The 69948-nt window shown below is 51.4% G+C and overlaps 2 protein-coding genes across 2 annotated transcripts in view; one reads left to right on the top strand and one right to left on the bottom strand.

The window, feature by feature from the left end:
* The window catches only part of PSD4 (pleckstrin and Sec7 domain containing 4), a 14058-nt gene extending 6674 nt beyond the window's left edge, over positions 1 to 7384 (top strand). Inside the window, exons 7-16 of the mRNA XM_063078630.1 lie at positions 1 to 74; positions 309 to 367; positions 588 to 677; positions 2156 to 2199; positions 2587 to 2747; positions 3977 to 4047; positions 4176 to 4339; positions 4854 to 4998; positions 5331 to 5474; positions 7127 to 7384. The exon at positions 1 to 74 is cut by the window's left edge and continues 39 nt beyond it. Coding sequence (XP_062934700.1) covers positions 1 to 74; positions 309 to 367; positions 588 to 677; positions 2156 to 2199; positions 2587 to 2747; positions 3977 to 4047; positions 4176 to 4339; positions 4854 to 4998; positions 5331 to 5474; positions 7127 to 7384 — 1210 coding nt within the window. The remainder of the gene's footprint in view (positions 75 to 308; positions 368 to 587; positions 678 to 2155; positions 2200 to 2586; positions 2748 to 3976; positions 4048 to 4175; positions 4340 to 4853; positions 4999 to 5330; positions 5475 to 7126) is intronic.
* A 14751-nt stretch (positions 7385 to 22135) lies between these two features.
* PAX8 (paired box 8) lies at positions 22136 to 46890 on the bottom strand. The gene is made up of 11 exons (XM_063077808.1): positions 46852 to 46890; positions 46525 to 46727; positions 44227 to 44424; positions 42759 to 42847; positions 42260 to 42385; positions 41821 to 41996; positions 37387 to 37507; positions 36740 to 36946; positions 30234 to 30335; positions 23571 to 23657; positions 22136 to 22212 (listed from the first exon to the last, which is right to left on the bottom strand). The coding sequence occupies exons 1-11, from the start codon at positions 46888 to 46890 to the stop codon at positions 22136 to 22138; spliced, it is 1425 nt and encodes a 474-aa protein (XP_062933878.1).
* Between the last annotated feature and the right edge of the window lie 23058 nt (positions 46891 to 69948).

Here is a 69948-nt window from a genome sequence, read left to right as displayed (position 1 = left end):
GGAGCGGGAGCGAATCCTCTTCCAGTTCTCCAGACGCTTCCATCACTGCAATCCTGGGGCCTTCCCTTCAGTAGGTAGGGAGGGGCTGGCCCTGAGGGCAGGGCAGGGGGATTTGGGGTGAACGAGAGAAGGATGGCATAGAAGTGTCCCTGTGTCCACTTGGGAGGTCACTGGACAACAGTTGCTGGGAGGGTGTTGGGAGCTGCAGAGAAATGGGGAGGGGTGTCACCCCGCCTGATATGGGCAGAGAAAACAGAGGAGTCCTGGTTCCAATGAGCTCTCTCTGCTCTTGCCTCTCTCTGGGGCAGATTCCGTCCACACCTTGACCTGTGCAATCATGCTCCTTAACACAGACCTGCATGGACAGGTAAGAAGGCAGGGAGAGTGCCTGGGGACCCATGGCAGGGACGAGGGTGAGGGGCTGTCATGTGAGGACGAGGAGGAGAGAAGACCAGAGGCCTGGGGTAGGGAGGGAAGGACCCTGAGGGATGTGGACCTGGGGAACTGCAGAAGGTTCCAGAGTAGCTGTCTGGGGGGGTCATTCTATTGGGGTGGGGTGCTGGAGCTGTCTCTGTCTGTGGCCACAGAACATTGGGAAGAGCATGAACTGCCAGGAATTCATAACCAACCTGAATGGCCTGCGGGACGGTGGGAACTTCCCCAAGGAGCTGCTGAAGGTATGCACAGGGGCCTTCCTGCCAGGGTCAGGACCCTGGGGCTTGCCATTTGGGGGTCTTGGAGCTTGGGTTCCTTGGCCCAAGGGGAATGCTGAGCTTGGACCAGGCTCTGGCACAATACCCTTGAGAGGACAGTGCTTGTTTATTGAAAGGCTACTAAAAGTGTGGCCCCTGGCCGGCGGCATCTGTGGCATATCGGAATTCGTTAGCTGTACGCCTTCACAGGCCTCTGCCCTGGACCTACTCAGTCACACTCTCTGGAGCTCGGGCTCTAAGATGTTTTATTAGGTTTGGAGGTGATTCTTACCCCTTCGAAGTCTGAGAAGCACCGGGTTATTGGGTCTCTGAATGGACAAAGGGGAAAGTTTCACATGGCAAAAGTCTAGAGCTGATTTGGGAGCCTAGTGTTCCTGGGTTTGAATTCTAGTCTTGGTCAACTCAAGTGCCTCCTGAGGGTAATAACCACCTTACAATGTCATTATTAAGATGAAATAAAATTTGTCAAATGCTCAGCACAGTGCAGGGCACACAGCATCCATTTCATAAGCAATTAGATCACGTGCTTTTTCATCTACTTAGTGAACATTTGTTGAACACCTACTTAGGCCAGACACCTTGCTAGGCACTGCGAAGGCTACAAAAGCAAGCAAGAGGCATCTACATCAGTACAATTTGTTATTGCAGTGGGCCCTCCGTATTCACAGGTTTCACATCCACGGGTCCAACCAACCATGGAGGAAAACATTTGGGGGAAAAAAACCCCAATAAAAAATAATAGTATAATAAAAAAATACACATTTAAAAAATACAGTATAATTATTTACATAGTATTTACATTGAATTAGATATAAGTAATCTAGAGATGATTTACAGCATATGGGATGATGTGTATAGGTTATATGCAAACACTAGGATGTTTTATACAAGGACTTGACCATCTGTGGATTTTGGTATCTGAGGGGGGTCCTGGAACCAACCCCTGAGGATGCCAAGGGATGACTGTATTTCAAAGTCCTAGTACAACACTCACGCGCTCATTCACTTACCACACATTTATTTTGGGGGTCGGTCAGCCAGTTCCGTCTCCATCAGATTCCTCGACAGGATAGTAGGTGGATGACGTGTTTCCCCTTCAAGAGAACTAGTTTACACCCCGCTAAGCTGGGGCAGGGCACAGACTCGGCTGCCTTGGTTGTCTTTGTGTCTGCAACACCAAGCACAGTGCCTGGCCCATGGGGAATGCTCCATAAGTAATTTGTTGCATGGATAGATGAATGGATGAGTGGATGGAGGGATGGAAGGATGGATGGGGGGTAAGTGGGTAGGTGGATGCTTGCCTGCTCAAGGAGGAAGGGCAGCTATGTTGGGTGGGGAAAACACAGGCTATACACACGCCCCTATCCGGCCTCTGCCAGGCAGAGTGAGTTTAGGTCCCACAGCCTGGAGGCTTCCCTGCCCACCTGTGTGCTTCATTCCAGGCCCTCTACTGGTCTATCCGAAGTGAGAAGCTCGAGTGGGCCGTGTAAGTGAGAGCCCCCTTTCCCCTTACCTCCCAGCTCCTCACCTGTCTCTGGGCCTGTCCTCCCTCTGTCACACTCCCAAGAGTGTGACAAGTTGGGGCCCTGCACAGTGCTCCCCTCTGAGTGGGGCACAGCCAGAGGCAGGATGCTCGGCTGGTCTATGAGAGGGTAGAAGAGCTCAGGTAGTACTGGAGGAGCCAGGGCTGTGGAGGGTGGGGGAATAGTGTTTCCAGGAATTGATGGGTTGGCTTTGAAGGAGGACTCCTTTTGGGGAGTCCCAGGGCGTGGCTCCCCAGCAAGAGAGAGATGCTGAGTCCCTGGGAGGCAATGGGTACCTCCTGGTGGTCTTTGCCCAGCCAGTTCTCCCAGCCTGATTCTCTGATGTCCAGGGATGAAGTAGACGCAGCCAGACCTGAGAAGGCCCGGCCCTCTCCCGCAGCTGGCAAGATGAGCAACCCCTTCCTTCAGCTGGCTCAGGACCCCATGGTGCCCACCTACAAGCAAGGCATTCTGGCTCGGAAGATGCATCAGGATGCAGACGGCAAGAAGAGTGAGTGTCTCCTACCTGTGAATGGGGCTGTGAGCGCGGGGTGGCTCTGCTCAGGGATGGTTCCAACATGTGTGCGGGTGTGCACAGAGGCAGCCCGTGTCCGGGACAGGCAGCCCGTATTCTTTCCTCAACACATCCTGGATGGAGAACGGGGACTGTGTGAGGTGCTGGGGTGGGTACTGGGATGAGAGAGGCCAGTTATTCCTGTGTCCCAGAGCCCCTGGGGTAAGGCAGAGATGAGACAAAACATCAAAGTCTGGGATAAAAGGAAGGGAGCAGAGTGTAGGGGGGCTGGATCAAGTACGGGGATGTGAAGGAGGGAAAGGATTTGTTTTTGTTCTGGGGTGGGCTATAGGGACAGGATAGGTAAGACTTCTGGGAGATGATAGTATCTGAGCTGAACCTCAGAGGATAAGAGGGTCTGGATTTTTGAAGTCAGGAATAGGGCATCCCTCGCAGAGAAAAGCAATCAGAGTTTGTCAGAACATGGGGTGTGTTGAAAGGGAGTGGCCAGAGATGCAATGGGGACAGATGGCCGGAGTCCACGTGTGGGCCTGGATCCCAGGCAGCTGAAGGGTTTTGAGTAGCAACATGACCAGAGCAGTGATTTCGGCAGACTAACCTAGAATCACAGGTTGAATGAAGTGCGGTGACCAGGAAGGGCACTAGCACAGGCTGTGAGAAGCCACAGGGGCCTGAGCAGAGCCCTGGTGGGGTGACCACAGGGATTCGAGCCTTCTTTTTCCCAAGGAGCTTAGAACATGTCTGGCTACACAAGACTAGGGTGGGGAGGTAGGGAAGAAGGAGGGAAAGGTGGCAGTTGTGCTCAGAGTGGGTGCACAGGGAAGGACACTCCAAGCTGGGACCCGAGCCCCTGTGCCCCTCTGGATGGGAACACGATGTCAAAATCATCTCTAAGGGACCAGAAAGATGTCTGAGCGCAACTGTGTTTATGGCTGGTGGGTTTGCAGGTGGGGGTGATGGGTGTGTATTTGGAGAGGGGATGGTCTTTAAGGACATCTACCTTTGTATGTAGATAATTCCCTGCCCCTTCTCCCCCAGCATGTGTAAAGAGACTTGCATGTCTGTGACTGTGTATTTCTTGTGTTGGCATGCTGGTGAGGGACTGGAGGTGTGAGGGACGGTGGGGTGTGTGTGTGTGTGTGTGTGCACACTTTGTGTCTGGATGCGGGTGCTGCCACCCACCTTTGTGTCTGCTCCTGGAATAGCGCCGTGGGGCAAGCGTGGCTGGAAGATGTTCCACACCTTACTGCGAGGGATGGTTCTCTACTTCCTGAAGGTAGGAAGGGAGCCAACATCCTGATGGGCTGACTGGGGCAGGGGGAGAGGCCTGGAACTGTCAGGAGGGAGAGGAGGCAGCTGATGGTAACCTCATCTCTGAGCCTGTGTCCCTGTGCCCGGTGGCAGGGAGAGGACCACTGCTCAGAGGGAGAGAGTTTGGTGGGGCAGATGGTGGATGAGCCCGTGGGGGTACACCACTCCCTGGCCACCCCGGCCACCCATTACACCAAGAAGCCACACGTCTTCCAGCTGCGGACTGCCGACTGGCGCCTCTACCTCTTCCAGGCACCGTAAGTCCTTCGGGTAGGAGACAAGCAGCAAGGCCTGAACCCCCTAGTTTTCCTCTCCCCTGACCCGGCTGACACCTGCTGGTCCCTGCCCTGGTGGGAAACCTTAGAATGCTGCATGGACGAGGTGCTAGGGACCCTAGGGTCACAGAGAGTAAGAGGGGCTGGGAGAAGGGGTTCCTGCCCAGCCCCTCCCCTGGCCCACTTAGTCAAGGCATCAGCCTTTTCCTTGTGAGTCTCCATCAAGCCTCCCAGTTCTGAATAGAGATTTCTGGGAAGTCACTAACAATTGCTCATTTTTGGCAGTTGATATAAAATCTACTTTCTTCCCAGATTTTCCTCTTTGACAGATAAGAGAAACCACTGGCAGAGGTCAGCCACCCTATTAGTGGCAGGGCTTCTGGTTTTTGGAGGCAAGAGTCCTGAGCGGCCGCACTGCTGTGCAGACCACAGCAGGGGGTGGGGGGTAGGTGACAGGGCCCGTGTCCTTGGGGACCGACACCTCCTCTGCCCACAGCACTGCCAAGGAGATGATTTCGTGGATCGCGCGCATCAACCTGGCCGCCGCCACGCACTCGGCGCCGCCCTTCCCCGCCGCCGTGGGCTCCCAACGCCGATTCGTGCGGCCCATCCTGCCCGTGAGCCTGGCCCAGAGCTCCCTGGTATGACCTCCGGGAAGGGGCAGAGGGTGGGGGTGCACCTGAAGTCTAAGGACGAGCACTGGGGGAGGTGGGAGGTGGGTACCTGGCGGACAGGAGGGTCGCACATCTGGGCCCAGGGGCGGGGAGATGGAACTGCACACCTGGGCCCAGGAGCGGGGAGATGGAGCTGCACACCTGGGCCCAGGGGCGAGGAGATGGAGCTGCACACCTGGGCCCAGGGGCGGGGAGATGGAGCTGCACACCTGGGCCCAGGGGCGGGGAGATGGAGCTGCACACCTGGGCCCGAAAGGGGTGGGGGGGTGGGGAGACTCAGGACCGCCTCCTGCTCCCAGGAGGAGCAGCATCGATCCCACGAGAACTGCCTGGATGCTGCCTCCGACGACCTGCTGGATCTGCAGAGGAGCTTACCAGAGCGGCGCGGCCGCAGCCGCGAGCTGGAGGAGTACCGCTTGCGGAAGGAGTACCTGGAGCACGAGGTGAGGCCCCATAGCCCCGGCCGCCGGGCTCATGGCCCCGCCCCTTCACCCTTCGCCGGCCGGGCCCTCTGCCGCCCTCTCGCGGCTGCCTCCGTCCCTGCAGCCGTCACCTCCCCGCCGCGCGGGGGCAGGAGAAGGGTGCTTGTCAGGACCTCGCTACTGTGCGAACAGTCTGCAAACTTGCGTGTGCACGGGCGTGCACAAAGTGTGCGTGTCCGTGTGCACTCAATCCTCTTCATTTCTTGTCCTGTGGGTACATAGTGGCTGCTTGTCTGGCAACACTCATAGGGGGCATTTTTATGGGTTTTTTCCTCCTGAAAGTTTATTAGACTTTCACTAAATTGAAGGAAACACTATTTTAGCTGAATTATTCCCCCAACACCTACGTAATAGTAATAGGTAATATTTATGGAGTCCGTATTCCTCGCATGGATTATCTGATTTAATTATCTAATGACTCTGGAGTAGGTACTATTATCCTCATTTCACAGAGGGGGAAGCTGAGGCACAGACAGACTAAACAACTGGTCCAGACCTGATAAATTTACATGCTGCTCCAGTCATACACGTGCGTCATGTGTGCTCTTAACTAAGAAATGACCATTCTGAGCTCTACGATCCATGTCCAAAAGTTTTATTCCCTATCCCTCCACCCCCATGCACCCCACTTCTGCTTTGGTCTCACATCAGTGTGCATTCTGGAATCCTAGCACTGAGAGCCCACTTCAGGGGTCCTGAGTGTCCTGCTTAGGGTGGGGCCCACTGGGCAGGAGGAGTAGTGATATGCAATGAGGGGATCAGAGACCACCCACAGGCAGAGACCAGGGAGGGGGCATCCATATCACCTCCTCCCTGTCCCACTGGGCCCTCATGCAGCCTGTCTCCCCCTTTCTGGCCTGTTTTCAAGGTCCCTGCCCATCCCTTGGTCTTGTGGGTTGTGTCCATGGCTGTGAGCATCCACTTCCCAAAGACCTTGGGGTGTGGCTGAAAGGACTTAACCTCTTCTGCCACTGACCAGCTAGGACCTTTTGCTAGTCACTGGCCCTCCCTTAGTCTCATCTCCTTTATAAATCAGAGACAATGATTTATGCCCCAGCCAACCTCCCAGGGCTAGGATGAGGATCCAGTAAGATGGAGGGTTGGGAAGCACTTTGTAGACTGGGAACTATATCCCCAGGGTGTTATTACAGAGGCCTGAGGAGTATTAAGTAGATGAGGGCAGTTAGCATCATGCTGTACAGATGCCAATTGTTAAAATGCTATTCAGACTCAGGGCACAGTATAGAGGGGAGCTGCTTGTGTGCAGTGCTGCACAGATCTTGGGTATAGAGGCTTGTTACACGTCTTTTAGTGTATGGAGACGTAACACGGTTGGAAATGTTAGTTACAGCACTACATGGTGTTGGTTATTAGTAGAACAGGACTGGGCTGATGTGAGTTGTTATATAACACTATTCAGAGGTGTGCTCTGCAAAGCCTGGTTGCTCTAGCACTGTACAGACACTGCTGTTGGTCCAGCCCTCTTTCTGCAGAGGTCTTTATTGCACAGCTTTCTACATCGGTGAGCTGGAATTGTGGTGTCCCTCACGGGTCTAGCCTCCTCTGACCTGCAGCCAGAGGATTGCTCAGGTGGTGGGGCCTGTGTGTTGCAGAAAACCCGCTATGAGACATATGTGCACCTGCTGGTGGCCCGTCTGCACTGCCCCTCTGGCGACCTGGGCCTGTGGGAGGAGCAGCTGAGGAGGGAAGATGGAGGTGCTCAGGAGCCCAAGCCCAGCCTGAAGAAGTCCCACTCAAGCCCATCCCTGCATCAGGATGAGGCCCCCACCACGGCCAAGGTGAAGCGCAACATCTCAGAGCGTAGAACCTACCGGAAGATAATCCCCAAGCGGAACCGCAATCAGCTATGAAACCAGCACCACCTCACAGACACTGGCTCCTGCTCTGGGGTAGACCTGAGGTGAAAGCCTGCAGGGGAGCCTTATTTCAATGGGATGGTGACAAGGGATGAGGCACCGTCCCTTCCCTGCTGAAGGACAACCCTCGCTCCCCTGTGGCCTCATTCCCCTGCTCATTGGAGCTTTCCTGATACTGCTGCCCTTGCCCCCACCCCCATGGCGGTCCTTCAGCTGCCCCTGTCTCTGGCCACTCCTGAGGGAAGAGAGAGGTCGAAGACGTGGCTTTACTCCCAGAGCCAGGCCCATGTCACCCTCCATCTGCCAGAATCCAGAGCAGAAACCCCACTCTGGGTCTGGTGGAACTCAGCTCCTGTTTGGAAATCTGAGCACATGTGGGACCTGGGCTTCTGGGAGAGAGCTTGGGCAGCAGGGCCTCTGGGCAGTCCAAATAGGGGAGCCACAGCCCCGAGGATGGTCTTGCTCTGGGATTTAGGTGACCTGCTGGGGAAGGCCCCAGGAGAGCCAATTAGGGACTCCTGGGAGATAGCAATTAGCCTCTTGTGACCCAAGGAGCAGGGTTGCCCCAGCCTTGCCCACTGAGGGGACAGCCTTCTGGGCAGGGACTTCAGCAGGCTCCCAGGGCTCAGTGAGGCTGTGGGGCCCGTGCCTTTGTCTCCTACTGGCCCCTTTCCTCGGCATGCACTGGGGCAGATGGGAGAGTCTCACACGCCCAATTCCTGATCACCAGAGCAGAGCCAGTGACGAGAGCAGGGGATGGAAGGGGTGGGGGCCTCCAGACCTCTGTGGAGAACCTTGGAGCCCTGAGAACAAGGAGCCTTTGTTTCCTCAGAGCAAGGACGGTGGTCCTCTGGGTTCAGACCACTGGCGAGGGTAGACAGGTGAAAGGCAGGGACAATTCCCCTTGGGGGTCTGCAGACCAGAGCTGCAGCTGAGGAGGGTTGTGAGGTATGGGATGGAGGCCTGGAGACCAGGTGAGGCCTGGGCCAGGCTCGGGAGACTCCTCCATGTGCCCCATTTCACCGACCCCTAATGCTTCATTCCTGAGGGTGCTGGGACCCTTCCCACCCCTGGCCAGCTCCCAGGGGCTTTGCTGCGCTCCCCGGGGAGAGCCCCTTGTGCTGCCCTCTGGCTGCCTCCCAGCTGCACTTGTTCTCCAGCGGAGGTTCTGGAGCCTCATGGACTTGGGGCTGTGCTGTGGGAAGGAGGCTGGGCTGGAGGGAGAAGCTGCCATTGTCTCTGTTCAGCCAAGTGTGCGAGTAGGCTGCCCGCCAAGAGGGGCCCCTGCTGCCTGCCTGCTGGCTGACGCACTGACTCTCCGGCCATTTTGCTGGGCCACCCTCCTCCCTTGCCATGCATGTAGCCAGCCCTGTGGCCTGGAACTCCACAAAGAGGCACTGGCCCTTGGGGTCCGCATGGGGTCTGGCCAGGGACTGGGTCTGTACCATGCACCCAATGGATGTGCAATAAATACAAGCCAATGAAGAAGGAGGTGTGCCTGTGAGTGAGGAAGGGAGAGCCAGGCAGCTGGGGCCACCTGCAGTGTGGCGGCTCTATCCCCCTTTACCCCTGTGTGTGCATGCATGTCTGTGCATGTGTATAGAGTGCTCTGTGTCTGTGTGTTTACGTGTATGCACAAGTCACATAGTTAATAGGCTGCCCAAGCTGGAGGGAACCTCAAAATCATATATTCATCCACTCACTCATTCTTCATTTCACAAATAATATTGAACACATTTTATGGGCCAGTACTAGGGGATTCAAAAATGAATTAAACATGTCCCTGACTCCATGAGTTGACAATCCTGCCCACTGGTTCCCAGCTGTCAGTGTAGAGACACACTTTATCTTGCTGAGGAAGCATACTGAAAAGCCACATTCCCACCTCACACTCAGGGATCTGGTTCAGTAGGCCTGGGTCAGGGATGGACGTAAATGTTTAAAGCTCTTTGGGTAACTGATGGGTAATAGTGGTTAACAGCCATAGTTGAGTCCAATTGTCTGGTGGAAACATAGCCTGAGGTGGACATGACTTGGACTAATGCTTACAAGTAAGTGGCCTTGAGTGGGTTTGTCTGCATATGTGTGTGACACTTTGATGCTCCTTTGTTAATGCAGAGCTGACACCTCCCTTTCATCTGGGCATGTGAAGCCTTCAGAGCCAGGTGAACTTGGCTGCCTGGCCTCACCTGGTCAATGCTGTACAGCCACCTCTGCCTGGAGGGTCTCCCAGGCAGGTGGAGACTGGCAGATTGGGCTGCAGTTATGAAGTGTGACCACTGGGGGGCGATCTTACATCTTCTTAGCTCCCAGTGTAGGTGTCCAGCGACAGAGCTATGCTCAGGGAAAGGCAGGAAGTTAGCCTGTGCAACCCTGTCCCATCACCAGAACTGGGACCTTCTGCTTCCCCAAAGCCACGGTGGCCTAGGCCAGACTCCCACCATCTGGGGACACTTCTCCCAAGCAAAGGACTGGGACTCTGACATCTTCCTGCAGGTGAAGAGGAAGAAAGCCTGCAGCCTTATGGAGACAGACTAGAACTCCCCCCAGGGTTGCTCCAGATGACCTTGCTGAATGCGCCCCCAGTCGCAGTCCCCTTATGGGACAGATCAAACCACCACAGTCCCGTCTGACCTTGTTTCCACCTCACTCTCTTTTCCCACCTGTGTGGGTCCTTCTCTTTGCGAGCAGGGGATAGACAGAGGTCTCTGGTGAGGGTGACTGAAGTTTGGCTTCGGGTCTTCCTTTCCCATCTAGGGGATCTCAGCCTCCAGGGGCCTGGGCGCGCTGTGAATCAATGGATACCCCTGATGTCACCTCTTCCTGGTCTCTCCTGATCGCTGCTTGGCCTGGCTTTCTGAAGACATTCATTTGTTGTTTGCCAGGCACCAGGGAAGACTGAAAGATCACTAAAGCTTGGGGCCTGGATCCTTTCCTTCAGAGGTTCAGTCTTCTAGAGAGGGAGACAGATGTGGTGTGTTGGGGTTGAATGGCGCTGGGCTGGAGGGTCAGGGTGAGGGGGCTGAGGGAAACTGGGCAGTAAGGGTGGGTGGAGGCCAGATCATAAGTGCCTCAGATGTAGTCAAGCACTGTGGCTTTTGTGAGTGTGCAGTGTGGTTTTTAAGCAGAAGAATGGCAGGCTCAGAGCTTGGGGAGACAGCTTGGGAGTTTTGCTTTAAGGAGATGAAATGAAATGAATAAGTAAGGCCAATGGTTAGGGTCAGAACATGGCCTGGAAATGCACTGTACTACTGGTGCAACTTCTATGTAAATGTAAAATATTTCAAAATGAAAAATGGAAAGTGGGGACAGACAATGGCCTGGAAACTTGGGAAAAGCTGGCCACCACTGGTCCTTCTTGCTCCTTGCACTCCTGCCCCACGTGAAGCTCATAGGCACTTTAGGGGTCCTGAGTGGCCACTCTCTCTATGGCTCCTCCCTGCTGGCCCCTCTGCCACCACCTACACCATCAGCTTTTCTGGATGCCCATGTCCCCTTGCTGTCTACCTGTGGCTCACACCTTTACCTGTTCCTTTCCTCGTCCCCTGTCCTCTGGAGAAAGAGGTGCTATTTGCATGCCTGTGACTGACCTCCCCCCTGAGCCCCCACTTGCCCCTCTTCTCCTGCCTGCTGTGGGCTCTCTCCAGCAGGAGTCCCATCGGAGTCTTTGGGCCCACTCCCTACCCCTCCATTATTTTGCCTTGTACATGTCTTCTGCTATCACCTTCATTAGGAAAAAGAAAAAGAAAAGCTTGCTTTAGACTCTGTTGCTTCCTGTAGGAAAGACCTGCATCCCTCTTTTCTATGGTGAACTCAAGGGATGTGTTGCCTTTGCTGGCTGTTTCCCTCTCTGCCCTGGTTCCCATTCATACCTGCCTCTCACCCACACCTTACAAATTGGCTTCTACCCCATCCCTCCCTGAAATGCCACCTCCAGAGCCACTGATGACCTTTAACTGTCAAACCCAATGTCTTCCCAGCCTTTATCCCCCTCACCTCTCAGTGACTTTTGGCCCTGCTGACCACAGGACCTGTCTGACCCTGACAGCTTGGACTGCCTGGGATCGAGTCTCAGAGGTGCGTTTTCTAGCTGTCTGCCCATGGGCCAGTTATTTGGCCTCTTGTACTTCGGTTTGTTTCTCCCTCAAATGGGGACAATAACACTCCTGACCTCACAGGATCCTCGTGAGGATTAGGTGAAATTATGCAGGTAAACATCTCAGAACAATGCCTGGCGCAGAAGGCAGTCTGGTGAGGTTAGCTATTAGCACACAGCCTCGCTGGACTCACCCCGTGAGCCCTCCCCTCCTTCCCTGGGCTCCAGCTGAGGTTCCACCCTCAATTTGCCATTCTGGTTTCGTGCTGGGCCACACTCTGCACATGGCTTTCCCTCTGTCTGGAGGTTGCAAGTAACAAACCTTAGGTGGGCTTTAGCTGAGAAGGACATCGATTGGCTCCGATAACTGGATAATCTGTGTCCAAGTCAGGTGAAACTTAATCTAGGGCTCCACGCTGATCCAGGACCCCATTTCTCTCTTGCTCTTGTGGGGCTCCATCGCCCAGGCATGGTACCAAGATGGCTCCAGTAGCTCCCAAGAGCCCGCTTCTTGGTGCAAATCTAGCAAATTATCTGCTTTCTGGAAATTTCAAACTCAAATCCAGGAATAGCGTCTCCTTGAGCCTCCTGTCTTGGGCCCTGTCCCCTATCTGAGCCAATTGCTAGGGCCAGGGGCTTGAGGTAATCAGAGCCCACCTTTGGAGATGGTGAGGATAAAGCCAATATCACCCAAAAGATAGGGACAGACGGGATCAACTGCTGAGAAATTCTGAGTACCATACAAGGACAGGCTAGGAGGAATGGATGACCGGGAGGAAACCAGCTAACATGCAGATACCCTTTCCTCCACGAAGCCTCCCCGGTCCTTCCTCCTCTAGTTACGTCCTCACGGCGAACTCTAACTTTTTACATTCCTCTGCTCTGCATTCCTTTTCTTTCTTACTTGGCTGACTGCAGAGCTTTCAGGATAGCCTTTGGGAGGTTTCCAAATGTAAGCTTTCAGCCCTGATGTCTGTTCTGAATTTTAGGCCTGGATTCTAATTGTCTTGCAAAACGTGGCTCCTCAATAAATCTTCCTGGAGATTGTAAAATACTGTACCGGTGTTACTGATGGCCTGTAAGACTGAACGCGGTGTCGCGTCTCCCAAGCTAGTCCTCTCCTGACACCCTGGTTTCTGAATGAATGATTCTGTGATCGTTTGTCCGTTGCTTTGAAAGATACATAAGGAGATTTGACCCAAATGGCCTTTGCTTCACCCTTGGTATAAGAGTAGAAGCTTCCGGTTTTCTGATGTCTTTGTCCTCATCTGTGGCGTGACACAGGGTCAGAAGGAGCCACGAGGGCAGAGAAGAGATGACTCCCTCATGCCCTGGCCCCCGCCCCTCTACATGTGCACATTCCCTGCTCTGACCCTGGGTTGGACGGAGCTGGGAACCTTGACTCCAGCCACTAGTATTTCCTCTGAGACTCTGGTCATGGCAGTGAGCTAATCTATGGTCCAAAGCCCACTTGAAAGAAGTCCCAGTGCTGAAGGAAGGGTTGAAGGACACAGAGTGCTTCTTTGCTCAAGATATTCTGGATTTCAACACTCTCACTGAGCCGGGATGGGGGTGACCACCTGCGCTCTCCCTGCTGGGCCCCGCAAGAGGCAGCCCTGGGGAGGGGGAGCTGGGCCTGGATTTGCTGCGGTGTCTGGGACGGCCTTTTCCTCACTTAGTCTCCTTTTTGGGGGCCGAGGTGAGTCGTTTCCTTTAGAGCCAAGCTAGGAAAAGTGCTGCTTCTCCTGAGAACGGGTGCGCTCTCCTCTCCCGAGGGAGGGCCGTGTATGTGACCATGAGAACACTTTCATTCAGCCACCACGAGACTCAAGGCCAATTTCCAGCTCGACTTTGCAGCCGGGTAGGACCCAGTATACCACCCATGTTATGTTTTCTGTGGTCCTCACGCTTTATTTTATCACCTGTATTTTACTAATGTATTGCATGAATTTCCTGTGAGCTGTTTCAAATCCTCCCTGGAACAAGGTGGGGAATACATTAATATTTAAAATAAAATAAACAAAATCTAAGTGTGTGTGTGTCTTAGGCTGGAAATTCCTTAAGGGCAAAGACCATGTCTGTTTATATAGCACCTGGCACAGTGTCAAACTGTGGCGAACAAATGAATTTTGATGAAGAGGAGAGAGAAGCTGTGGAGACCTAGGCCTCACCCTGCAGCTGACAGTCATTCAAGCCCTCCCTTTGGCCAGGGGTCCCCTTCCTCACACCTGCCACACACCTGTACTGTTTCTGACCATCAGCCTCATCCTGCCCTGTCCCCTGACCCCACTCTCCCTGTAACCAGCCTCATCCTCCCCCACGGATGCTCCCCACCTCACATAGACATGGCTACACCCACGCCTCGCCTAGAGCTTCACCCACAAACACCCAGCCCACCCCCTTGCCCGCCACCTCCGCCTGCCTGCCGGCTAGTCCGAAGCGGGGCAGCGGCGCCCGGTGCTGGGATATGCCGCCGGCGGAGGTGTTTGGGGCGCTGTCCCTTCTCCTGCCTCGGCCCCCTGGGGGCCTCCAGCCAGGCGGGGACCTGGCAGAGGAGGGAGAGAAGCCGCTTCCAAACTCCAGATGCAGCAGTTAAAAGAGGACAGAGGCAATGATCCTTCAAATTGCCACATCTGTATAATCTGCCTTTTATTTTCTGCTTCATGAAGTTTTATTTCCTATTATTTATTCACCTCCCCACCCTCCCCTCCCCCGCCTCCACTCCTCCTTAGCAGGCGACATGCTCAGATGGGTCCTGAGCCTTGGCCTGGGTCTGGGCCGCCCCCAACACCCCCCCGGCTGGCTGCTGGGAGAAGGCACCTGCTCCCCATCCTCTGACGCCTCTCTTCTTCCCTCCCTCTCGTCCTTGGGGCATCTGGGGCGTCTGCAACCCCCTCCCCATCACTATGTTTCAGCCCCCAAAGACCCTTCTCTCCATCCTCCAAGTAGAGCTCTGAGGAAATGTGCATGACAGGAGGGGATCATGGAGGTGAGGACTGTCCCCTGGCTCACTGTCACCATCCCCAAGAGTCCTAGGACTCACAGCCAGGTGATGTTGCCACCTCCAGGCACCCGCACCCCTCTCCTTTTCTGTGTGCGTCATTTCCCACTCTCTCCACCGAGTACCCTGCTCAGCCCCTATTCCCTCCAGTTCCAGGGAGCTGGGCTGGCCCCACCCTAGGTGCAGGGGCTATCGAGATGGAAGGAGGGGACCAGCCAAGATGTGCAGGGAAGGGCAGGCTTTGGTCCATTCCCGGGCCCTGAACACCTACCACCCCCTTCCCCACCCAAGTGTGTGAACAAAAGAGCGGTTCAGAGAGAGACCCAGGCCTTCTGGTTCCAGGTTCTAGGCTTCCTGTCTATTTAGCCAGGGCTGGGGCTAGGGCTGGGGTTGGGCCGGAAGACTGTAGGTGGAATGAAGGAGAGAGTGTTTGGGAAAGGACACTGACATGTTGATTCTTCCTCGCCTAGCGCCCTCCCTGGGAGAAAGAAGTCCTGGAGAGCAGGGCAGAAGTCTTTTTCCAGAAAGAGAGGTCAGACTTTTAGGCCTGAAGTTTAGGGGCTGTAGTAGGTGTTCCTATCAACTGCCCTTGGAGAAGATAGAATGCCAGAGAAAGGGCTGGGTGGGCACAAGGGATTTTGCAAATATTACCTGACACCCAGCAGTACTCTACATGCACCTCTCTTGTGACTTTTGTCGCTTTTCCACCTGATCTATAGTTTTGTACAAGTCTCGTTTCCAAGCTCTGAGTTTTGGGGTGGGGGGTAGAGGAGGGTTCTATCAGGTTCCCCTTGTTTTCCCCTAGGGGCCTATGAAAGGGGACGGCTCATAGTGGGTGGTTCCCAGAAGACTTCTGAAGGAATGGATGAATCGATGAATGTGAGGGCTGAAAGCAGAGTCCCCATGCCCCAGCCCGCACTAACTGTGGCCAGCTAGCTCCCCTCTGGTTTCTGCCCCGTCCTGGAATCCTGTAGAAGCCTGGCTTTAGTTCAACAAAGCTGAGTGGGCACCTGAGCTCCCGTCCGGGTGGGTGGGGCACAGAAGCCACCTCACCCCTACCCTAAACAGAGACCAGATTCCAGATATGGAAATATAGTGTTTGCCAGATGGAAAATTACCTAAGCCAGTCAGATGAGGCCCTTAATGCTTTTCATCGAGCCAGGTAACAATCACGTCAGAACGTCAGAGCTGGAGATCATTTTGGTGCAAGCCACAATGTTTACAGATGAGGAAACTGAGAAGGAGTCTCCTGGAGTCGACAGTAGGGAGGTGACAGAGACCCCGTCACCACCCTACACTCCAGGCCTGGGATCTTTCAGCAAAATCCCTGGGCCACCATCTCCCAGGAAGGAAACAAAAGTGGCCTCGTTATCATGACAGTAACTAACAGGCCCTGGCAACACCCATGAATCCAGCCCTAGGTGAACAGACAGAGCAGACCGTTTCCTCTTCATCAGCTGAGAAGGTGGATCTGGGGAGGAAATGGCTGCCTTCTTTTCTTCCTCCCTGTCTCTCTCTTCCTTTTTTCTTCTGGCGGAGAAATGAGTTTCATTCTGGCCGAGCTCATCCGTTTTATGCACAATTTCTTTGCTGTGGTAGTCAAGTCTTCTGAGTGGTCTCTTCTGCCGGGGGTATACGTCGGGGAGCCAGTGTTGCCCACAGCAGCAGGGGATGAAAAGGTGGGTATGAACATGGCGAAAAGATGAAGGGCCTGGAATGCGCGTTCCCAGTCTGTGCTCCTAGCAAGGCCTGGGGCTGCCAGTTAAGTTTGCTACCAGTGCCCCTACTTCCACCAAAAAGGCAAATAGATATAAAACAAACAGAAAAAGAGCTGTATTTGTAAATAAGATTGTCTGTCATTCAAAGGTGGCTCCTGGGGTCTGGGTGGCAGTCAGGAGAGCGTGTGTGGGTGCATGTGTGCGTGTGTGTGCGGTGCATGCACATGTGGTTGTGTGCACGCAGGTGGATTTGGGCTCCTGGAGCTGGGGAGAGGGTGCCTTGGCTGGGGAGAAGGCAGGAGGGAGTCTGATGGGGAGAGGACCACGGAGGCGGAGGGAGGTGGGGTCTTGGAGGGGGTGGGGAAGGGAGGCGCGGTGGGGGGGGGCGGGTGTTGGCTTCATGCTGTTACTAGTTTGATTTATCCCTAATGAGTTCTCAGCACATGGCTGCTCCCGGCTCACTCCAGGGGCCAGCACGGCCTCCCGCGGGCCCCAGCCCACCCCGACTCCGCAGCAACAGCCGCCGCTCGCTCAGAAAAGAGCCAATTTCCACACTGCACAGTCCGCTTCACTCAAGGGGACATCACATTTCCCTGCGAGAGCCGCAGGCAGCGCTTCACTCCACAGCCTGGCCGGCTGCCACCGGGCACAGATGCGGAGGAGCTGGGCCCCACCTCCGCTCTCCCCTTACCAAAGCCCCACTTTCCACCCCCCCCAGGAGGCCTGAACCCCTCGCCCCAAACCCCCCAGCAGCCTCTCCACAGCCGAGTCTCAGCCTTTGCTGCTTCTCAAAAGTAGAAAACGTATCATCTTGGGGAGGATGCTACCCACTGGCTGGAAGGGGAGGGAGAGACTTGCCCTTACCTGCTTCCTCCAGCTTCATGCAAGAGAAAGAATCAGATGCCTGGTTCTGTTTGAGGGGCATAGAAAGGGAGAGATGGCACTGATGGTGGTATGTGCATGTGAGAGCAGAGAGCCGTGGGGACAGGTATCTGCCATCCAGGAGGTGACAACCTACAGTGTCTGTGTCCCAGAGGCCCCTAAAGAGCCAAAGGGACAGAAGAAAGTAATGGGAAGAGCAGGAAGCCAAAGGAGTGAGAGATGGAGAGAAGGAGAAGAAAAGCTTCCTGGAATTTCTTGAGCACTCGCAGGACGTCTAAGCTCTTCCCCGACATTCACTTTCTCTTTCTCTCACTCCCATTGCGGGAGATGCAAAGGTCTCTCCCACCACAGGGCAAGGAATAATCACTTTGAACCCAGCAGAAAAGGGAGTGAAATAAGAAACTAAAGGGAGTGAAAAGGGGAAGAAGAGAGCGATGGGGGGCGGAGAGAGAGAGAGGATGTGGCCCTTGTAGGATGGCAGGGTTCCTCCACCAGAACCACAGCCAAGGTCAGCCCTGTCATTCCATGTCAGAAGGTGACACATGACCTGGGGCAGAGGTGCAATCAGCCCCTGACAGATGGAAGTGCTTTATGACCTAAAGGCTGCAGAGGGGTAGCCTGACAACGACTGGGATTGAGGGTCCAGGGAGGGAGTCAGGGATCAGCCTGGCCTAGCTCAGCCGCACCCCAGGCTTTTTCTGCCACCTCTGGACCTTCTGTCCAGGACTATTGGCCAAGTTGGGGGTGGGGCGTGTGGCAGCGCCCTAACTGGCTGAGTAACTTCTGCCCCTTTGCCTGAGGTCTCTGCCAAAGCCTGGACACAACTGGATGTCTGAGGCCTTAGAATAGGATGCAGATTAGGTCTCAGATTAGGGCTAGAGCTAAGGTCCCAGCTCCTCTGCTGAGTAGCTAAATGCCCTTGAAAAAGTCAGTTTCCCCAAGTGCAAAATGAGGCCAATGTTGAGAATCAGACATAAGTGGATGTGAATGAGCTTCATACACAGAAAGAAACTACACCTACGTAAAGGGTTGTCATAACTTCTGAAGCTGCGAGAGGGCAGGGAGGACTGTCAGGAAGTGAGTGAAGGAGGGGGCCACAGTCCCCACTGGCCTCCCTCTGCCCCTGCTGGACGGGGCTAATACTGAAGCACAGGCCTCCTGACGCTGCCACCGAGTCTCCCACCCACCCTGAAGGCTAAGGACAGGAGACTTATGTTGACATGGATGAGAAAAGTGTGTGTATTTGGGGGAATGGGAGCATGAGGGTGACGAGCGCTGGTGGCAGCGTGGAAACCTCAAGCAAGTGCCTCAGCCTCTCTGGTCTGGTCTGTGGACTGTGGCCACTCTCCTCTCTCCTGAGGCCATCAGGAGGGTTGACTGTGTGCCTGGTACAAGGTTGGCAGAATATACATGTCTGTTAGTGCCAACTCATGGCAACAACAGTGCAGAAGTGAGGGAAGGTGGGGACAAGGGGAGGGGTTGGAGCTAGCCTGTGGTCTGGCCTTGGGGTGGGGACTCCCAGCTTCCTCCGTTTCCCACCCTGGAGCTATGGGGTAGGGGCCAGAGAGTCACAGCAGTTCTGCCCACCTGGTGGGCCCCAGGCAGGGCTTGAGCTGCTCTGTCTCCCAGCAAGAAACCTGCTTCCCTGCAGGGCTGCCTGGTCCACAGGGACTTCCTGAGCTGGGCTGGCCTGGCTGGTGCTAGGAGACAGGGAGCACTGGAAGAGGAGGGGTGAGGACCAGGGGGGCTCCCTGGAAAGCTAAGGCGGTCTCTACACACAGGCAGGGAAAGGGATTGTTCCAAGTGCAGCAGGGATGCAGGAGAGTGTAGGAGGGTGGGCCCTCGATGCCTCGGAAAGGTCTCAGGCCCATGCCCGTCCCCATTTCTCACACATCACTCCCACACACTTCACAGAAACCAGGGCCCCTGACTCTCCACACAGTAAGCCAACCCCCCTTCACACACAGCCACCCTGGGACACTCCCCTCACCCCCCTGGGTGAAGGTGGCCTTCCAGCTCAGCCTGCATGCCCTCCTGTCCTTCTCCTCATACCTCTACCTCTTATCTTGCCCTCTCACGTGTCAGCCCGACTTCTCTCAGAACCACCTCCAATGCTGGGGCACCTCGAATCATCACTCATCCAAGACATAAATGACTACATTTTCTGAGCCCCAGTGGGGGACTCGTGGTTTGAACATGGGCGGAATATCTGGATGCGTACTGGCCAGTCCACTCCACATAGTCACCAAACACCTGCTCTGAGCAGGGTGTCCTGGGATACCCAGCCCACCTAGGAGAAAAGAAGATTAATTTTTTTTTTTTTTTTAAAGATGACCAGTAAGGGGATCTCAACCCTTGCCTTGGTGTTGTCAGCACCGCGCTCTCCCAAGTGAGCCAACCGGCCATCCCTATATAGGATCCGAATCCGTGGCCTTGGTGTTATCAGCACCGCACTCTCCTGAGTGAGCCACGGGCCGGCCTAAAGAAGATTAATTTTGAACCGTGGTCACTGTAGCAAAAGCACAGCCAAGTCCCTACGTCATTAGTGAGTTGGGGAGGGTCTGCCGGGGACACAGAGGGGGTTTTAGCTGCAAATGCTTAGGGTTGCTGGGCAGGCTCCTTGAGATGCCATGTGACACAAAGTAATTTTTGGGAGGGAGCTTCGTTGTGGCCCCAGAACCAGGTTGGGGGTTGACTAAGGGCACTCAGGAACCCAGAGGTTTGGGGTCTTGAATAGCCTCAGATATAATGGGATGCAGAAAGTCCCTGTGGCCTAGGGATGTCCTGTCATTGAAAAATGAGACTCCTCTCAGATCCCCTCTGAAGGGAAAGGGATGGATTTTCTCCATGGGAAGGTCCCTGCAGTCTCAACCATTCTCATGCCATCCCCGTGAACATCCCTGGGCACTCCCTTGGGAGGCCTGAGGAGCTAAGAGCCGTCTCTCGGCTTCTGTCCTCCTAGCCTTGGAGTCCCCGGGTGGGGTAAGGGACCCCCCTTGCACCTGACTCAACCCCAGTGTTGTCTGCTCAGCTGCCCACATTAACCTGGGCACCCCCGCCCCTCGTTTCAGCTGGACTCTACATAGGGAGGGGCCTTGTAGACCCGAGACAGCTCCTGGCAGACAGGCACTCTGTTGAGGGCAGAACCACTGCTGTCACCCTTGTATCTTCTCCTGGTTATACAACATTTCCGGGAGGGTGCTGTCCTAAGTCCCCACAGCTTCCCTCATTCCTCTTGGCTCCACCACACTGTGACCTCCCCATTGCTCTGGCAGTGTCAAATCTTTAGAATCCGTCAAAGAGAATTAGATACTGGAATCTCCCTTATGTCTAGAACCATCTGACATTTCTCTGAGGGCACTGTGGTGTTGGGTGAAAGGGTGACAGGACTGGGTCCAATCCACTACTTCTCACCTTGGGCATGTCATTTCATTTATTTCTAAGTCTCAGTTTCCTCACATGTAAAATGGGGCCAATCCCAGCTTCCCTCGCAGGAAGCCCTCCACCCCGTGTGTAGACTAAGGAAAGCCCGGTCTTCTCTCTTCCCTCCTCTTGCATTGTGGGGACCACAAGAGCTGTCTACTCTTGTGGGCTCCTGCTCATGGCTACTCCTGCGTCCCTGGCCAACCCACCCGCTGGTTCTCCGGCCTCCTGTTATTAACAACAGCGACTCTTTGCAAGTAGTCTGTGGTGGCCCAGGCACTGCACCATTCCCCCATTTACTCCACGTTGAAGAGCTCAAATCTTGTATAAGTGATTCCCCAGCATTAAGCATCTGTTAAGGACAGAGGGATAATGCTAAGCCAGGGCTCTGGAGCGTCAGGTGGTCCCTTCCAGCGCACAGCCCCAAAGTGACTTTGTTGGCCACTTGGCTCTGAGTCTCTCAGGAGAACATTCAGTCCCCAGGTGCCTCCTTCCTCAGCTAATTCCAAAGCTTGAGACAAAGAGGAATGGTTTATTGTGTCATGTGGCAATGGTGGGTTCACTTTAAAAAAGAGAAGCGTCAAGGAGAGAATCCCAACATGGTAGGGGGACAATTCACTCAGAGGCCGAAGCCTGGGGGTGGGAAGAGGGAAGCTTGGCCCAAACAGAGCTGCATTTACAGTATTTACAGTCAGGCTGCGGGGGTGGGGGCGGGGGCTGCGGGGGCCAGTCAGGGGCCCCCACTGCTGGCTTTGGGGGTCGCCTCAGGGTCTCTTCGGTGGCTGTGGCGGGTTGGTGCTGCAGGAAGCGAGCTGGGCTTGGCAGGAGCTGTTGGGAAGGCGGAACGGTCCCCGCAATTCTGCTTTGCTCTGCTGGACAGAGCCGCACCTCACCTCCCAGGGGCTGGGGCCCTTTGGAATGTCTCTCTTGAGCTGCCTCAGGCTGGTCCGGCTGACAGCAGCTGCCCAAGCGATGACCCGCTGGAGGAAACCCGGGGTGGCCCTTGTGCATTCTCAACAGCAGGCAAAGGACGGTCAGTGACAATTGGTGGAGTTTCTGATGGACTTGACCCAGACCTCGCCTATGACCAGAGGGAGTGGAGGAAGGGCCACACGAGATGGGCAGAGGAGGTGGACACTGACCTTGGCTCTGGGGCTGGTGGCAGGCTGAGGGAGGTGACTCTCAGGGTGGCTGGTGGGGAGAGCCTGGGCACCGGCTATGGCTGGAAGTGCTTACAGTCCACAGTTTCTGGTTGTGCTGACAGAGCAGGAAGGTGCCCTTGTGCACCCTCAGGACTGGCGGGTGCCATCCGCCATCTCCCTGGAGCTCCTCGACTGCTCCTGTGTCTCTCCTTTGGTGGGTACCAGCCAGGTCCATTTCTCCTCCAACTTGGTCTCTTTCTCTGGGACTCTTGCCCCTCATTAAGGAGTCTTGGAGGACAGCCTGGCCTTCTCCAAGGCCATCCTGTCTTTCATGGTTCATTAAATCAGCCACACAGGGAGTGAGCTGCAATGCTGGACTTGTGGTTATTTTTCATGTAATAAATAGAGATTCCTTTGTGTGACTCTCTCGGGCCCCGGGCCGGCCCTCCTGTTGCTCGGTGGCTCCCACTGTCCCCATGGCAACTACAGATGGTCAAAGGCCGTGGCGGCGGTGGGCGGCGCGCTCGGCCTTGATGTGGAACCGTAATAATATGGGGAACCTGGACATGTTAAAAAAACATAACAACAACACTGCTGGTCAGAAGGGGAAGTTGCACCATAGCCTTCCCCGCATCTGCTGACCTTTAAGACAGCACAAGTTAATCATTCATCCCTCTGGCCTATCTGATCATCAAAGATTAACTCCTCTCCAGCCCTATTTCCTCCTTCTTGGGCCTCACCTTTGAGTTTCTGGCCAGAATGAGAAGGGTGGCTTCTTGCCACTCCCCCCACAACTGCTTTGACCTTCAACAGCCTCCTTGCCAGGAGAGGGCAATGGAGAGAGCTACATGTGGAACTCCGAGATCCAAGCACACTGGGGGTCATCGGGGTCCTCCCTAGCCTTGTCCAAACAGTACCAGGTCAGAGAATCTCCCTCTTAAGATCCTGGAGACTAGACTCCCCACTGGCCAAAGGGGGTCCAGGCTGGAGGGCCTCCATGGAGAGACTGGGCACATCTGCAGGGTCAGCAGCCCTGGAAGCTCATGGGAAGGTGCCCTGATTCCTGCGTGCCTCGCTGCTCTTGTCCATTTTGGCTAAACTGAATAGATGATGGCTTGGAGTTGAACTCATCTGACAAATACAGCCCAGGTCAGCCACCCTCCCAGTCATTTCTGGAACATCAGGAGGCAATGGGAGGAGTGGGGGTCTGGGGGAGTGCTCGATGACCCTTCCACCACTGCTCCTTTGTGGCTTAGGTTTGCTCTGATATCCCCAAGGCTGGGGGAGGCTCTAGTGGGATCCCCCAAGTCCCCCATTTATGGGGCTTGTTTTCCTGAACAGCTTCTCTACCCCAGAGCAAGAGGCGGTGAAGAGTGGCCTCAAAGCCCACTGAAGCTCACTCTCTGGACCGCAACCCTGAATGCATCCACTTCCCAAAGCCAAAGATGGGACGTGGTTGGAACAAAGGATTTCTGTATAAGGCTTTTGGTGCTGAATCATGAGCATTGTGAGCCATGACATGGTTAATGGGGACAACAGGGTGGCATCTTGAAATCAGCTCTCAGGAAGGAGAGCAGCCAGCCCTCTGGCAGGGCACCCCTGGGTCAGGGTCTGCTGTTCTCTTAGGCTTTTCTTGAGTCCACTCTTGCCCACTTCTGGAGGCCTGAACCCTGAATCTTACACAAAACAGATTTAATAGACAAGGCCTTGGGGAGCAGGAGAGAGAGCTGGGCCAGGAAGTCTCTGGCCTTCTGCCTGCTCCACCGAATAACCAGATACATGGCCCTGCTACCTTCCTCACCCTCTGTCTAACCTGGGCCTCCCTGCTTTCAGACAACTTTTGGCCCAGCCTTCTCCCCCTCCCCCCACACCACCCCACTGTGCCCGGCAGAGGGCCTGGGTGGCCCTAGGGACTTACTCAGCAAGCTGGAGTTGGGGAAGCGCCAGGCCTCGCTGTAGGAGGAGTAGGGGGTGTGGCCGTAGGCACTGCCAGAGCACTCACTTCCTGCGGGAGGCACAGGGGGAGGGCCTGTGAGTAGGCAGCACCGACACTGGCACTGGCACTGGCATTGGCACTGGCACTGGCACCAGTGTGGGGCTGGGATGGGGAAAAGGGTTTGTAGAGCTGGCAGTGGGAGATCCTGGGGAAGGAGGGGCAGGTGGAGCCAGCACAGGGACAGCAGAGCTCAGAAGGCCCTTCTAGCATCTCTTTCTGGCTCATTTGGGGCAGTGCCTTTTTCTCCAGGTACTGGAGGCACTGCCCTGACCCCATGCAGCTCTCAAAGGAACCCCAGGAAGTAGATCTTATTATCTTTGTTTTCTAGCTGAAGAAACTGAGGCTCTGGGATCTGCAGAGGCTCACACAACCAGAGGTTTTGCTGGAATCTGGAAGCTGTGACTCTAAGGCCTGGGTTCTACCTGCTGTTTCTGCTGCTGCTCGGACCTTCACAGAAGGGCCTTCCTAGGAGGGATCCACGGCAGGGGCTGGGAGTTATCGGTCAAAGAGGGAATCGGTATATGTGAACTTTTTGGCCTCCCTAGGTATGAGTTTGTTGAGGGTGTGTGTGTGTGGAGCAGGAGGTACTGAGGATTAAGGGTAGAAGGGGAGGGAGGATGCTGGAGGGCACTGGCCTCTTGGGGAAACTGTGTCCTGGGACTTCTCTGAGGAGTTTGTTGTCCCATCCTGAGTCCACCACTTTAAGCAAACTCAGTAAATGAATTTATATAAGGTAAATCAGATCATCTCCTTCTGGAAATGGATTCTAGTCTTTCCCAAAGGAATTATTTACCAAAGAAATTACCTAAGAATTCCTTTACATAACAACAACAAAGAAGTCAAGCTGACCCGTACAACTACCACTGGTGCGTGGTATGGACTTAGAGTTTGCAAAGCACTTTCCCACACATCATGCCCCTGTATTCTCACACCATCCTGTGAAGGACCCATCCACACTGCCATTTATAGAAGAGAAAATTGGAGTGGAGCAAGATTAAGCAGTTTGCCTCAAATCACACTGTTGGCAAATGGTGGGGCATTTGACCCTCGGGCTCTTGACTCTAAATTCCAGATAATCTCTTCACGCACTTATGAGACAATTTTATTTACAAAGCCAGGTTCCTGCCAACCCCAATGAATGTTCTTTTAGAAACTCATCTGTGATTGTGAGCTAAGTGCCTTCTGTGGCTCCTAGTCTCTTTCCCAGACACTCTGAAGGGGAAGATTGAAACCCCCTGGCTCTGGAGCTGACCTGCCTGGAGTCAAATTCCTACTCCCCACTTCTTGGCTGTGTAACCTTGGACAAGTCACTTAACCTCTATCAACCTTGGTTTCCTCATCTGTAAAATGGGGTGCATTATTGTCCCTCTCTCATGGGGTTAAGTGAGGATTACATGAGATAATGCATGTTAAACGTTTAGCACCATGCTTGGAATATAAGAGGCACTCAATAAATGTCAGCTTTTATTACTTTCCCATCAAACAGGTGCTAAAATAAAGCTCAGTGGAGGCTCGAATCAGTCATCCAACCAATCTTAAAGCCTGGGTTGAGGTGAGGGGGGTTGCTTCCTTGCCAAGAAGTAGGCATTTGCACAGGAGGAGTGGAAGTGAGGAGGAGCCTGAAGCAAAGGAAGCCTGCTGGATCCTCTCCTTGTCTAGGGATTCAGCGACAGGCGGGAAGTTCACAATAATGAGCACAGCAAGTTCCTCAGGGGCAGGGACTAAGTCTAACACAGATCAGGCAAAAAATACGTGTAGAAGGGGGCCGGCCCATGGCTCACTCGGGAGAGTGCAGTGCTGATAACACCAAGGCCCCGGGTTCGGATCCCATATACGGATGGCCGGTTCGCTCACTGGCTGAGCGTGGTGCTGACAACACCAAGTCAAGGGTTAAGATCCCCTTACCGGTCATCTTTAAAAAAAAAAAAAAAAAAAAAAATACGTGTAAAAGAAGGAAGGGAGGAAAGAAGAAAAAAGGCAAGGGAAAAAAAAGAAAAATTAAATATAGAAATGATCTAATCTAACCATCCACTTAATGAATGAAGAAACGACTACCTAGAGAGGGAAAGACATTTGTACAAGGCCACACATCAATCAGAGCCTGAACTAGAACTTGGGCCCCTGGCTCCTAAACCAGGGCTCTCTCTTGTATCCCACAGTGCAAAATGCCCCATTTACTGCTGGGGTACCCCAGATCACCCTGATTTCAGCATTCCCATGGAGGAAACCAATTTTTCATTGGCAAGGCCCCAGTGCCTTAATCCCACCCTGCCTAATGCCAAGCACTGCAAGCTCTAAAGGACAAGGAAGGGAGGTAGAAAACACAGTGAGTTTGCCCTCTCATCTTGCCCCTCATTCATGCATTTACTCGCTCACATGCTTACTCGCTTACTAAGTGCCTATCTGCCTCATTCACATGGAAGCTGGGGAAGGGGACGGGGCTTGGGAGATGGCACATGCTGGGTGTGGATCTTCCCACATCTGTCTACATCTGGCAGCTCTTTCCACCTGCCTGTAGCCACAAAGGATGAAATGTCCTTGTGTCTACGAAAGGCAAACCTGTCCTCTTTGCTCTGTCTCCCACCCACTCACCTCTCCAAGGACTTGACTCCTATCGTTATCTCCTCTTTTCTGTTTCATCAGTCTTTCCCCTTTTAACTTATCACTCCCTTCAGCCTGCAAACATGCTCCATTATCTTCTATCTTTTAAAAATCCTCTTCCTACCCACACCTCTCTCTGGCTACCAGCTTCTTTCTCTGCCCCATGGTCTATCTGGCCATTGCTGATTCCCCCAACCGTCCCCTCCCCCCACCTCTACTTAATTATTCCCATGGTCACTTCCATGTCCACAATTCCCTGATCTTCTTCGCTCACCACTCCCTCTGCTCCTTTGGGTTTTGTGATGCTCAATCTACTGCTTGGCTTCCTCACTCACCTGTCTTTCCTACTCCCTGTCCTTGCTGGTTCCTTCTCTGTCAGAGCTCTGTGTTATGTAGAAGAATCCCAAGTTTGGTTTGTGAGCCTTCTGTGAATTTCTATCCACATTCTCTTTCTAGTGATCTTGCCTAATCCCTTGGCGTTAAATAAACAGCTTTGTACACCAACTGAAATTGATACTCTAATCGGGATTCCTTCCTGACATCAGACAAGTATCACGTGCCTACTGACTTATTAAACTGGGTATTTACTAGGCATCTCAATCCTAAGAGTCCAACAACTCTTGATTTCCACCTGCCACCAACTACACCACTTTCCCCCCGACTCTTCCACACACATACTTGCCACCACCATCTGTGCAGTTTCCCAAGTCCAAAACCTACAAGCGATCTTTATTTTCTCTATTTTCTCATCCCTACAGCCAATTCACCAGCAACTTTTGTTGGCTCGACCACCCAAATATATCCTGTGTTTCTTTTCTCTTCCTTCATTGCTGCTTCCCTAGCCCAAGCCACTGTCACCTCTTGCAAGAACTACTGCAACTGTCCCGCAGCTAGTCCCTGTGCTTTCTCTCTTGACTCTCTACAATCCATTTTCCCCAAAGCCTGAGTAGTCTGCTAAAACTTGACCCAGCCACCACCAACATCTCCTCATCTTATAGTGCTTCACCAATCACTCACTGTTCTTTGATACAGGCCACCTTCTTTCTGTGTGCTATCATGCTAAACTTGTTCGTGCCTCAGGGCCTTTGCACTTGCTGTTCTTTGGGGACAGGAATTGTCTGCCTCAGTTTATCACTTGGCTGACCATTTTGAACACCTTCTCAGAGAGGCCTCTCCTGATCAGCCAATCTAAAGTAGTTATCTCATCTCCCTGTGGCTCTTTATTACATCATCAACATTTTATTGTCTTCACAGCACTTAGAGCCATCTAAAATTATCAAGTTTGTTCATTCATTGGCTCATTTACTGTCCATTTCTCTCCACTCTCCATTAGGTAGTAAGCTCCATGAATAGAGGGACCTGTCTTTTTCTCTGCTGTATCCCCAGCATCCCATGCAGTAGATCTGCAACCAATATTTGTTAAGTGAAAAAGTGGTGAATGATGGATTGATAGAAGAATGGATGGGTGGATGAATAGATGAAAGGATGGATGCATGGATGGATGGAAGAATGGATAGATGGAAAGAGACGGATGGAAGGATGAATGGAAAGATGAATGGATGGAAGGATGGGTGGGAAGATGCATGGATGTATGGAAAAATGTATGTAAAGATGAATATTGACGGCTGAACGGATCCATTCATCTGGAGCTGTTGGTTCCCCTCTAGAGCTGGTGTGAGGGTCCCTAACTGTGTTAGCAGGACCAGAACAACAACAACGAAAAGAATGAGAAGGCAAAAAAAGGTGAATGGACAAGACAACTCTGTGTCCTGGCCCATCTCCTGTGCTGCTCTCCTACTGCTTGTGTCTTTGTTTCTGCCACAGTGGAAAGCAGTGTGGTGTAATAGAAAGAGCCCTAGATTTGAAATCAAAAGACCTGTGTTTCAACAACTCAGCCACTTAGCATGGTTATGACCCTGAGAACACCACTCTGTCTTTCTAAGCCTTGGTTTCCTTATCAATAAAACTGGGATAATATTAGCCTCCCAGTCCTATGGTGAGGATTAAATGAGAAATAAAGTTATACGTATTTACGGACAGGCATGCACAGGTGCATAATAAATGCTCACTTACTTCCTGCCACAATGGATTGAAGAACGTCACTGGCATTGCTTGCTTTAAGTATTTATTAGGTACCGAATCTGCATGCAGTAGATGCTGAATGAAACTTTTTTGACTTTAATTGAAAGAATCCCCTCAGTCAACTGAGAGATTGTAGGCAGTAGTAAGAGACAGACACATAATTTTTCTACAAAAAAATTCCTTAAGAATTCATTTGCACAATGGCATTCCTAGGAACCAGGTGATGCATTTAAATAGTGTTGCATTTTCTGGAAACTGATTTGCATGCAACTTACTGGGAGCCCATCCATGCTGTAAGGCAAGGCCCCTCCCTTTTGCAATCCACTTGCAGTCAACTTCATAGCTGTGCTTTTTTTTTTTTGTCACAGCACCCACTTGATGAGGCCTTTCTGGAAACAACCTGGTGGCCTTTGATGAGAGGCCCAAGTCTTCCAGCAACTCCACAGGTTAGACTCTGGGCCCCAGGAACCCCTTGCCCTGAACCTGCCCTTAGGGATGATTCATAATTAAGAGAAAAGCCTTGTGCTTTATGTTTCTCCCTCCTCCCCAACGGAGGCAGGAGGGGAAGGTGGAGGGGGTGGAGCGGGTATGGGGGGAGCCGACTGGAGCCTGGGATTTTGATTGAGAGGCCCCATTATCCACACTCTTAAAAAAATAACCGAATCTTTTCCTTTTTTATCTTGACCAATCTCATTTCACGCTCCAGAAGAGGAAGGGAGGGAGGGAGGGAGTCCAGGGCCAGGAGGGAGAGAGGAGTCAGTATTCTGTATTTTCAACGCTGCATTAAGCACATCGCCACGGTAACCAGGCAGCAACAAGTGCCAGCTCAGCAGGTTCCCAGGGAGCACAGAGCCTCCTTCCCTCCCTCTCTTTCTTCCTCTCCTCCCTCTGTCCAGGAGAGCCCAGCCCACCTGCTTCTACACAGGGTGCCCAGAGTGGGTGGCTGGCAAAGATTAACCCCTGCCAGGAAGGGTGAATGCAAGCGTGGGTGAATGCACTAAGTCTCTGGGGTCAGAGCTGGAGAGGCTGGCCCAGGGCTGGCATGGCGGTCACGGATGTCCTGAGTCCAAAGCCCCTTCCAGAAGCTCCAGGTCCCCAGGTCTCTCTGGGCAGACTCAATTCTACCCTATCCATCCTGGGTCTTTCCTATATGGCTCTTAACAGAATGAGACTTGCCCAAAGAAATTCCCCTTGTCCTCCTCATTAGTCCAGACCTTGACAGCCTGGGTCACCATTGGATGACAACTGGCAGACAAAGAAACCCAAATGACTGGCAGGGAGAGTTCCAGGACAGTCCAAATGAGGACAGAGAAATACTCCCAGCTCATCTCATCCTCTACGTGCTCTTACAGCACCCAGAACCTGGGTCCTACCATTCAGGGTTGAGTGAGTGTGGTGTGTGGTGGGAAGGAGAATATATTTCAGTCATATCATCATCATCATCATCATCAACAACACCATTCGTGTGCAGATTTTGCAGAAGGGGTAAAGTGAGATTTATCAGAGTAAATCACTGGGAGACTGAGGGCTGTTTAAAGGCTGGGCTTATGTTTGGCTCACAGAGTTTCAGTGGCCCCTAGGGCTCACTTCATCAATGCTCACTGGAAGAGGTGGAGGAACTTGGATTTACACCCAGGCCTAACTCAGCCCCTCCTTCATCATGGTGGATAATGTGGGAAATCTGGGAAGAAGGAGGCCAAAGTGGGGTGAATTTAGAAGCCGGGACTGCACTGCGGCATGTCTCCAGGCATTTACAAGGAGATGCCCCCTTTGGTCCATACTTCAGTGATGTTCCGAAAGTCTGTGAATGGGACTCAGCCTACCTCTTGCCCCCTCTTGTCCCACCTTTCTCCAACACATCCTCTTTGCAATGCTCCCCTTCTGTCCCTCTCTTCCCCTTACCTGCCACCATGCCTGCGATGGCAGAAGAGGCATAGCTTCCCTGTCCACTGGTGGGGATGTGGGGTGGGTATCCAGGCAGCGTGGGCCCCACCATCTCTCGCCCTGCAAAAATATAGCAAAAAGTCATCCATTGGACTATAGGGCGCTCCTGTACTCATTGTCCCACTCTCCTGAGGCTCATTAAGTGTTCCCTCATGCCATTCCCACTGTCTCCCAAGCCATTGTCCAAACCCACTACCTCCCTCTTGCCTCATCCTCTAGCCCAAGTTCTTGTCCCCTCTGTCCGGTCTTGTACAGGACAGAGGCTCCGCCATGCAGGCAACACTTGCTGTTATGGTCCCATATAGTTCCCTGTTCTCCAATGGTTTTATTTACATGAATGTCATTTTATTCATCCACCAAAATTTCATGATATTGGAGGCTGTAGCTCTGTCTTCTGGGTCTTTGTTATCCCACACAGCACCCAGCATAGCAGTGGGCACAGCTGGTCTAAATGAATCCATCAGAGACTCTGAACTCTTCCCTTGCAGCCCTGGTTCTGAGGAGTGCCAAGGGCAAGGTCCTATGAAGGAATGGCAGATGTGTGGCCCTCTGGTGAGCTTCTCTCCACCTACGCCAAGTGCCAACAACCACGATCCCTTGCCCGTGCCCCTCTTCCATCACCCCTATGTCCTGCAGGCCCAGACCAGACTCTCCTCCACCCCAAGATTCCTAGGAAGCTGACAATATATCCTGGTTTGCCCAAGTCTGCCTAGTTGATGACCACTGTCCGAGCATATTTATTAACAATGCCCATTTCACTCTCAAAATGCTCCAGTTCGAATGATGAATTCTTTGGTCATCCTAGTTCTTGGTGATGTTGGCAGTTTCTCAATCTCAGCAACACTGAGACTTTAGACCATATAATTCTTTGTTGTAGGACGCTGTCCTGTGCATTGTAGGATGTTTAGTAGCATTCCTGGCCTCTGCCCACTAGATGCCAGTAGTAGTTCCCACCAGTGTGACAGCCAAACATGTCTCCAGACATTGCCATGTGTCCCAGCAGGAAGGGAGTGGGGTACAAAGTCACCCCGATTGAGTAGATTGTGACTGTTTTACACAAATGCCTTCTGTCTCTTCCATGTTAGGGGCTGATTCTTCCTACCCAAACTTACAGGGGCCACCTGTGAGCCCCTGTCAACTAACTTATCAAGTCCATCTCCTCTATGACACTGGTGACTACCTCCTCTTCACCTCTCTTTCTGGAGATTCCCTGAAGTCAATTAGTTCATTCAACAAATACTTATTGAGTAAGTACTATGTCCTAGGCACTTTCCTAAGCACTTGGATATACAGGGTAGCATTAGCAAGGCTGGGTACTAAATCAAGGTTGGGCATAGGCTGGGATGGGCATTTGGAGCCCGGCCTAAGGTGTCAACAAACAAGACTGGTCACACTCAACCTCTGCCCTTCCTCCAGAGGGAAGGGTATAGGAATCAGAGGACCTGGGGTCCTTATCCTACTTCTATGCCAATTTTCTCAGTGACCTTAGGCCAGCCACTTATGTGTCCCAAGTCTTGGTTTCTTCACATGACATATTGGGAAAAACAAGAATAGCCTTAGGCACCTTACTACCATTATTTTGAGGTTATCAGCATAATTCAGAGCCAGGGTTTCATGCTACAGGTGGAAATTGGTTATTGCAATGGACACATTCTAGAAATGGTTTTATGTCAATAGAACTCGTATAGAATAAATCTTTTTTGAAATGAGCCACCAGTGTTCATTATTTAAAACTGTGTGAAGGTTTTGGTAAACCTGAACACCACCCCATAACTAGTTTGACTTTACTACAGTGTCTGGCTGGTTGGTGCTGGAACCCACAGGAATTCTACATATTAGCATATTTAGAAGTAGAGGGAGAAATATGCACAAGATATACCAAGGTAAAATCCGAGCTTTCTGTGAAGGAGACTGCAGAGCAATGGACACTCAGACTCAGCTCCTCAGCCTTCAGGTGGACAGGTGGCGTGCTGGGAGTGACGGAAGAGGGCGGTGGCAGATTCAGGCCTGATACCTTCTCCTTTTCTCTTCCCTACTTCCTCCTCTCTGAGAGAGAGAGAGCTCTAGCTCCAGGACAGAGCTCATGTGTATGAGGGTCATATCAGTTCATTTCTCTGAACCACATCTTCCCATTTGTCACATGAGGGCTTCATTTAGAGCTTGTAAATTGGGGTCACCTTACTACTTGATGAATTGGTAGTGGCTTCCTGGCCCACCGTGTCAAGAAGGATTCTGAGGCAGCATCTCTGTCTTCCGGGATTGGGGTTGGGCGGTGGGAGGTGAGTCTTGGCTCTCAGGCCACCTATTTTCTAGTGCTGACCTAGTGCTCTGCAGGGCTCCTTCTGGCCTGGGCAGCCTGTGCTGCCCTTCCTCTGCTCTCATTCCATCTCCTTCCATCATCTGACCCTGCTGCTTCTTGAACTTTGCAGCTTAGTGGGCAGAGTTTCAGGGGACAGACTCCTCCTAGGCCACAATTTGATTTAGTTCACAGTTGCCCCCAGGGAACCCCACTCCATAAGAATAAGCCCACATATTGCTCTTGCAAAATGGAATTTGCCAGTCTCACTCCCCTTTATTTGAAATTTTAATCTTCATCTTCTCTTAGTCATAGAGGTTTCTGAACCAAACACCAGAGCAGACCCCTGAAGCCTTCTTCCTATGAAACTTGGTCTTCCTAGTAAGACTTTCTTCAGGGCACCCCCTCACCCACACCGTGGTACCATAAACTCTCCTAACAGCCCCATAAAACTCTTTGCTCCAGTTTCTTAAATAAATGGTTTCTTCCAAAAAGGCCATGAACCTTGCAACCTTCTTAGAAACAAAACCACAGAAGCCATGAGGTGGAGACATTCCATCACAGCCTAACCATGCCCTCTTACCTACTTCTCTGTTTTTAAGGCTCTTCATCATAAATTTATCCTTGCTGTGTAATTCTACCCCTTTGAACTCAAATATATTTCCAACGTGGCCCCATTTTTAAGAAGTTGACGTAGGCACAGGCCCATATTGACTGGCTCTGGAGTGAGGGGTCTCTAAAAAAATTCTAGAGCCCCAGAAATATTGGTCAATATTCTAAACATTGAGAGAGACCAGGATCAGAAAGCCATTACCTGGAGGAATTCAGAGGGTAGAGGTGATTTCAAACTATTTTATTTGCCCCCTTTGATGTATGCCCTTTATGTAACCCCTTTTCAATTCCTTATCTTGTTCTGATAGCAAAGAGAATTTATGGCAACCCAGAAGTCTCCTTGGCAGGACTAAATATCATTTTGTACAAAAGGATGGAGGAGGTAATGGACTCTTTGATGATAAAACCTAACCCAGAGCTTTCTGATCAGCTGACCTGGAGGCAGCTCTGGAGCAGCCAGGAGCAGGACAGCCTCGATATTGCTGTCTTGGCCAGTATGTTGGGGATCTGGACCGGGGAGTCTGAAGGGAACTGGCAGGAATGTTAGGGGCAATCTCACTATTCCCCAAACCCTGATGTTTCCTCTTTCTTGGCTGACCGGAGAGAATCTGAGACCCAAGAGGACAGTCACCCTGGAAATCATGCGATCAGAGCCACCGGGCTGAGAGAAGTGACTCAGGGAGAAACTCTATGAAACAGGTAAAGGAGTTGAAGGAGACGGCAGGGAGGGTCCTTGGGGAGTCATCAGAGAAGGGCAGCCAGGAAAGTTCGCGTAGGTTAGAGCTGAGCTGATCACAGAACGAAAACTCACCAGGTCCTCCCTCCTCTCCCTTTGTCTGCAGCTTTACCGAGGAATAATTTGGCTTCTGCTTCCTTTCCTTTCTTTCAAATTCACTTCTTCCCATGGATAGGTTTGCAGTCCCCCAGACTACTGAGATCATTCCTTTCTTACCCTTCCCCCACCCTGTCATGTCCTCCCAGCCCTCTCACCATGGCTCAGCCACGTTAGGTATTTAGATCTACTCATGATCAGAGGCCTCAGGTGGACAGTCTGTGAGGAGTTCTGGGCCAACACCCTGAGCTCAGCATGGACACCAGCTGTCACGTGCCTTGTGCCTGAGTGCGGGATGGAGCTCAGCTCTGTAAGCTACAGTCCTGACGGGCTTCCTGCTCCTGGCCACCTGCCTAGACCTCCGTCCCTCCAAGCCTGGGTACTTCCTGTTCTTCTCAGAGCCCCCACCTCTGTGCTGAACCTTCAGCCTTCGGGCTGGGCCTTCATGGGTGTGCACACCCTGCACTTCAGCATCATCGGGGTCTGGCTTTGGGGGCCACCTGTCTGAAGGACACGCAGATGCTGCATATGTGGCTGCCTGCTGCCTGAATAACCATCAGGTATCTGCTGCCAGCTGCTTTGTCCCGTGGGTTGAATGACCCCCCAGTCCTGCAGCTGGCCTGTACAGTGGGCATGTCCACTAAATTAAGAGCTGGTAGAAGTTGGAAGCATCACCCCCTAATTAATTGCATGTTGACAGGGGATGCTTGAGGCCCTAAAAGGGTGACGGCAGGGGAGAAAGGGTGGGGGTTTTAGGAGCAGGAAGTTTGCCCTGGACTGTTACAACTACACATCATACCACAGCTCAAGTCTGGGCTGTGATATATTGATCAACGTCCTGCCTGCCCCTCTCACCTGGTCCTGCCAAGCCTCTCCGCGGCTCGCACAGTAACAGCAGAGCTGCTCCCTGTCACCTCGTGCATTACGCATACCCTCATTCCCCACCTGCTTCATTGTGGCCCCCGACTCTGGCCTGCCACTTGCAGGGGACAGACGGGCTTGCCCTGTGAGCAGCTGGTCCACCCCACAATGGATGCGGGCCTCTTCTACTTGCCCTCTTCTCCCGCTCCCCATCCCATCCTCTCTGGCTGACATAATGCCACTCAGCTCACAGATTTTTCTCCTTTCATCACTTTGGTCAAAACAAATGACCCATCTCTGCTGATTTCACCCTCTTTTGAAGTTTCAAACTCCGAGTCAACATTTTCTTCCTTGCTTCAGACCCTTAAACACTACTGTCTGTCAATCTCTTCCAAGGGGACCTCCCACATTAGATGCAGGGATGCACAGAGGAAAAAAAAAAAAACCTTCAGGTGCCAGACAGACAGGAAATGTACAGTTGGTTATAAGAAAGGGTCCATGGACTTGAATTGAATGACCCTGTGGTCCCTCTGGGCTGGAAGAGGTCTTACTCCTCTGATGCAATGGTTTTCAAGTTCAAGGCTTTCTGGGGTAAAGGCCTCTAATTCAAACAGAGCAACTCTTCACTGGTCTGGTTAGTATACTTGACTTCTGTAAAGGGTTTCAACAATGCTGAAAACCACTGGTCCAGATGGACTATTGGACTCTGGGTTGTCTCTGTAACAGGTGCCCCCGCCTCACCTCCCACTGTTCTCTGCTTTAGCATCTCAAGGTTTTCAGTGGGGCTGGGGGTGGGGGTGTGGGGGGAGGGGGCGTGGAAGACATTCAATCTGTCACTAAACACCTGTATTCCTTGGAGAGAGCTGTAACATTAGGCAGATCCTGCCAATGCTGAACTGAAAGCTAGCTGGCCTCTTCCATTGGGCCTGGGACCCCCTTGGATCCACATCTAAAATAGCGTCATCCCTATGAAAGCCTTTGAGATATCTGAAGACTGTCACGAATCCCTTCCCCTCAGCCTTCACTGCATCTCAGGACTTCTCCTGCCCAAGCCAAACACTTGACCGTCTCAGCCATATTCAGGCCCTGGCTGGATGGGCAGATGTCTCTCTGCCAGGAGACCCTGCTGTACCCAAGGCCTGAACCATGGGTCACCATGCTCCCATCCAGAGACACTGGCTAGGCCCTTCTCCTCCCTGGGCCTGCTTCCTCCTCAGTACAAGGACAGATTTGTTCTGGATGCCTCCTAAGGTGCTTCTACCCTTAAATGTTTTGAGGCAGATGAGGTTCCTGGTGGGAGGTCCTCTGGGCCCCCACCTCTCAAGTTGTTGAGTCACTAGGAGTTTATGATGTTTAAAAGATGCTTGAGTGTCCTCCACGGGTTAAACTGGGTACGTAGATAGCTACATTATGGAGACACAACTGGGACTAACCCTCTGTCCTTTTCAGGAATTTGATCCAGAAATTGACTCCAAAGACCAATGCCTTCATCCTTCCAAAATTTTCTGATTCTTTTTCCTTCTTTTTAATTTTTTTTTTTAACCAAGATCAAGTGTTTACCCCTTTACAGTGCCTGGCTCCTGGCCTTAGGGTCCCTGCTCTTGCATGGGGTCTTGGGGTGATGTGCCAACTTCCTGGCAGCCCCAGAGTGCTTGTCCTTTCTGAGGCCTGATTTCCCAGCATGGAGAACCACGCCTGGCACCTCCAAAAGCTGTGGAGGGAATGAGGTAATAGGATGGTCGTGGACTAGATGGGGGCCAGGAAAGGGGCTGCACCCAAATTAGGGACTGGCAGCTGGCCCTGAGGACCCCACCTCCCGCCCCCCGCAATGCCTGCAAGGCCCCCGGGACCTCCCTGTCGTACCTGAGAGGAGGGCCTGGCCCGTGAACTGCCCGTACACGGAGGCAGCATGGGGAAAGGCATTGAAGGGCGGGACCGAGGCACCGGCTGGGACCCCGGCGCCGACTTGCTGCAGATCCAAAAAGGCGGAGCTAGATAAAGAGGAAGGGGTGGAGCTAGAACTGGACACCTCGGGGGTTTCCTGCTTTATGGCGAAGGGTGAATGAGGATCTGCCGGAGGGAGGGAGACAACAAGGAGAGAGGGGTGTGAGATGACGGGGCGGGAACATGCACGTAAACCAGGCCGTGAGAGGCGGGGACGGGGCGCGGGCGTCGGGGGCGAGAGCGAGGGGCCACACGGTGTCCCTCGGGTGGGGGAGGGGAGGAGAAGCTCTGCCTCCCTGCGCTGCCTTGTCCCAATGCAGGTGGAGAGACCACGCGGGTCAGGGGGTGTGTGCCCCGCCTCTCCGGCGGGGGCAGCCAGGAGACCCAGGCAGGGCCGAGGACTGCAGGCACGGCCCCCTTGACCCACCTTGAGGCATAGCCCACCTCTGTCTTCAGGCCAGGGCCCCAAACACCTGCCTGCTGACGGCCAGCTAAGCTCTGCTCTCCCTGCCCTCCAGCTCGCCCTCACAGCTGGCTCCAGCTGGGGGAGTCTGCAGGCGTCCTACCTGCCACCACGGGGTAGGTCTGGTGAGTCGAGAGGTTGCGCCCCAGGGGCGTATTGGAAGGGGTCAGGGTGGTCTTCCCGTCGTCCAGGGTGCTGTTGAGTAAGGGCAGCGGGTAGAGGCCCTGGGGAGCAAAAAGAAGTCAGAGCACAGATAGCCCTGGGCAAGCAAGCCTTCCTACAGACGCTGCTGCCTGTCTCAGGGTTTGGCGGCCCTCATTTCTCTAGGAAAAGCTCCTTTCCTCACTGTCCCCTTCTTCTTGCTCATTCTCGACTCCGCTCATCGTGTTTAATCGGTTCTGTTCTCCGACTCAAAGCCCTGCTGTTGTTCTCCCAATCCCAGGCTCAGGGTTTCCCTTTCTGCATCCCTGGAATTCAAGCTTAGCTAGTGGCATGGAAGCCCAGGCATGGGATAGAGAGTCACCTTCTGAGGACATGCCCTGGCTGGATAGCTGATCTCTTTCCTGGTCTCCAAACACAGTTTGAGACCTCAGAGGATAGGATGGTGCCAAGGGCTGGAGCAGTCACCTAACAGTACTGTTCAGAGTGCTTCACTCAATTAATTTATTCCTCCCCAGATAGGAAACACAGGCCCAGAGAGGATAAGAAACTTGTCATGCTCCCATATGGAGTTGCACCAGGATTCAGGCTCCAGGGGTCAGACTCCAGTGCACCTACTCTCAACTGCTGCCCTAAACTGGATGACATAATGACCACTTCTCACATATCCCAAGAGCTTTCGTTAGAGCTCTGCCTCTGTCTGTCATCCTCCTAGAGTCCCCCCAGCATCTTTGTGACATGAGTAACATTGGATCTGTTTTACACGTGGAGCCTGAAATGCAGAGGGGTACATGTCCCAGTTCTGTAAATGAAACTAGGACTACACCCAGAATTTCAGATGCTGCCCCAGGTGCTCTACCCACCACAGCAGATGGATTTCTTCGTCTCTCTCTCCGTATCCAAACAAATGGAAGTGTGCAGGTTCAGCTTGAAAATGATACTTGGGGTTAATTCTCTTTGAAATACTCTTTATCAAGTACCTGGGGTTTTTTTGTCAATGAGACTTCATTTTAGTCTACCGGCCTCTCCTGGCATGAGTACAGCTATTGCCTAAGTTGTTCCTTCCAAAAAGAACTTGTTCAACTAAAGGCAAATGGACCTCACTCTCAATATGGCTCCTCCCACCAGGGGATGAAATAGCACACATCCGTGCCCCATCTATGTGTCACCCACGTCACAAATGCGCTATGTGAAGCATTGTGCAAAACTGAAATTAGGGAATGCTCTGTGGTTACATAACAGCTCCACTAAAGGCAGCTGCTTTCAGTGATTTCCATCAAGCTGGGTTCTCCAAGGAGCCACAGCACTTTCCGATTGCCTGCCAGGCACTTTTGGAAGCTTCAGTCAATTCTGGAGGCCACAAGGGCATCATTGGTGTGTAGCGACAATTACTGACTAAATGGTACTCTGGTTCCATGCCTTCCGAGGGGGCCCACTTAGGGCAGGGTGGAGTTGCTTAGAGTCCGGCTTAATGACATTGAACAAAACACCTAATTTCTACAGGGTGTAAGAAAAGCTTAAAATGCCTTATAGATATGTTGATTCAATAGCAAAATATCTACTCAAAATCCTATAGCTATTCTAAAAATCTAGGCAATTTAGTGAAAAAAGAAAAAAAAAATGTATAGAGTCAAACATTTTGGTGATGTTGCATTGAATGGCCTAAACATCCCAGTGATGGCTGGATTTTGTACTGGGATTGAATCTGAAATGCGGGCAGAGTGGCACAAAGCTTCAGAACTTAAGCAAGTTTGAGCCCTGGTTTTGCAATGAACTGCCAAGTAGCTTTAGTCTACTTGATCTCTCTGAGCCTTGATTTTTCTCACTTGTATAACAGGGATCATAGAATCTACTTCACAAGGCTGATGTAAGGATTCAATGAGACTTTACTTATATAGAGCACTTAGCATAGAATGCTTGAGCACTTATATAAAGCACTCAGCATAGAATGCTGACAACAGTTTGAGAATCTGTTGTTATCATAGTTATTATTATTATTATTATTTCAGGATTATGTGAAGAGTCAGAGCTGCCAAATTCCTGGTCTCTGTCATGATAGTCACATTCTGTTTACATGCTTCTTGGTGCATTTATGAAACAGAGGAACGAGAGCTATATTAACTCCTCTAACTATGCCTGGCAGTGAAATAGCAGCCAGGAATGAAGCTGCATGACATTTTTGTTAAATGCTTTCCCACTTGTTAATTTTGCAGAAGAGATGGCTCTGTCTATGCCCTGTCTTTAGGTCAGGTGTGAACCTGTGCTTCTCTCGTGGCTTCCCAAGCCAGAGGCTTTCCTCTGCCCAGGTGAGAGAACACGGAGTATTTCTTTGGCAGCACAGTCAGTCACCATAGGTGGGAAGGGCAAGAGCTTGGATGTGAGGGACCATGGGCACTGGCTGGGTTCTCTCTTCCCTTCACCACCATGCCAGGTGAATGAATGAGTGAGTCAGTGATTGACTGAGGGAGGGAATGAATGATTGATGGACACTGTGCTGGGCCTTAGTTTCCTTACGAGGATAAGGAGTTGGAACAGTTCAATGGTTTTCAAAATGTCTTTTCCAGTCTCCAAGTAAGAACTTACATAGAAACACCGTATCTAAAACAGGTAACAGGGACCTGTCTGGATGAAACCAGGGCCAGCAGCCCTGAGCTCCACAACCATCTGCTTCTCCCAAACCTTCCCTGTCTTTCCTGACCCTGGATTATCTCCACACAAATGGAAAAACTGGACTAGGGGGTCACCAAAGTCCCGTTTAGCTTTAAGACTCTCTCATTGCAGGATTCCTTATGTAGGGTTGCCGGCATGGCCCAGGCTCACTGTCATCAAGCAGGGTCCTTTGCGGGGCTTGGGGATGGAGCCAGAAAATGACTTTGGGACCCAGTGGGTGCGCAGGGTCTCGTTGGCAGGGTTTCTTTACTCTCCCAGGGCAGCTGGGCTTGCACCCTGGGTTTGCAGTCCCACTCTTACAGGGCAGGCTTCCTGCAGGCCTCCCACTGAGGCCCATCTCCCTCCTGGAGCCTGTGTTGACTTGTGGATGAACGTCCAGGCCCTCTCCCCAGGTCTGCTGACGGCCGGCTTTCCCAGCACCCCTCGTGGCTGCCCCAGCCAAAGCTGATAAAACAGCTGACGCAGATTGCAAGCCCAGCTGTGGGTGCTGGCACAGGGCCAGCAGCCCCTACAGTCACTGGCAGTGGTTCAGCAGATTACTGGCATCATCGCCATTGTCCTTCTCAGATCTTAAAGGCATAGGGCTTGCCTCACTCCTGAAGCAAATGACAGCGTAAGCAAAGAGGGGCAAACAGACACTACCCTAAAGACCCTCCTCGGCTGGTTAACTTGGTGGGTGAGGGTAGGAAGACACTACTTCTGCTGACGGGTAGTAACGAGCTGGGAGCCGGTGGTTCTGTTGGAGCTGTAGAGTCTTTGCTGGCCTCAGGGTGGGACCTCTCATGTCTCTGTCAGCTTTCCACGGGAGCCAACCCATTATCATCCATTCCACCCGTCTTGAGCACTAGCAAGAAAAATTCCCTGTAGTTTGTGATGTATTGCTCTGGGTTTCTCAACGTATTCATTTGTTCGTTCACTCGATATACCTATATTGAGCATCTATTAAAAGATGCAATGGTAGGTGCTAGAGATAAAAACAATGTTTCAGGAGGCTGCCCTGTCCTTAAGAAATCTGTTGTGTCTTTACACGATTGTGATGAGACACGGTGAGAAGTTACCAGGAGCTCAGGTGGGACATGCCATAGCACAGAGGAGGGAGAGAGGGACAGGGAAAAATTTATGGAGAGGGTGATGTTTGAGCTGAGTCATAATGGCCAAGTGGTGTTTTTCCAGGCAGGGAAGTGGGAGGAAAGGCATTCTGCGAGGAGGGCACACCATGTGCAAGGGCAGAGAAGTGTGAATGGGGTGGTGTGCTTGGGGGCATGAGTAATGTAGGGTCATGGGGTGTGCACAGTGAGCAGCTGCAGGCAGGGCCGGTGGGGGTGCTTAAGGTCATCGTATGAAGGCTTTGTTGCTGACGCTTTAGGATTGTTGGACTCACCCTGCAGCCTGGGGGAGCCACCGATGGCAAGGGGATGGCCCCACCGATGGCAAGGGGATGGCCCCACCAAGTTAGGCTGTCCTCCTGGAAAGGGATAGACTCCAGGGCTTTGGGTGAGGGGAGGCGAGAGGGTTGGGAGAGGAGGAAGATACCAGGGCATCTGGAGAAGTAAAGCCTATCGGGCTTGCAGCAGCAAGAAGCACATACCCTGAGCCCATTGAAGCAACTTCTGGTTGCTCTGGCGGCAGGACTTCAGGCTCACTGGCAGAGCATGCCTAGCCCCATCCCTGCCCACCCCTGCTCACTTCCTGCAGCCCAGCTTCTCACCTGCTCGCCTTTGGTGTGGCTGGGAGAGGCGTAGGCCTCTGGGTAGTGCTGCCGCTCAAACGGGCACTCGAGCGGCTCGAGGTGGTGCTGGCTGAAGGCGTCGGTGCGAAGGTGCTTTCGGGGCCCGCTGCTGCTGTTCTGCGAGTCGATGCTCAGCCGGCAGCTGTCCTGGTCACCTGGCAGCCCCAGGCAGGGAGAGAGCTTTCAGGGGAATCATCTACCCATCCCCCAGGCCAGAGTGGAGGGAGGGAGAGGGCCAGGCTCCCAGTCTCGGAACCTTGGCCAGCTTGCAGACAGGACATGTGACTCTGCAGGCTGGGCATTGCAGAGCCCCTACAAAGTCCTAGGCCATCAGGGGAAGGACTTCTGTCTCCATCAAAGCTTGAGCACACTGCCCTCCTCTACCCCCCAAGCTGCCCTGTGGTCCCCCAACACTCACTGTCATCCATTTTCCTCTTGCTGTCGCTGCCAGGCTGAGCAATCCCCAGGAGCCCATTGATGGAGTAGGTGGAGCCCAGGGAATCCGACTGGGGTGACTCTGGGGGCGTTACCGCTGAACTGGGGACTGCAGTGGGGTAGGAGGGAAAGGGTCAGGATGTGGGAGTGGCACCTCTCACAGTCCCTGCTGTCACCGTGGAGGAGGCAGGAAACCACGCTGTGGACAGAGCCCTGGAGAGGCTCGGAGGTCATTCCTCCAGAGGGCTCGTGGTGAGGGGTTTCTTGGAGTCAGTGCTGTCTGAAGTGTTCCCACCTCTCAATAGTTCAGTGGATCTTTCCTGGGAAGGCTTTGTTCCAGTGGAACAGCTCAGTCCACACGTAGGTTTATGAGTACACAGGTGTGTCCGTGGGGGTGTGTGTGACTCTGTGTGTTTGTGTCTACATAGATGGGGATATGTGTGTGAGGGTGTGTGTGTGTGTCCAGGTCCCTCAACACTCACTCAGTGTGTGCCCTGGGCTCAGGGACTTGGTGGCCACGCAGCTGTCCATGGGGAGGTTGAATGGTTGCTGCACTTTGGTCCGGATGATCCTGTGAGGAAGAGAAGAAAGGCTATTAGAGAAAAGAAGAGAAAACGGGACTCATGGCTGCCCCAGATCCAATCGCCTCTTGACATCCCATTTGGGTATCTCAAAGGCACCTCGAAGTCAACCTGTCCACAATCAAACCCATGACCTTACTCCTCACACCTGGTCCACCCCAGTGTCTCCATTCCATGTTTAGTACCATTGGTCACTCAAGACAGAAACACAGGTGCGGCATAACATTTGCTTCCCTCCCTTCCTTATCAAACCCATTATCCAGTTCTGTGGGCTTGACCTTGTAAACCTCTCGAGCATTGATTCCTCTCTGCATCTTATGGTCAATACCTTAGAGCATGACACCACCAACTCTCTCCTTCGAGAGTCACCCACTGGCCCACTTCTACCCACTCTTGACCGTTTCTAATTGATTCTCCCTATTGCAGACAGAGTGAACCTTCTGAAATCCAAGTAAGCCCCCTGCTTCAAATCTACCAAGGACTTCCCGTTGCTCATGGACCAAAGGTGAGAATATGTAATACAGCCACTAGCCCCTGTAGAGAAGCCTCTGTGGACATCTCCAATCTCAGCTTACCTCCTCTCCCTACCTCCTCTCTCTACTGGCTTTCTTTCAGCTTCTTGTGTAAGATCATATTAGCCACAGGGCCTTTGCATGTGCTCTCTCTGAGCTCTTTTTGCTCCACCTTTCACCTTGTTAACTCTTACTCATTGTGTCTTACTCAGGGAAAGCCTTTCATTACCTTCCCAAGCCAAGTCACCCTATGCTAGGTCAGGTACCCTCATGTTCCTCTCTTAGCAGGACTTAGAGCTGCATTTTTACAATCATTCATGTGGGTACTTGATTAGTGTCTGTTCTCCTTAGACTGTAAGCTCTGTGAGTACAGAGAGTTTGTGTCCCCAGGGCCTAGTGCATAATGAGTGAATAAATGAATGGATGAATGAGTGAGTGAGTAAATGACTGATTGAGATAGTGAGTGAATAATTGAAGGACTAAACAAGTGAGAGAATGCTTGAATGAAGGCTGGGTTAGGGGTCTTGAGTTCAGGAAAAGATCAATTCGAGAAGATTCTTTTATTGAATGAAAGAGGATGTGGTGTTTGAGGAAGGAAACCGTAGATAGCACATCACGGTGGGCACCACAGTGGGGGTGGGGGTGGGGGAGGGTGCCCCATGGCATGGGGCAGGTGAGGAGGCGGGGAGAGGAGACAGCTGCTCGGTACGGGGGTGCTTCCTGCCTGATTCTTCAGCATGGGGCCCCTTTCCAGCCCGTGCTCCACCCAAGCTAGGCCCTTCTTCAGGTCTCTTTCATTATTCTCCCAAAGCCCAGGAGCCCCAGTCTGATGCCAGAGGCTGCTGTTTCTCACTCACCTGTTGATGGAGCTGACACTGGGCACAGTGTCGTTGTCACAGACACCCTCAGCCAGGAGTCGGTCTCGGATCTCCCAGGCAAACATGGTAGGGTTCTGCCGTTTGTAGTCCCCAATCTTCTCCACCACCTTGGGGGTGGCCACCTTGGGCTTGGAGCCCCCTATCACTCCAGGCCGGATGCTGCCAGTCTCGTAGTACCTACTCCAATAGAGAACCCCAAAGAATTACCCAATAAGCAGATGCGATCTTTGGGCAGGGACTTAGCTGGAGCCTCTCTCCCCTCTGAGCTTTCTGGGGAGGGTATGGGAGTGCAACGTGCCCCTAAGCCTGGCCTCAACACTTGATGTTCCCAGAACTGTCTGTTTCCCTTGCTTGGGTAGGTGCATACTGCTGCCAAACCAGAACCCTCTGCTAAAGACCTCACCCTGGCTTCCCTCTTTCTCTTTCCTCTGGCTATTCTCCTGTGTCTGAGCACCTGCAGCAGCCATCTTATGGGGCACAAGAGACTTCCTTCTAAGGAAGGAAATCTTGGCATTTGTGCTCTGTGGGAGGTACAGTTTGATGGGGGTGGTCTCTCCATCCAGCTTCTCTTAGCTAAAGCATGACTGGCTCTTCTCCTTGGTGTCTTGGTTTCACCCCGGCCTGGGAGGCCAGCTGGGGTCACTGGGCCCTCTGCCCTGCCTTTCTGGTTCACTTTTGCTCCACACCCTGTCCAAGCCCGAGCTGTATCCCTCACTGCCCTGGTCACTGGTTGTCTCTCAGGTTACGTAGTTCACATTGAAGCTGCTCCTTGTGAACTCTGGAATCCCAGCCTCGCTTGGATCCCTGGCCAGGTCCAGCCACTCAGCTGAGCCTCCTCTTCCAGGGTGTCCATTCCTCCCCTCTCTTCATCCCCCAGCTAGCTGCTTTGGCAGATCGATGGCCTATGTTAGGATATCTCCCTTGTGTGTTGTGAAACTTTCTGGTCTCTTCTGCCAGGAAAAAGAATTTGGCTCTTTAAAACTTTATTCATTTGTCTACCATTCAGGGCTCATCTCCTCTCTGGGATGCCACAGCCAATCCTGGGAATTTCCTCTCCTGACCTCAGCAAAGAGTTATGGTTTTCCCTAACAACTTCACACAGGAGCCAGGGCTGTTGACAGTTCATTTACAGTCCAGGCCCCTTTGTCCTGTCCAATCAGGGATCCTTCTGAGACCACACATGGGCTGGGGAGGGGGACAGGTAGGGGGAGGGGAACAGGCACACAGAGCTGACTAGGAGCCCTGCATCCTCTGGCGCAGGGGCATTTTTTTTTTTTTTTTTAAATATCCATTGGCTTTATTGCAATTCTGGAATTGGGCAACAGAACATTCTATAAAATAGAATAAGTGTTCCCAGGTGCAGGGGCATTTCTGATGGAAGTGGTTCTCCAGCTTAGAATATGTGGAGGCTTTGCCTTTCCTGGCCCCTCCTGAACCTTTGGGTCAGTGGTTCTCAACCCTGGCTGCAGAGAATTAGAGTCACTTGGGGAAAGGGGGTGCGTAACAATATACTAAAACTTGGGCCTATTCCCCTAAAGTTTTGACTTAATTGGTCTGGGCTGGGACATAGACATTATTATTATTATTTTTTAATAAAGTCTGCCCAGGTGACTCTAATGTGCAGCTAGGGCTGTGGACCACTGCCCTGTTGTCTTGTAGATCAATGCCTCTCAATCCTTAGTGTTCATAAGTGTCTCCTGGTCATCTCGTAAGAATCACAGCATCTAGGCCTGGCTCCTAGATAGGCTGATTCAATAGGTCTGGACTGGGACCCAGGGATATGCATTTTATCAAATCACCCAAGTGCTTCTGTTGCAGGTGCCCTGGGAGGTATGGTTTAAGAAGCCCCAACCCAGACTTCCTTCTTGCAGGGACCAGACCTTGGCAGCTGTGTCTCATGTGTGTCCTCTCCCTAGCAGCTCATTTCTCTAGGTCTCAGCAGAGAGATGATCTCTGGGGAAGATTGTCCTGCCTCAGGAGCAGAGAAGCCTCTAGCAAATGACACATGGGTGACAGATAAAAAGGGAGAGGGAGAAACTAAAGGAAGAAGAAATGGATGAAAAAGGAAGGAAGGGCAAGAAAACCAGAAAAGAGCAGTGGATAGGCAAAGGCCACAAAGCTCAACCTACCATACCCTGTTCAAGTTCCAGACCAAAGCTGGACATCGGGAGCAGACCTCCAGTCCCCAGGCAGGAGGGTGGGCTTGCAGCCAGAAGGCTGGCTGCAGAAGGCAAGGGCCCTGCAGGGAACGTGGTGCATAGTGAATTTCGTGCTTACCTGCCAAGGATCTTGCTGACGCAGCCATGGCTGACACGGAGCTGGCGAGAGATGTCGCAGGGCCTTACGCCCTGGTGGGCCAGGTCTACGATGCGCTGGCGGACCACTTCTGGCAGGGGTCTGCCATTTACAAAGGCTCCTCCTAGCTGGTTCAGCCCTCCATGGCCTAAGGAGACAATATTCCCAGGGACAGTTGTCAGGGCCTGGCAGGGAAGTTGGGTGGGGATTAACCATGAGTGCAGGTGCAGTATGTGTGTGTGGCCGTGACCATGACCTCCCATGGTCAGGCCCTCTGGAGCTCTCTGTGTACTGCCTTCCACTTCTCACCTCCCAGGAAGGCTGGCATGGGTGGTATGTGATGCCCATACCGCCCTCTCCCACCCCATGCCATGGTTTCAGAGGTGCACATCATGATCTGGGGACCCTGTGGGCCTACTCAATCTCCTTCAGCTCTTCACTCCAAGTAACAATTACCCCCATCTTCTTCCCTCCCTCTAAAAAGTGTGTAAACAGTCCAGGATTCGGGGTCTTTCTATGCTGTTACTGAGCTGTGTGACCTTAGGGAAGATCCTCTCTCCTCACTGGGTCTCCTTTACTTTTCTGCAAAATGAGGGCACAGGTCTAAGTCAGTGGTTTCCAGAATTCTCCTCTCCTCTTAAACCATGGAACCAGACTTTTAAGACACAATCACATTGGGAAACACAGACACAAAAGAATAAAAGCAGAGCTTCTGTGGTTGAGCTGGGGCTCCAGGCCTGAATGACTCCTAAAGGTTTCTTCTCTTTCTAATAGTCCACAGCACCAAAAATGACTGGCAGAGACCTCACTGGCACATGCACTCATGGGTTCTAGGACTGACCTGTCTGGCTGCAGGCAGTTGTGCAGAATGTGGACAGGCCATGGGTATGAGCATGTTTCCTTGGCTGCTTAACTGATTTGGCCTCTGCCCCTGGCCCCAGCCTGTGCTTCATTCTGAGCCCATCCATTCAGTCAAACCCATAGTCATTGAGTGCCAACACGATGCCAGGCACTGTACCAGGCCCTGTGGATGCCAACATGAATACGGCAGACCTCATCCCTGCTCTTGCTTCACAGGGTCTATTACAGTGGGGGCCCAGACCAGCAAACAGCCAATTAACATACCTCGTGACTACTCCTGGGACCGAGGATATGCAGAGGGTTATGGGAAGCAGAGGAGGAGAGCCAGGCCTATCTCAGGGAAACACAGAAATGTTCCTGGAGAAGTCTGAGCTGAGACTGAAGATAAAGAGGTGCTAGCCAAGTGAGGGAGAAAAGGGAGAAAACTGTTCCAGGCAGTGGGAACAGCACGTGCAAAGGCTTAGAGGCAAGAGGGTACTTTGTTAGATTTACCAGCATATTTAATTCTATAAAGTTCCTAGATCCATTCTATATTGGGCTAATATCAGGTTCAAGATTTCCATTTTCCCAATGAGGAGACTGAGGCTCAGAGTGTTTTAGTGACTTGTATGACTCAGCATCTACGAGGAGGAGCCAGGATCCAGCCAAACTTGAAGGCTCAGATCAGTGCTGCTCCCTAGGGTGAGCCCTGCTCTGTGGCTAGAGATGACCCTGAAAGCTTGGGGTTGGCTCTACGGCCTTGCGCTGAAGGTGCCGTGGTCCAGGCATGAAAGACATCTTTTCACACCAGTTGTACAATGTGGTAATCTGGCTGGGACGGGAAAATCCTGGGGGTGGGAGTCAGAGGGAGCAGGCAAGCAAGAAGGCAGAGCCAACCCCAGGCCTTCTGTGTGAACCAGTTAAGGACTATTTATGGCCGCAGGTGGGAAGTGCTTCTGCTGGGCACACTGTGCCCATTATCACCCACTGACTTAGCACGTTCAGAACTGCCTTGTAATTCCTCCTCAGGGGCCCAAGCTGTCTTCAACAGAACAGTCAATTTCCCTTGAAGAAAAAAAAAAAAGGCTATGAGCCTCTGCCCTGGGCAGTAAGTCAGGAGGAAAAGCCTACTGGCCAAACACCCAGCAGGAGGGACACGATGATCAAGCTTCTTGGTGGAGGCAACTGGGTAAGCTTGGGCATAACTTCCACCTGTCCTGTTCTAGGCAAATTGTCCCAGTAAGTGCTTTTCCACCCGGGCTGGGCCAATGTCCGGAGGGGCTTTCAGCGCAGCCCAGATGGTGTGCAGAGTGGCCCTTGCCCACCTTGAGCCCATTTACTGGCTCCTCTCTGGCCATACCCCGTTGTGGTAAATGGCTGTAGCCATTTGTCCCTGCCCACTTCACTTTCCTTCAGTCACTTTTGGGTCCAGATACTGGACACAAGGGGGCGCCAGACAGCCACCCAAACACAGACAAGACCCTGATCAGTCCTTTTTTGTCCCCATTTTCCAGAACTTTTGCTGCTGTGTCCACCAAGGCTTAGGTGCTTCTGCTGGGACCCTAGGTGCTTCTGCTAGGACTAATAGGGAAGCGAGGTTTCTTACAGGCAGGGGTTCTTCACCCCTAGAAAGCTAGAAGGTTTAAAAAAACAAACGCCATTTATTGTGCCCTTAAAAAAAAAATCTGCCATTTCTCCAATGTAAGCTGTGCAGGCTATTGTACTAATTTGTCCTGAAGGACTGACTCAGGAGCCTTAGAAACCCAAAGACTCAGGAATCCTCCTGAAAGGTTAGTTACCACATCAGCCAGCATCCTTGCGAAGGAAAACATGTATTCACATCTCTGGCCCCTAAACTGTGAATTCTCTGGTGCTTTATTTTATTTTACTGGTTTCTGAATGATATATTACTGTGGAAAGAGCCTTGGGCCTGATTCTTGCTTTGACTCTGCCTGTTTCAATCTTACCATTTGAGAAAGTAGTTTTTTTTTTTTCCCCCCAACCTTACTGTTTTTATCTATTGAATGGAGCTTAACAAAACTTATTGTTATGCCTGCTGCTGACTTACAACAATTGCTATAATAAGAAAGGGGAATGAAGATGGAGAAGTGTTTGGTTAGCTGAAGATCCTGATATAAATGTAAAGTTTTTCTAATTTTTGAAATTCACATGATGAATGTTCTGACCCAAGCTCGGCCCTAGGACTAGGGTAGTGTTTCTCAAACTTGAGAGTACATTAGAATCACTGGTAAAACACGGACTGCTGCACACAACACCCTGATTTTCTGAATCACTAGGTCTGGGATGAAACCAAAAATTTGTGTTTCTAAGAAGTTTCCAGATGATGCTAATGCTGCTAGTCCGGGACCACACATTAAGAACCACCAGTTTAGACTAGGCAATAACTAGTAAAGAAAATTTAAAAAATAAGTCCTCATACCACCCCCTCCCAACCTTCTTCTAAGAATAGTAATTTTTGTTTGGATATTATGGTTTTCACTTCTTTTCAACCCAACACATATTAACTGAGTGCTACCATGACTCAGGTACAAAGCACTGGGGATACAACCTTGAACAAGACAAGAATCTTGGTCTTCAAGGAACTTCAAACCTTGTGGGGGATACAATCAGATAAATTGGGAATCACCATGTCAAGGGAGAAGTCTCCTGAAAGAGCTAAGTCCAGGTGCATGAGGAGCCCATAAGTGGTCAGAGGGATGTTGCAGGGAGGAACGACTGGGAGGTAACCAGGCGAAGAAGCTTCCACAGTAGTAAAATTCCGTGCATAAGGTCTTGGTGCTTTCAAGAAATTGACAGACATTAGTGTGGCTGCAGGGTAGGCAGGGACGAGAGTTTGGAAAGAGCTGCTGGCTGCAAATGGGGACAATCTCTATGCTTTGAGGTTTTGAACTGAGTTCCTGTAATGGAAGAACTTTTGTCTTTTCTGTGTCCGGTGTGGGGGAGTGGACTCCTCTGGGTGAGTCACCACCAAATGCCCAAAGGTGGGTGCAGCCTTCCTTCCTGCGGTGGCCAGGGCCTGGTGCCCACTGTGCTGACCACCTTCCCATGCTGTTGCAGACAGGGTGGGCTGGAAGCCAGAAATGAGTAGGAGTCCCCTGCTTGGGTGGGAGGGAGGGGAAGGTATAAAGCAGGAAGAGGTTTGAAGCTTCATAAGCAAAGGCCCTTTGCTGTCTGGAGGATCGTGAGTGGGAGTGGTGGGTGTGGAGGAGGAAGGCAGGACTGCCTGGCCGGATGCAAACAGGTTCCCGAGTGCGAAGGTACTCAGACAAGGAAATGCAAGCTTTCCAGGGTCAGAGAGGACTTATCTTACGGTAAAGGGATTTGGAGCTCTGCAAAGCTCTAGGTGAAGCTTGCTGTCCAGAAACATGTTCTTTGGGAAAGTGACCATTTGAGGAGGTATTAGGACTTTCTTTGGTAATTTCTTCACCCATTATAGAGCTCCGAGGAGTAGGGATGGTGGAAGGGAAAGAGAGAGGCTCATTGCCCAAAACGCTTGTTACATGCACCAATATCCAAACACTTAAAATGTGGGGTTACTTTCCCCGTGCCCCCCACAGTCCTTTGCACAGTCCCCATCATAGCACTGACTACGCTGGACAGTAACTTATTTGTTTAGATTCCTCTGAGTTCCTCAAGGACGGAGCCCTGTCTTTGTCTACCTAGCACCTGACGCAAAGTTTTTTTTTTTTTTTTTTTAAAGATGACCGGTAAGGGGATCTTAACCCTTGACTTGGTGTTGTCAGCACCACGCTCAGCCAGTGAGCCAACCGGCTATCCCTATATAGGATCCGAACCCGCGGCCTTGGTGTTATCAGCACCACACTCTCCCGAGTGAGCCACGGGCTGGCCCTGACGCAAAGTTTAATAAGTGCTTCTCTATACGCATGTGACAGAAAAATGCTTTGTATTGTGATGGCCGTTGCATGGATTCCCAGACTCCCCTCCTGCTGTACTCTAGTACTTTCTGCTCTGTCCCGCTTGATCCCTTGTGGCTCTTCCCAGTCCTAATGTGACAGTAGTTCAGTGTGTTGTTCTGGGATTCCATGGTCCGGGGACACTTTCTTTTTCTGCAAAAAATTTCCATTTAACTACCTGAGGATTTTTGCTGTAGAACTCAAAGAGTGTCAAGGTGGGTGATTGAGCCTTGGCAGGCCTGTAGTGAGAGGTGGGGTGCCCTTCGAATCATGCTATGGCTAGTCCTCTTCCACAAAGGAATGGCCTAGCCCATGCTAATCAGCCTCTGACATTCTCAGCCTGGTGTTGTTGCCGTTCCCCTGCACCATGCTCGCTGCAGGTCTGTGATCTTCCTCTACAGCATCCCAGGACCTGAAGAAAGTATTCCCAGACCATGGTATCCCAGCATCCCAAGTCTACAAACTAGATCACTCCAGCATCCATGAGGTTGTGGGTTACACGGACACATTAGACCCCTGGACTAGGATGAAAGGGGCTGGCATGCTGGAAAGTAGCCTCCTGTGTCTGCTTCTACTCCAGCGTGTTGTGTGACCCTTGGTATCTCTGTGCCTTACACTTGTCCTTAGAGGGAAAGTGGAGAAGAGAGACAGTGGCTAGGGAAAGCTACTGTTAGTGTTTCTCATTGATCCCTCACGCTTCTACCTGTTCCGGAACCCCACTCCATGAACTATCCTCCCGTTTCTTTTATATTGCTTACCTCTCCCTTTCTACTAGGTCCAGTCCTTCCCCTGGACCTAAAATGCGGTTACATTAATCTATGCTGCTTCCCCAGCCCCTGCCCAACCCCTGCAAAAAAAAAAAGAAAAAAAAACCCACCAAAAAACGAAAACAAAGACAAACCAAAACATTTCCCTTGACAATGAAACTCTATCTTCCTATTGTTTCCAACCAGTTTTCTCAAAGAGCAGCCATGCTTGCTGTTCCCGTTTCTTCTGTTTCCTCCCTTCGCATTCAGCGGTCAGACGCTTGGTGGTGGATAGTAGTGGCTGGAAGGTGGGTGGAGGGTGCTAGATTCTCCCTCTTGAAGAGGTTTTCATGACAATGCCAACTCCTGATTCCTTATACCTTCAGTCTAGGGGTTTTGTTTCTCTGTAATGGGGTTCTCTTCCCTTACTTGCTTCATTATATCTGTTTTTTCCCCCAGGCTGCTCTCAAATCCCAGTGCTGCTCCCACTCTACACGGCCATCCTTGGTGATCCCACCACTGTCATTGTTTTACCTACTACCCATCGACTGACAGCATTGTGGGCATCCCAGGTATCTCCAGCCAGGTCTTCCCCCCACTTTTATATTCAGCTTCCTATTGGAAATCTCCTCCTAGGTGATAAAGTGGCTCCTTCTCTCTCTCTCTCTCTCTCTCTCTTTTGGTGGTTGGCTAGTAATGGATACATACCCTAGACCTTGGTGTTATCAACACCTTGCGATAACCAACTGAGCCAACTGGCCAGCCTTCCAGCATCATCTCACCCCACCTTCCACCACACTCTGAACTGCACCATCGTTCTACTGCATGTCTTTGTAGCCATCAGTGTGTCCTCCTGCCCCGAGACCTTTGTACATGCTGTTCCTTCCACCTAGAGCTCTTGTTTTCCCCTTTTATCTAATTAACTGCTACTCATCCTGTGTAGTTCAGCACTAAGTCACTTCCTCAGGTGGCTTGGTTTCAACCTACAGAGTAGATCAGGGCCTCTGTGCAGATGTTCTCATAACATCCTTCATCTTTCTTTCTTGCATTCATCAAAAAGCAGCATCAAGTATGACAGCTGTTTGAGAAACTGGGTTTCTCAAAACTGGAAGAAAATTTCATAATCAAGGGAAGAATTTAGGGATGGGGTGCTCCTGGGGTGCCATTATAGATAAATTTAATTGCATCTGTTGGTCCAAATTTTAACTTTACATTTCTTTGTGTGATTATAGGCATGAATAATGACTGTCTTCTCCCACCCGACTGAAAGCTCCTTGAGGGCAAGACTGCTTTTACTTTGTTCATTATTAAATTGTATTAGGTATTTGATAAATATATGTCACATGAATGAACCAACAGCCTTTAGCTTCTTTCATTCTCCCCATATAGAACACTCACCAGACCATATCATTTTTGCCTCCTAATATTTACCTATTCAGGACCTTCCTAGCTGTTCCCAGCATTTACACATCTTTGTGTCCATTTATCCATTCAACAAATATTTTATACCATGTACTAAGCACTTTACTAGAACTGATTACATAGAATTAATCCCTACCCTCATGGAGCTTCCAGTTTAGGGATAGGTAGCCTAGGGACGGATGTATATTTAAAAAGCAAACACACAAATTATGTGTAATTACTAACTGGGGTAAATGCTGAGAAGGACACAAACAGGGTACAGTGTTAAAGAACAATGGGGTGGAGGTGAGAGATGGAATTCGTTCAAGGTAATCAAGGAAGATCTCTCTAAGTGAAGTAGAATCTGAGTGGAAGGTGAGTAGGAGTTAGCTAGTCACTTAGACTCATTGTGTCTCCAACCTTGCACATGTGCCCCTTTGCTATGCAGCTGGGGAGCGACACATCTAAACCCAAGTCTGGCCGTGGCACTTCCATGTTTAAGGCACCATTTCCTTGATGGTAAAGTCCAAACTACTATATCTGGTGACTGATGCCCACCACGGCCTGACCCTGGCTCAGCTCTCTAGCCTTGTTTCTTACCTGCCTGAGCCTTGAACCTGGTGCGCTAGCAACAGGGAATTGCTTGCTGTTCTTCTTTCACAGCTTTTGAGTCCTCTGCTGGGTCCTCGTGCACGCTGCCCTCCACGCCCGGAGTGTCCTTTCCTTGCCTTCTCCTGATTGATTCTACTGACTCCTTAAGAGTTAGTTTAGGAAGCTATCTCTTACAGGAGGTCTTTCCTGGATTTTCCTGCCTGCTTTCTTTGGTTCTTTCTTTTAAACAAGCCAGGGCATAATCTCTACCACTATAGTTGGCAGGATATAAGTACATATTTACTGGCTGTGTCATGCTGCATAGATTGTTGGCCCCTTGAGGAATGACATGGCTTCTTTGTTGCTGAAACCTTAATATCCTTGGTGCACAGTAGGTACTCAATAAATGCTGACTAAGGTGATTATTGGAAGGGAGGAAAGAAGGAAGAATGGAAAGGAGGAAGGAGAAAGGGAAGGAGGGAGGGAGACAGATCCACAAGTTTAGTAAAGCCCAGACATCCTTTCCTTAAACAGAATTCTGCTTTCCACAGACACATATTCATAAACATGAGTTGTTTAAAGAAGAGGGTCCAGATATCACAGCCAAGGAAACGAGAGGTTTCCTCTCCTTCTGAAGCAGACTGTGGATAAATGCAGAGGCCTTCCTGTTGGCTTTTGCATGAAATCTTTGACATGAACGTTAAATGTGGGAGCACTTGCCGGGTCCACGCTTTTGTGAGTAGCTTTGCGGTTCAATGTGGCAGCATGTTCACACATCGCAGGAGCGTTCTGTCAGATGAGTGCTGTTGTTACCATTTTACACCAATAAGAAAATTGTCACCAACTGAGGTCTTTGGATTCTGAGCCGAGAAGCCTTTTCCTTCTAAGCTTGGCCACAGAGGCTCGATGGAGGATGATGGGAGGTGACCTACATAGACTCTGCCCTCACATGGGTTACAGATCTGCTGGGGAGATTTCAACACACATGGAGGGAAAGAACCATGAACCCTGGCTCAAGCCAGGGAGTACAGTGGGTTAACAACAAAGTTACCCCTCCTGAGCACTGTGACGTCCCAGACTCAGAGACCCACTTGTGGAGAAGTTTCTGACTCAGGACCACGTGGGCAGTGCTGCCTCTTTGCATCTACCAGGGTCCAGTCAGCAAAAAAGAAGCTGGTTCCCAATTCTCACTGCCAAGGACAAGCACTGTGTTCAAGGCCGAGGACATGATCAATCCAGTTCTGGAGTCCTGTTTTCTTAGACTTCTTATGGCATCAAGCATGTATCCATCAGGGCCCAGTCAGAAGACGGAATCTATTCCTAGGTATTTCAGCAGAGGGGCTTGGAGAACTGCTTATGTGCTGATGGAGGACTGTAAGAGCACAAGGGAGCACTGAGGTAACTCAAGGAAGCAGCCACTGCCCCTGGGGCTGGAGGAAGCAAAGGGAAGAGGCTGGAGTGATCAGAACTTAGATGCTTGGAGGAAGGGCCCGTGGAGCTGGGACTTGGTGCTGGAGGTGAAGGCACCTCCCAGCTGTTGCTGATAGAGAGGCATGTGAGGCTGGTTCTGGGAGAGCTGGAATCTGGGTGGACAGCTGTTGCTGAGGTGAAGCTGAGAAGACCTGCATGCCACAAGAAGGAGTCCCTATACATCCTCCAGCCTTCTACTACCTGCCAGGTGGCCCATTTGTCAATCCTTCATAGAAGCCTGAAATGATAGGCAGCTTTTGAGTCTGTCCTCTTGCTTTATGAGTGGGTGAGGATCGTGTGTTCATTTATTTTCATTCTCCAGAGTGTAGAGACTAGAGAGTCCCACTTCACCTCTACCTAACGGATGACTTGGCATGAACTTCGCCCTCTCTGCCTCTCCCTGGGCCTGCTATGTGAACACAAGGCACATATACGGCACTTAACACAGGGCCTGGCCTCAGTAGGCCCTCCACAAACATTTGCCATTATCACAACCACCTCAGTCACCACTACTTCCATGCTCCAGGCTCCAGGGACATGGGGGATCAAGACAGATGGGGCTCTGCCCTCTTGGGGGTTATGGTTTTATGGGAAGGTTCTTTATGTCATGATTTCAACTTAATTAACTTATTTCTGAGGAAGTGACAAAACTCCCCCACCCTATCTGTCCCTCTTCTTGCATGGATCATTTCGTGCTGTCATGCTTGCTTCCAAAATCCTTAGTGAAAAGAAAAGGACGAGGTTCTGGAATGCCCTGAGGGGCAGGAGATAATCCCGGCTCCTTCTTTTCCCTCCTGGAACTTATGGACCAGGGGGTCAATCACTGATTCCTGGCTTCTTGCTGACGTGTTCTCCTGGTCTCTTGGGCTCTGCTCCTCCATGCTGTTTAGTGCAGCCCGGGAGAACCCCGGGATGTGAGGCCATGAGGACCAGCTCCAGCTCCCAGTCTCCTACACTATGCGGCTCAGGCAAATCTAAGAGGGCCTCCCAATAGGATAAGAAGTTTGGCTTCTCTGGATGCTCCAGCCTCAGATCAGCCCAGAGGGTGGCTGTGATGGGAGGAATCATCTCTATTCTTTCATCTCCAACAGGGAGAGAGGCCTGGGTAGGGGTTAGAGGAGGGAGACAAAGAATGGATAAAGAGGTTTGCTTTGGATGGGGTTATAGCTGGGAAAGAACCAGATTTGGCTGGTATTTCAGGTATTTCACCAGTGTGGGACCTCAAAGGAGAGGAAGGAGGGGAAGGAGGAAGAAAGGAAGGGCTGTCTTCTCTGAAGCTGATCATGGTTAGGAATAATAGTCACAGCCAGCACTGCAGGAGGTGCTTGTTTCTGAGCCAAGCTGAGCACTATAAATGCATCTTTTTGTTTAATTCTTACAAGAATCCTTTGAGGTAGGAAGTGCATTATTCCTACATAGGAGGAGATGGGAATCAGAGACTTGTGTAACTTGCACACGGCTGCATCCTTGCAAGTGGGGGGACGGATACTCGAGCTGATGGCTCTCGGATGCTGCAACCAAGGCTCTGCACTGTCCAGCTCCGGCCCTCCCACCTCCCGGCACTGCCCTGGCAGCAGCAGGTTACTCCAGATACAGCCAGACCCTTCGCTAGGAGCCCACCTGTCTTCATGTCACCTACCGAGTGTGGCTGCTTCCCCAAACCCACTTCAAAATCCTCTCCAGGTTTTCATTTTGTTGGGGCCTAATTTTTCCTTTTTTGATATTCTCCAGTTAAAGAACAAACCCAATCCCTCTGTGCTTGCCTCCACTCTTCCATGTTGGTTTACTCTTCTCTACCCTCTCTGTTTCTATCCACCTCAACCTCCTTCCCAGTCCTTCCTGCTCTGGGGTTTTTCTCCTCTGTCCTCAGTCTCTCCCAGTCACATTCTTTCATTTCCACCCCTTGCTGATTGTCTCCCCCTGTCCCCCATTCTCACCAGCTCTTAGCTGTCCCCTGCCCAGGCCCGTCCCTTCCTGCCTAAGATGGTGGACCCCCCAGTGCCACCTCTCCCAGACCCATTCACCCCAGTCTTCCCTTCTCCCTCCCTCCCCCTGTCTCCTTTGACCATCCCCCTTGCCTGCATAATCTTTATTGCCTGCATGACTGCTCAGGTTCTTTATCCCATCTTCCCCTCAAAGGCATTCGCAGCTCGGCTGTTATTCTTGTATTAGCATTGAACCCATTAAAGCTAATTTGTTTGCCCTAATCTCCATTTATTTTTCCCTAGTTGATATTAGATTTCCCTTTCTATTGCTCCAGCTTGATTTTCTCTTTGTCTTCCTAATGGTCTACCCCCCTCTCTCTTCATCTATTAATCTGGTTGGCTTCACTGTGTGGTTTCCAGGCCTTTCTCCGCCTCCCCTGGCCCTTAGATTAACCCTGTCACCTCCCACCCCGGAAGGGCCCCAGTGTGTGGATTTCCAGAGACGGAGCTGCTGCAAATGTCTGTAGACTTCTGAGCTCCCTAAGAAAAGTACGGCTTGACAAGAGGCCCTGCGTTTTCCTGAAGCCAGCCTGGAAGCCTTGGGAACATGGAGCCAGAGAGCTGGAGGCAACTGGGACACACATGGGCTGCTCTGAGTCTGAAGGTCACCCAGCCCAAGGGTTTCTTGGGTAGGGTGGCCTTTGGGGCTTTCTCATGGATCTCTGGGGCCCTCCGCAAGCTTCCTTAGATCCTATACATCATATCAGTAGGTCAAACAGCAGATGGGCACTTTCTCCCTGTGACTAGGGAGGCACCCTCCCTCTCCTTCCTGAAGAGGTGAGGCGTCCCTCTGTGGAGGTGGCTTCGGGCACGGCTAATCCACACCTTGTACTCTGACCTTCATGCATCCAAGGAGAGAAGCCTCCCAGGAGCAACACTCAGGAACTTTTTGTATCCTCCCACCTCTTCCCCATCCACAGCTCTCGGTCTAGTCTCAGGATCAAGGCCTCCCCCTAGAGCCTAGCTCCTTGAGGGCAGGTGCAGCATCTTCCCTGACTGCACAAGCTTGCCTTGCAGGAAATTAGAGCCATGCTCCTCACCCTGCTGCATGCAAGAGGCATGGGGAAGTTCAGAAACTTCCCACCTTAGGTGGATCAGTTCAATCAGAATCTTTTGGTATGGTGTCCCCGAATCTGTATTTTTAAAAAGCCCCCTCTGGTGATTGTCCAGAGTTCATAACCACTCCACAGATGTCAATAAGTATTTATCGAAAATGTTAATTAACTGATGAAACATAAACTTCCAATCAGGGGCTGCAGATGGAGCTTCCCAGCGCTCCCTGGAGGTTTACTAGAGGTTTCTCCTCTCGGCTCCTTTCCACTGAGCTTACTAGATACCCACAGACTCCTGGCATCACACACCCAGGGCTGTGGAAGGACCCTCGCAACTGCAGTAGAAAGAAAGAGCCAAGGGCTTTGCACCTGGGAGAGAGTGGGATGTGTGAGGCAGGCAGGCCAGCACCTGCTGAGCACGCACAAATCACTGTGCTGTTCCCTCATCTCCCCTGGGTCACAGGCCTGTGGCTATTAATGCTGATTTTTAAAAAATGAGTTGATATTAAAGCGATTTTTAGTTCATTAGATTTCAGTTCAATGAGCACCCACTCTATGTCTAATAATATTCCAGGCTGTGTATATGCAGGGAGATGGTTTCTGAGTAGAACACAGTCCTTGCCCTTGAGAAGTTACCAGTTAATAACCCCTGACATGTTACAGAACCTTAAAGTTTTTCAATCCATTCATATGCCCTATCTCCTTCACTTCTCTCCACAAGTAGCCCCGTGGAACACCCATGGGGGATGTGTGGGTACATGTGTGTGGTGGGGGTGGGGGCAGACAGTAAATAATCCAGGAGGTCCTGACAAAATGTTATAATGTACTGCTGGGTCCTGTAGATCAAAGTTATAATGCTGCATGTGGGTTTAGTGGGCACTGATTTAAAAATCACCCAGAGGTGTATAAGGAGGGAAATAGATAGGTGGCTAGAAGAATTGCTGATGGGGACAGGAAACATGACAGTGGAAAGAGAGTGGAGGTGGGGGGTGGGGGGGGGAGAGGGAGAAGAGGGAGCAGGAAGCAAACAGCAGTTTTAGTGAGTGACAAGGCCAGAGGAATGAGGGAATCTTAAACATAATGAAGTCACATCCAGTAGAGAGGAGGGGACTCTTCCCGCACCCACAGGACTGAACTAAATGACCTCCATGGTTCTCTCTAACTCTGGGATTCTTTGCTTCTGAGGTTCTTAACTAAGATAAGACATGACTGACTAGCTCAGGGAGGACGCAGCTATAAAGGGTGGGCTTTGGCCTGAATTAGAGAGTTAGAAAGATCGTGTGTGTGTGTGTGTGTGTGTGTGTGTGTGTGTGTGTTGCTGTGTATGTGTGACTCTGTTTGTGATTGTATGTCCGTGTGTCTGTGTGACTGCATCTGTGCGTGTCCATGTGTCTGTGTGTGGTTGTGTGTGTGTGACTCCTATGTGTGTGTGTGGGTGTGTGACTGTGTGTCCACATGTCTGTGTGTGACTGTGTGCGAGTTGCAGAGCCCTCAGGGTGGGAGCAGAAAGGAGGTTCATGGCCATCCTGAGATATAAAACAGGTAGGAACAAATGAAGAACTGCCTTTTTGAGCAACACACTGGGGCAAAATCTGTGACAAAACTATCTGTGGCTTCCACACGTCTTGACAGCAGGCACCATGGCAAAGGGCATTATTCACTCTAAAAGCCACACTCACGCTGCAGCAGGAAACAGGAGGAGGTGGCGGAAGGGGCACAACCTGCAGGTTGTGGTTTCAGGGGAGGAAACACCAGGTGCCCAAAATTAAGAGGCCTAGGTTCCACCTGCTCTGTGACCATGCCAGTCTGTGCCTCAGTTTCCTCATCTGTCTTGAAGGAAGCAGATTATCCTCCCAGCCCTAATACCTACAACTCCCGGAATGCCTGCAGACCTGGGAATAGAGGCCAGAACCCCCCAGAAGGGGTGTAGAGAGAGCTCTGCCGGGGGACATTGGGCAACCTCCCCCTACAGCAAACCACAGGGGTGGCCCTGAGGCCACCGTAAGAAGATGAGGGAAAGCAGCACACAACGGGTCTATGGGCTGCCACATGACCCCCGTGATGGCAGAGTGTGCAGCTGTGGCCAACAGACTGTTGAGGTGGACGTGAGCAGCATCTACAGAGCGGTAGAGTTGCAGGGCACCTCTGAGAGTGTCCCTGGCTGGGAAGGGGAGGCAGCCTGTCTAATGTAGACTCAGTGGCAGAACCAGGGCAGAATTTATGTTTTCTGACCTAAGTTCCTGTCCATTCCAGGAGGCCCTTTGGGATCTTAATGCCATCTTGGCAGAGAGTGGAGGAGGAAGGTGGCAGGGGTCCAGCAGGACGTATTCTGAACCGAGGCACACCCTGAAAGATTCTGGGTTTTCTTATCAGCTTGTTTGCTTCTTATTTTTATTTTCTTAAGTGTTGAATCCAGACTCGAGGCACTTTTATTGGGCTTCTGGCTTTGGAAGGTGGAGTACCCCTATCTGTGGAAGCAACAGAAAAGGCTCTGGAAGACAGTGTCAGCTTCTCCTCTCTCCATTAGTCCCAAACCAGGGCTTCTGCAGATGGTCTCACTAGAACTCAAAGAAGCTGAGGGCTGGGTCAGGGGTGGGAGTGGGGCTGAGCTAGACCAACAAAATGTGACACTTGGATAGTTATGCGTTGAATTGTGTTCCCCCCAACTCATATGTGGAAGTCCTAACCCCCTGTACCTCAGAACGCAATCTTATTTGGAAACAAGGTCTTTGCAGATGATCAAATTAAGAAGAAGTCATTAGGGTGACACACACACCCTAATCCAATATGGCCATGTCCTTATAAAAATGGGAAATTTGGACACAAAGAGAGAGAGACAGGGAGAACACCATGTGAAGACTGGAGTTAAGCTTCCATGAGCTTAACACCGAGGATTGCCAGCGCGCTACCAAACGCTAGGAAAGAGGCGTGGGGTAGATCTTCCCCACATCCCACAGAAGGAACCAACCCTGCTGGCATCTTGATTTGATGCTTTCATCCTCCAGAACTGTGAGACAATAAATATCTGCTGTTTAAGCCACCCAGTCTGTGGTACTTTGTCACAGCAGCCCTAGCCCTATGCACAGATCGACAGGGCTCTAACCCTGAACTGGGCATAGCAGGCTTGGGGGAGTCCCTGTAGGCTACTCTCCTGGGATGCTTGGCTGCCCCTCCAGCTTCCCTCCAAGTGACTCTTCTGCATAGAGCAGGTCAGTCAATCAGGCAGATGGTGAAGCATCTTTCTAACATGAGACCCTTGCTACATGCACCTGCTTCTCCTGACATCACTATATTCCCTACAGAGCCACCATCCTGATCTCCATGTTTGATCCTTACATTGTGTGGCAAATTTTCTCTTTAACGCACCAGCACAGTAAATCCTCCATGCAGGTGTCCATTCCTCTGTCACAGGGTCTGTCTCTCCCATCCCCCATCTCTCAGGACTTCCAGGTTTCTCCTCCTTTCAAGAGTTTTCTGACCCTGCATACAGGCTAAAGGTTGGTTACACCCTCACCTAACATTTCAAACAGCTGCCAGGTAAGTGATTCTTAAATTTAATTCAATTCAACAAACATCAGTTGAGCTTTGGGTTGCATCAGGGAAGGGTTTTCACAACAACCCTGTGACGGAGGTGGGGCTGGCACCTTGAACCTGGTTTTAAAGGTAAAGACACCATCTCAGAGGGTTAAATGGCTCATGCACAGCCAGTTAGGAGCAGACCTGAGGCTGCATCTGAGTCTGATCTGCTCCTGCCACAGTCAGATGGGAAATCTCTGGGAGGTGGGGGTGGCATTCAAGAGGACCGTGTCCCTGGCAGGCTGGCATGAGAGGCTGCACGTGGGAAAGACGTCTGGTTGGGCCTCGTGTGTGCTGAGTCTAGATCAGGGTTTCTCAATGCTGATCTAAAAAAAAAAAAAAAAAAAAATCCCTGGGAGCTTGTGAAGAAAACAGATTCCAGAGCCCTCCATTTGCTAACAGAATCCCAGGAGGTGCTGATGTGAGGCTAGAGACCACACTTGAGAAACACATCTCTAAAGCCAAAAAAAAATAGGAAGCAAGGAAGGAAGAAGAAAGGAGAGTTGGGGCAGGGGGAGAGTAAAGAAAGATTCTTTTACTCAAATATTTATAAAGTACCTAGTATATGTCTATAATGGGCTGGATATTGTTTGGAGTTTTATTCCCAGCCTACAAGAATTAGAAGAATCTTGTAATCCTCAGTCCTCACAGATGCTCTGACCCTAAATCTGATCAATGTCCATGCCAAGTAGATACCCAGTGTCTGCTGGGAAGGTCCCCTGTTGGGTCAGAACTGCCCTGGCCTGCCAGCATCTGCCATTTCTGGTGGTCACTGCTGCCCAACCCTTTGAGCACAGGCTTGGGTGCCAGCAAGATGCCCCTGGGACCAGAGAAGTGTCCCAGTGGGGCAGCTCTGGCCTTGATGGTTGCATCAGGTTCCCTAAAAGGCTGCATTCCTTGTCTTCAGTCCCCTAGTTGCCATTTGTTATAAAGAAAATGGAAGAGGAATTACAGCAATGTCACGGCACAGGATCAGATATGCTTCACGTTGGGAAAACTTCATATACAAAACTCAAATGTGCAAGTCAGGTCAACAAGTGATACAATAAAACATGGTATTGGGGAATTAGGTGAAAACTACCAACATGCACATTAGTGTAAGGTTTCTATGCATATGGAAAGATATTAAAGAGTTCTTATTGTCTAGCTCAGAGGCAGGACGTCCCTGTAAGAAGCTAAGTGACATTTGTTGGGAACAGTTAGTGGGTGCCAAGGGAGGGAGAGTGGGTGCAGTGGGAAGTCAGATGGGATGTCACTAAAGGTTGAAGGTGCCTGAGAGGGTCTTGTGAACGAGGTGGAGCTTGAGCAGAGCTTTGTTGAGGGTGGGAGTGTGGGGAGGGTGTGCCAGGAAGCTGGCATTAAATGGGCAAAGGCACAGAGGTGGGAATGTACACAATGTGTTTTGAAAACAATGACTAGTTGGCTGGAACATGGGTTTGCATGTAGAAGTAGTGGGAAATAGAGCCAGGGAGGCGGGATAGAGTCTTCCCGGATTGCGCACCCAGCAGTTTGCCCCCAAATGCTTGTTAATGATTGGATTAAGAGGAAATACAAGGAAGAAGCTAAGATTACTTTGGAAAATCACCCGGCTGAGTTTCCGTGGAACAGAGGCAGGAGAGGAAAGAAATCAGAACATTTTGATAAGTGAGTAATCTAGCTATCACACATTATTGCCAAGGCTGTTCCACTTCATACAAATTCCACAAAGCTCAGAGAGTCAGTAGATATGTGGCTCTGGCAAGAGAGCTAAAAAAGAAATTCAAAATTGCTGACAACAGAAGTGTGAGATCAAGCCAGGTGTGGATGGAAGTTTCACACCCTGAAACACGTATGTGGAGTGTGCATTACTCAGGCTTTCTCAGTGCAGATTAGCATTAATGCCAGTGCCTGGCTTCTCTTGTCAAGGCCCCCCACAGCTGGCCCCACCCATCTTTCCATTGTTGTCTCTTTCACAGAGGGCACACACTCCTAGCACTCCTGGTTTCTGCTCTGGCCGATCCTCCTCTGAGCCACCTTGCGGAATTCACCCACCTCTGGGCAGGATCCCAGCCCCTCCCAGTCCAGCTCAGCATGCCTCCCTCTCCTACCTGCTCAGCATTTTGTGTCTATCTAGACTGAAGCCTTTTCCATTCTTGCTTTGACTGTGGTTAAAAGTCCAGTTTGCTTTCCTCTCTCTGTAGAATGTCTGCATGAAGCCAGAGACACCATCTCTTGAGTTCTGTAACCCCAGAGCCTAACTCCATGCCTGCCATGCTGGAGGGCTTAGTAGATGTTTCCTTATTGAACTGAACAGCTGAGTAGTACTGCTCTTTGACATAATCTGGAGCTAGAACTTGAAGATTGTGTGGCCAGGAGATGCATGTTTGGGTGAGGACATATCATAAAAACTGAGCATGCTGAGGGTTGGGGTGAGAGACTTGCATGGGGCACCTCTGGGTGCAAGAGGGGGCGAGGTAGGCATGCTGGGGGGCAGAATCAGAGAGTGAAGGGAGAAGGGCTTCTTTAGGAGCTGGAGAAAAACTTGAGGTGATCTGGCCACAGGGTACAGACTGGGCATGGACATAGGAGAGAAATGGGCCAAGAGGAGAAGAGAGGGGTTCATCACAGGACAAGGAAGGGCTGGAAACAGAAGCCTTCCCAGATAGAGGACCAAGAAGTCTGTGCATCTGAGAAAGAGACAAAAAAATTCCTGATTTCTATGAGTGCTGGGATGGAAACTTCTGGAGTGATGGGATCTTCAGAGGAAATCTCAAGGAGGGGCTTCATGGATCCAGGACACCCGTGAAGCTGAGTAATGGAGACCTTGCTCAAATAGTCCACCTTGTCTGTGTGTGTGTCTCCACTCTGCCACAAAGCACCTGGGTTACTTAAATGGCCAACACACATGTGCTATGCCATGTGCTTGGAAAGAAAGAGGGTTTTGTTGAGAAAAGTATAGTTGAGAGAAAAGGACTGAGGATGTGGCTGCTTTCTTTGGATTGTGACAATGTAAATTCTGCAAGACTGAAATACTGGGGATGCTTTCTGATGGAGGGAGGTGTGTTGATCCTATCATTGCACAGAGTGGGGAAGCCACAGCCACAATGTGGACACCAGACAAGTCCAGCTACTCAGACACCTGTCAGGACATGTGGTACCTGGAAAGTCACATTATTCTTCAAAGAACACCACAAAACAGGAAGCTCAACATAGCAAAAATAAAATCATTATGTGCTACTAAATCAGATCCTAGTTCCTAAGGAAGAGATGTGGTATTGGCCATTAAATAGAAAAATTTGCAACTTGACTTGGAGGTATTTTATCCACAAATGTTTTTTTTCCTGCCACTGTTGTTTTTTATATCAATGATCACCTCTGGCCACCCTGAATAAAAATACTATTTGAGAATCCCTGATTTATGAAAGTTATGCAAATATTGGTTGCTCAAATATATAAAATATTCATGATGACATTATATTCTTTATAATTATCACAAACAGAGTTCATGCGGGTGCAGTGACAGTGTGGCGTTGTGTGTCCACAAGACTGCTGTTAGCTTTCATGTTTCCTGGCAGGTTTCAGTGAGCAGAGGCATGCTTCAGCTGGGACTGAGCTGTTTGTTATGCTGTGTGGTGAGGGCTCAGAGCTTCAGGGAATTCTGAGCGAAGAAAGGGTGTTAGAGAGAATATTCTCAGGGTCTGAACAGAGGAGCCCACCTTGGCAGCTCTCAGCCACCTGCCCTCAGTGCTTCATCCTCAGGGGACCAAGAGGCCAGATTCTGGGATGGATGAGCCCTGCTGCTGTTGCTGCTGCCCACTTGGTAACTCTGTCCCCATCTAGGAAGAGCCACTGTGAACCCCAGAGACTGAGCATTGCTAGGGCTGACAGTGGCAAGAGACTGACGGTTCCTGGGCCTCCTCTGAAAACAAGAATGCTGGACCCAAAGGTCTCTTCAGGGTCCCCATGACCACTCATGTCCCATAACCTCAATGAGAGGCCAGGGGCTAGGAGGGGGGACATGGTTGGACACTGGTGTTCCTCTGCTCAGACCTTAAACCTTAGTTTGCAAGAACAGGGAGTCACAGGTCAGCAACCTCACACCTAAATGGGCTCATCACATAGAGTGCATTCCCTGCATAACTTGGACCCTACTTTCCCTGCCACATTCATTGTCACTTCCTTCCTACAATCGTGGATTCAATCAGGACCCATCAATTGCACTGTAATTTCACAGCTGCGTCTCGGCATCTCTGGAAGCAGGGGATTCTCACCCACAGACCCAGGACAGTCTTCTGCATGACATGTACATTGTAAAGGCTTACTCCTAGTATGTTGCTGTGTGTGAGAGTGCGAGTTTGTACATACGCGTGCATGTGCATGTCTGAGTGCTGTGGTGTGTGAGTGCGGGTGTACATGAATATGTGAGTGTATCATACACAGAGGACTATAGTGAGGACAGCCAGGCATCCACACTACAAGATTTAAGGAGGTGATTGCACCCAGGCCACGCCTGCCCTGGCACAAGTCCAAGAGGGAGAGCCTCCTCACGTTCGCACCTGGTGACTTCGTGCCTCCCGCTTGTCCCAGGCAGGTTGTGCATGTCTCTGCATGCTTGGGTGTGCTAGAGTGTATGGGTGTGTGTGTGTGTGTGTGTGTGTGCACCTGTGTGTCTGTGTGTCTTGGCAGCTCTCACTGGGCTTCCTAGTCCCTGTCAGCAGGGGAGTGAGGCCTCCTCTTCTCATTCCCCCTGGGTCCCGCTTGCTCAGAACAGGCTACAGCCAGCGTTCCCAGGGCTCAGGTCAGCCCTCACTCTACCCTCACCATGCTCAGGAAGACACTGCAGGTCACAGAATGAGCCCTGGTTATGGATGAGGTCCCTGCTTGGCCACAAGGGCTGTGGGACCCTCCAGGGCAAGGCACGTCTCTCTGGGACTCAGTTTCCTCAATGGTAAACTGTGGCCACAGGGCCTTATCTGTGAGCCCCCTCCAGCCTTGAACAACTCTGGGTCTAGGCAGACTATTTGGTGCCACAAAAATCTATGAAACTCCTGGGATGTGTGAAGCACACACCCTCCCGGGTACTCAAGTAGCTGTCTAGAAGGGGAGAGCCACAGAGATAAATCCTCCTGTGCAAAGTCGACTGCAAGACATGTCACACAAATAAAGCACTAGGGGGCTTGGGAGTTGGGGAGGAGGAAGAGGGATCATGGAAGGCTTTAGGGGGAGGTGGCATTGGAGGTAGGATGGGTGAGGATAGCTGGATGTGGGAAGCATGTGACCAAGTGCTTCTTGAACATGGAGTTAGCCCATCCTCGTAGCATCCCTCTGAGGTGGAAATGACCAGTCCCATGTAACTGGCTCCTGAGGTCACACCAGTGTTAGCGGTTGAACAGGGATTCAAAGCCAGGTGTATCTGACCCTAAAGCCCAGCCTCTTTTATCCCTTTTAAGCACTCACTTTTATCTTTTGCCTGAGGTGAAAGATCAGCTCTCTGGCCTCAAGACAGGCACTATCTAGGTGAGGCAGATTGGTGAACACAGGCAAAATAGTCTGCAAACAATAGAAGGCTGCGCACAATTGTGTCTACACTGAAAGGTACAGAGAGTGACTTCCAGGGAGTTGGGGACAGAAAGCAGTGTGGGCAGGGGCATGATGCACTCCTGAGTCTCAGATATCCCAGGGCAATGGACAGCTTCCAGCCATAGGGCCCGCCAGGCCCTGAGGAAAGGAGAATCTCAGCACAACAGCTGCGTCACTGTCAGCGCGACTCTTGAGAGCAGGTGCTAGTGCAAAAGGGTGAGCCCTAAGGCTGGGGCAGGCCTGTCACAGTGAGGGGCACCTGTCCAGACAGCCCCATGGCCAGCAGGACAGGTGGGACATGTGGGGCACGGGGACCTTCCTGGGATGGGGTACTGTCATGCCCAGGGAATATGGGGGCTGGAAGGACCCAGGCCTTGTTATACTCTCAAGGAGATGGCCTAAGAGGGGAAAGTCTTTCAGTGTTTGCAGATCTATGAAGGCACGGGGGTTAAGCACTGGAAGTGCCCAGCAAATGTTCTGATTTGGCAGAAGTAGGCATGTCTTTGTGGCACTCACACCTGCAGCTCTGCCACATTTTGCTGCAAGCTGCCCCAAGATGGAGCCCCAGTGTATCCCATCACAGGGCTCGCTGATCCTACACAGGCTCATTTGCTGCCTTTCTGGAACACTGAGTGCCGCAGGGATCAACTGGACTCAAGAAAGCCAGATGAGTTTTTATCTGTCAGTGGTGACAACGTGGTTGTGCTCGGGTGTCTGTTCGAGATAAATGACCTTTGGTTCTCCCGTCAAGCAGGTTGTTGGCGTTCAGTCCTTGTTCTGCCAATGAATTGTTTTGTCTGGTTCTTCCCCCTCTTGGTTCTGGCCATCTGTCCTCTTGAAAGGGAATCGCAAGACTCCAGCTCCCTGCCTGACGAGGTGCCTCTCACCTCCCTTCACAACCAAAGCCCAGCCATTTGCCCTGACCACCTCAGCCACAAATGCCACCATCACTGGCACTGTGCCCTGCATATGGCGGGTGGCACTCCAAAAGAGCTTGTTAAATTGGATTAAATTGCTGACCCTCATATTGCAGCTGGCTCCTAGCTGGACTCCAGTACCTTCCCTGCCCTGATGCCACCCCCTAACCTCATTCCTTCTCCTTGTTCCCACCTCGAAGTCATAGTCAGATGCTCACCACGGTATGGACCCCAGGAAGTGTCAGGGGGTCACCCCATTCCCGCCACCTCCATTCTGACACTGCTCAAGAACAAATCTCAGTGTTAGAGTGGAAGAGTAAATCAGAGTCAAGTCAGAGATTTGGTGCTCAGCTCGTCAGAGAGAGCTTGCCAGAGCAAACATGTCAGCCAGGGTTTGCTCTCATGCCAAAGCTGGATTATTATCACCCAAGAAGGAAAATAAAAGATAGACAGGGGTGGGGAAGGAGGGAGAGAGAAGAGAGAAGAAGGCAGAGGCTTAGTGGATTTTAGTTTTAAAAAAAATAAATGTATGGTTCTGTGTCAATTAAAAATAGGTACCTGAGGCAAGTCTCCCTGTGGTCCTGTCTTAGCTGCATACATAGCCGAACTACCTACCGACTTGAGCTCAGTTTTGCTCTAAGACCAACTCTACTAAACTCCTGGATGTTCTGGATTCCAGCATAAAGTCCATGGACAACCCTTTCTGTCAAAAGCCTAATGTTTCCCTTATGACTGGGTTTTCCAATATAATGGAATAAGGAATCCTTTTCCCGATCAAGCTGTGGAAACAGCTGACAATGACGGCAGGGGTCTTGGCCAGCACTTCCCATGTGTCCCTTCATTTAATCCCAGCACCTCTACATGGTAGGCCTATTATTTTGTCCGTGTGGAATGTAACAGGTCTGTCCTAAATTTTAAATGGAATAAAGTTTCTGTGCTGGGTTTCGAGTTACTCATGGTGAGTTTCACAGGAAATACTGAGACAATGGAACTTTTGGGAATATGTCCTAGAGACTCTCCTCCCTGGTCACCACTGTATGGAGCAGGAAAAAATGTCTTGAGTAGCCCGTATGCCCTTGTGCCAGGTAAGGATACTGATTTTACCTACATTACTTCCTAGAAGCCCTGGAAACTTCCCTGAATTTTATGTAGATGAGGACATTCAAGCCCAGAGAGACAATTGTCTTGCCTAAGGTCACACAGAGAGAAATGCAGAAGGGTCTGGGTCGAGAACAAAGCCTCCAAGGCTTAGCCCCTTCCTGCTGAGTGCAGAGCAGGGGCTTCCGTGATGAGGAGCTTCACAGTAATTTCAAAAGTCCCTCACCCTCTTGTCA

Source organism: Cynocephalus volans, chromosome 14 (genome assembly GCF_027409185.1).
Source record: "Cynocephalus volans isolate mCynVol1 chromosome 14, mCynVol1.pri, whole genome shotgun sequence".
In the NCBI taxonomy this organism is placed as follows: Eukaryota; Metazoa; Chordata; class Mammalia; order Dermoptera; family Cynocephalidae; genus Cynocephalus; species Cynocephalus volans.
The sequence above is the reverse complement of the archived record's forward strand: the minus strand, read 5'-3'. Positions and strand labels throughout refer to the sequence as shown.

Coding starts and splice junctions, on each gene's coding strand:
- PAX8 (XM_063077808.1), bottom strand. CDS start 46,890: ATGGGCATCACATACCACCCATGCCAGCCTTCCTGGGAG. Junction 44,425..46,524: donor GTCAGCAAGATCCTTGGCAG/GTAAGCACGAAA, acceptor CTATTGGAGTAG/GTACTACGAGACTGGCAGCA. Junction 42,848..44,226: donor AGTGTCAGCTCCATCAACAG/GTGAGTGAGAAA, acceptor TCTTCCTCACAG/GATCATCCGGACCAAAGTGC.